A 72089-nucleotide genomic window follows, 5' to 3' on the forward strand; every position below is an offset into this window, starting at 1 on the left:
TAAGTAAATAGGTAACTAAAAGCAAGCCATGAACAAATGATGAGAGTTAATAAAGCAGCACTGTAGCTTTGCTTTGCTGGAAACAAGCAGAGAAAGTTGAAGGAAATGTGCAGTGTGAGGCACAGGTAGTGCCTCGCATAGGGAGCCATGTGTGCCTCACTCTTTTCTCATACACTGCAGGAGAAACTCTCTAACATGACACTCTTATCCCATTCCTTCTTTCTTGAAAGCTGTCAAAAACCTCCTTTTCGCCTATAGAAGAAAATAAATCTAAATTCCTTCAATATTAACACAGATGCTTTATGCATGAATTTCTACCTTTGTATAGAGACTCACAGCCTGTGATAATCAGTCTACTAGATTTTGTATCTCCTATCACAGAAATTCCTGCAATTCACCTCAAACCAGCATGGTCTTTATAACCCAGGCCTGCATTTGCATTTCTTTTGCCAAAAATTTCAATTATATCTTTTTCTGAGAAGCATTTGCTAATTTCCCCTGGAGACATGGGTGTATCTTATTTCCACAATTACATATTTATTAGGAATCTGCTATGTCCAAGCACTAGTCTGTATTCAGTGCAATTAATTTTATTATTTTATCTATGTATCTATCTACCATCTGTTTTATACACATGATAGATATGTAGATATTCTGTAATTATTACCTTTTGTGATTATTTACATGCATATCTTCTTAGATTCTAATCTTCTTCATGACAGTGGATTTCAAAACTCTTTTTAACTCTAATTTCTAGTATAAAGTATTTGGTCAGCTCATATTTATTAAATGAAAGCAGGAATGAGTGAAAAGGGATGCCCACACTACTCCACTGCTAAATCTTAACCTTAACAATTGGAAATTTCTCACAAAGCCTTTTATCTATTACAGCTTTAAAAATTCCGGTCATTTGAAATTATATAAATCCTTTACAGAACTTCAGTTCCACATTTTGTAAACTTTTGTGACATTATTGACTATATTTAACCCATGAAGGCCTTATTGCATTACCTGTAAAGCAGAGCAAAGTATTTATATCTCTGAAATGTAATAATTAAAACAGATTGGTGCAATGTAAGGTCAGTGTTAAATTATATAAACACTTTTGCTCTTCTGATAAAAATTAATAGTATTATTACTTCCCTAAGAAAATAGTAGATCCTAGTTTCAAGAACTTAGCAATGGGTTGGGGATGTCAGTTGCTATCATATATATTTCCCAGAAAAAGTGTTTTTAAACTTTTCTACCCAGTGATCTACCTAACCCCATCCACATTAACACCATAAACATAATGAAAGCTGTTTTTTATCTATCTTTTCTAGAAATGCTATTCTCTGTGTTTTCATTTGCCTGGTGAAGTCTAAGTAATTGCTGTCTTCTCAAATCAAAACTTCTCCTCTAGTGACTGGGCTTCCAGTAGTCTTAAACGAATGCACTTCCTAAAAACTCTGTTGTAGTTCTTTTCATTCATGCTTTATTTAACGAAGTTCACTGATGGACTATTTTATGCCATGCACACATTTACGTCCAGTGATTATAATCTTAGATGTATGGAATCTCTACTGCCATGAAGATTCTATCAGTAAATGATCACAGATTGTGTTACCGCAATTATTAGTTATAAATTATTTATTAGTTAAGGCTGAAGAAAAACTACAATTCAACTGTGGACCCACATAATTCAAAACCTGTAGATACTTACCACAATATGATATAGTCAGATGGGCATACACAGAGCCTTGGCTGGCTAGCTAGGAACATTTAACTGTGTACATTAATATTGTAAATCACAACCATTAATAATCAAAGGCCAATGCCTTATATTCAAAGACAATAACTCATCATCTGTGTAACTGTGGTTATCTCTAAGATTGAGTGGAGAAACTGTTCACTTGACATTTAATGCCATGCATCACGTTCTACTTTAACTTGCAAACAGTCATCCCTTGCTATATCTCAGTTCACTTATTGCGACTTCACTGTATCATCAGTTTTTTTAAAAAATATATCTAATTCTCTATTGCAAAGTTTTCAGTATATCATGGGATTTTGTGGTATATATAGGTATTTATATAATATTTATGATTTTAATTATTTTTGCCTCAAAAATTAAAACAGTATAAAAATATAAAAATGATAATTCAAACATATTAAAATAATATTAAATTGAAATGAAGTACAATTTGTATTTCATCGGCAGATGAATACTCTACTGTACACAATGGAGACGCAGTATGCCACTATGGCTTGCAGCAAGTTTGCCAACGTGAGATTGCACATGGAACATTATTAGCTGATGGAATGGAAGGTGACAAACCACAGCACTATGTGCTGTATCCTGGGTGCTGATTGGCTCAGTGACCATAGCATCAGTCCGTTTGTTCTCCCACACTGTGCCCATGTGTTTGTCATCTCTCCTTGTCCACTTCACAGCGAATACCCATATAGAATTTTACATGTTAAAATGTAGGTTTAAGAATGTAGAAAGTGTTTAAGAGTGTATGAATCATTTATAAGTGTGGGAAAGTTTAATAATAGAGTGGAAAAGATTTATAGGAGTGTGGGAAGGGTTCATAAAGCCTTAAAATTCTTATAAATAGCAAAATAAATATAATGCTGCTACTTCATGGATTTTTACCTATTGCAGGAATCTCTGGAATGTAACTCTCACAATAGGTGAGGGATCATTGTAATAGCATTGTTTCCTGAGATTATAAGACAAAAAGAAAAATGTTTATGTTATTTATAAATAATTTACATTGTAGAATAATTTAGGATTGTTGAAAGACCTTGGGTTTTAGAGATAATCACATAATGAAATTTTGCTCTGTCATTTGTAAAATATGTTACGAATAGTGCCTATTCCACATGCTTAAGTAAGGGAATTGCAAATATACAACGGATATTATCTGACCAGAGTGTAATGAAATTGGAAAATAATGACAAAAGAAACCCCAGGAATTCCTCTAACAAATGGAAATTAAATAACAACCTCCTGAACAACCAATGGATCACAGATGAAATTAAAGAAGAAACTAAACAATATCTATAATCAAATGAAAATGCAAATACATATAGAAGTTTTGGGAGTATGGCCATATTTGCTATGTTGGTTCTTAATTTTCTATCACTTTATTTTGAAATTCTGTATCATTTTTATTGTTTTGTGTTGTTTTGCTTTTGCCTTTGCATTTCTCTCTTTTTAAAATTAAAAAATGCAAATACAACCTACTGGAAGCTGTGAGACACAGTGAAAGAAATCCTCAGAAAGAAATTTATAGCAGTAAACACACACATCAGGAAAACAGGAGGAGAACAAATAAATACCATAATTCTGCACTTCAAACTTCTAGAAAAAGAAGAGCAAGTCAAGCCCAAAGCCCAAAGAAGGCAGGAAATTATAATCATCAGAGCATAAATTATACAACTGAAACAAATAAAACAATACAAAGAATAAACCAAAGAGTTGGTTTAAGAAATAAGTAAAATTGATAAACCCCTAGCCAAACTTATCAAAAAAAGGAAAGAAAAACTCAAATTAATGCAATAAGGAATTGAAATGGTGAAATCACTACAGATCCTGTAGAAACGCAGAAGATCATCAATCCCTACTTCAAAAATGTTTACTCTCATAGGATGGAAAGTACACAAAAAAGACAGAGTCCTAGATACGTATGGAATACAAAAACTGATTCAAGAAGATATAAAAATTTGGAATATCGCAAAATCAGTTAATTAAATTAAAAATGTAATTAAAAACTTACAAAGAAAAGCCCAGGTCATGATGGACTCACAGTTGAATTCTACAAGACATTCAAAGATGATTTAATGCCAATACTCCTCAAACTCTGCAATGAATTTGAAAGGGAAGCAATTCTTCCTAACTAATTTCTTGAGGCAAGTATTACACTGATGTCAAAACCAGAGAAAGACCCAAACAGAAAAAAGAACTATAGGCCAATCTCCCTCATGAACATAGCTGCAAAAATTGTCAGTAAAATACTAGCAAACAGAATGCAGCAAATCATCAAGAAGATTGTATACCATGTCCAAGTTTGATTCATCCCAAGGGTGCAGGGATGGTTCAATATATGCAGATCAATAAATGTAATATACCATATCAACAGAGCCAAGACAAAAATTACCTGATCATTGCAATATATGTAGGAAAAGCTTTTGATAAAGTCCTACACTCATTCATGATAAAAACCCTACAGAAAATTGTACTTGATGATTTTACCTCAATCTGATAAAAGCCATCTATGACAAACTTAACAGCCAACATCACATTAAATGAACAAAAACTGAGAGCTTTCACTTTTTTTTTTTTTTTTTTGGTTTTTCTCCGGTACCAGGAACTGAACTCAAGACCTTGCGCTTGCCAGGCAGGCGCTTTGCCGCTGAGCTAAATCCCCAGCCCCAGCTTTCACTCTAAAATCAAGAACAAGACAAGGCAGTCCACTATCACTACTTTCAATATAATTGTAGAAACATTAGCCAGAGCAGCTAGACAAGAGAGAGAAATAAAAGGAATAAGGATAGGAAAAGAAGTAGTGAAATTATCATTATTTGTAGATGACATGATATTCTACATAGAAGAGCCCAAAATCTCCACCAAAAGACTTCTAGATTTAATAAGCGAATTCAGTAGCACAGTTGGATACAAAGTCAACATTCAAAAATCAATAGCATTCCTGTATACAAACAACAAACTCCCTGAGAAAGGAATTTAGAAAAAGCACACCTTCACAATGGCATCCATAAAAATGAAATATTTAGGAATCAATCTAACAAAGGAAATAAAAGGTCTGTACATTGAAAATTACAGCACTCTAAAAAAATGTTCCAAGTGGATTTTAGAAAATGAGAAGTTATCCCATGCTCGTGGATAGGGAGAACAAATTTTGTGAAAATAGCCATATTCCCAAAAATTGTTATACAGATTTAAAGCAATCAAGATGAAAATACCATTAGCATAATTCAGAGATCTAGAGAAAATTTTCCTAAAAATCATTTGTAAGCAGAAGACACCTAGAATAGCAAAGGCAATCCTGGCCAACAAAGGCAAGACAGAAGGTATCACAGTCCCTGACCTGAAATTACACTATAAAGCTACTGCAATAAAATTATCATGGTACTGGCAAAAAACAGACTAGAGGACCAATGGAACTGATTAAATGATGAAGAACACAACTACAAGCACACTCAGCCACCTTCTCTTTGACAAAGGGATCAAACATGTTCACTGAAGGAAAGATACCCTCTTTAATAAATGGTGCTGGTAAAACTGACTTTCCATATGCTCAAATCTAAAACTAGAAGCACGTCTAGCACCATGAACTAAACTTAAGTCAAAATGGATTAAAGATCTAAATATTAAACAGAAACACTAAATCTACTGGAACAGAAAATAGGTAGAAATCTTGAAGACATAGCAGTAAGCAGAGATTTCATGAACAAAAACCAAAGTGCATGGGAAACACTTCAAAGAGTCAACGAGGGATCTCATCTTAGTAAAAATGTTTTACACTTCAAAAGAAATCACCCACAGAATGATAATAAGAGACATAAATTGTGAAAAAATTTATCCAACTGTCCCTCAAACAAAAGACTTCTACTTAGAACATATGAGGAATTAACATAAATCAAGCCCCCAAAATGTCAAGACTCAATCAAAAACTGGGCATCTGAGAAGAACACACACTTGTCAGATGAAAAAATACTAATGGAAAATAAATATATGAGAAAATGTTCAACATCATTGGTTATTGGGGAAATGCAAATTAAAATACATTGAGATTCCATCTCACCCCAAAAGGTATGGTTATTATCAAGAAATCAACCAATAACAAATGCTGGCAGAGCTGTGGGGAAAAAGAAACATTTCTCCATTATTGGTAGGAGTATAGACTGTGGAAATCAGAGTGGAAATTCCTAAAATAAATGAGGATTAGAGGTCCCATTCGATCCAGCTATTCCCTTCTGGGTATTTTCCCAGAAGAAATGTAAACATCATACCAAATGTGATATATATGCACTCATATTCATAACAGCAACATTTGTCATATCTAAATCTTGGAAACAACCCAAATGTTGATCAACCAAGGAATGGATAAAAAAGATGTAGTATTTTTATACCATGGAGTACTACTCAGCTACAAAGAAAGATAAACTAGAGGGTTTTATAGGTAAATGTATTCAACTAGGGACCACACTCATAAGTGAAATAAATCAGACTCACATGTGTAAACATCATACTGTTACCCTAGTGTATGAAAATGAAAGAATAAATAAGACCTAAAAGGTACAATAGATCTTGTTAAACAGAAAGGATCTTCTCAAAAGGAAAGAACAGTGGCTCAGAAAGAAAGAAAAAGAAGGAAGGGGGAAAAGATATGTATTTATACACAAGATAGCTAAGGTAATTGTACCATTAAGTTCTATTAGCTCATTGAAAGGAACAGTTTGTGCTTACATTGTTTGATCAATTTTGCATGCCTGTATCCAGTAATCTGAACAACTACTTTGATGATAACAGTGTGCAATGTAATAACCATTGTTAATTTCCAATCATCTTGTTTTGAAATTCTGTATTGTTTTTATTGTTTTTTTATTTACGATAAAAAATAGTGCCTGTTCCAAATGCCCTTTGCGGGGATTATTATAGGTAGAAAAGAATAGGGAGGGGAAAGTTCTTTAATTCTCAAAAGGTCAAGCCAAATAAGAGATTTTGTTGAAATATCAGCTCTACAGAGGCAAGAAATTTTGTTTCTTTACTACTAAATACCCAGCATCAAAAACAGTATTACACATAGAGTTGGCACTCAGTAAATACTTGTGGAACATTTTAACTAAATAGTACTGACATTAATACACTTATGACATGAATAATAAAAGTAATACAAAAATAATCTTTTTTCCTGCAAATTTCTAAACCCTAAAACTTCAGCATTTTGAGGATTGATATAATTTTTAAAGGATTTACTGTGTCAGAGTAGTTCATATATAAATATATCATTACGGGGGCTGGGGATTTAGCTCAGCGGCAAAGCGCCTGCCTGGCAAGCGCAAGGTCGTGAGTTCGGTTCCCGGTACCGGAGAAAAACCAAAAAAAAAAAGCAAAAAAATATATCATTACGCTTATCAAAAGGAAAGTTTCCTCTATTGGAAAAATGGGTTGCAGATTAATTAAAAATAATGCAGTGCTTTGTTGATATTTAATTATCTCTGGGAGGGAGAGCAAAAGAGAGAGAGAAAGAGAGACAGAGAGAATGGAGAAAGTGAGAATATCCCTGCGTGTGTTTAATTCAGTAACTCAAAAGCAAGATCTCGCAAGTTTCATCTTTTTTTTTTTTTTTTTTTTTTTGGTTTTTCTCCGGTACCGGGAACCGAACTCACGACCTTGTACTTGCCAGGCAATCGCTTTGCCGCTGCGTTAAATCCCCAGCCCTCTCAAATTTCATCTTATCAAGACCTATTATGTTTAGTGCCATTGTGGAGTATTCAAAGCAGCACAGTGCAATCTTTGTCGTTAAACTCTCTTGACCCTTGTTCTTTTCCTATAAGTTTTCATTTAGTCAACTCCTCTCAAAACAGATTGAGTCAGTCTTAAGCCTGTGCCTTCATTCTACTAATAGAGTAATCTCCCTTTCCACTCTTGTAAAACCACTTCACGGTAAGAAAGTCCTCAGTTAGCTGCTGTATAATGTTAGTTCTCAGTATGGGCTTCTGGGTTAGCGTGCCTCTTTAACAAATTGTCCATGATATGATATATTCACCAAGAAATCCATGAATAAAATACTTCTTCAAAGACTTACCTGTTGCTTTCTACAGATATCTAAATTTCAGGAGAAAAAAAGCCTTTCCAGAGAGTTTCTGCCTCATTATGATGATAGAGATATATTAAGAACAACAGTTATTAGAATTTCAGCAAATGGAGTGGTGTCAATCTCTCACAGAAAAACTCTGAATAATATGAGGCATCCTATGAATTATTTATCACTCACAGGATGATACACATTAAGATGCACTATCAGGAATAAAATTGTATATACAGGATGTTAGTCTAGATATGGCACACATTTCTCCAACAAAACTGGCCTGGCAAGAGTCCTTATTGCAAGTCAATGATGGAAACAAGGGACTAGCCAGCGTCTTGGGCCCCAGTTTAAAATTTTGTACTCTAATTTATTCAACTGCTGAGAGAAATTGGTGCTGGTCTGGCTGGAACAGTTCTGACTTCTGTAATATACGGCTAGGAAAGATGGATCTGAGTGAACAAAATTATAGTTTTTAGCTAAAATTATGACAACCACTCCCCCCTACTGCCACTTCCTCCTTGCTAGTAACTTCAGCCAAACACTATGTATTACTTTTTCTGGTAATCTGGCTTTACTGAAACTCACACGGATTGTAGGGCCCTGTAAAGGATGCTCTCTAATGCCGATGATCTATATTGATTAATTTTCCCTTTGTTGGAATAACATAACATTTTAGAAATAAATCTCCTTAATATTATTTTGTTTCTTGTGTTAATTTGGTTCCATATAGGGTGGATTTAATTTCACAAAGAAATGCACTATTATGAACTTCATCTCATATTCTAATATTCCTAAAGCTAGGAGCTCTTCCAGAGCAAACCTAGGAATGCAGTCTGTATTTCCCAGCACCTAGAAAGCTATTAGCATGTAGAAGTCAGGTAAAATGTGCAGGCATGAATAAGTTACTCACGATTCCCATGTCTTTAATTAATAATTTAATAGAAATCCAAACTTAATTTTCTTTTGGAACTGTGGGAGGGCAGGACTTGAAGAATGAAATCTGTTAGTAATTTAACTCATAAGATGTACGCTTATATAAGAGAGAAAAATTCTATATGGCTTTTGTAGACCTCATGGCAAGTGGTCAGTAGGTAAATTAAATATCTTAAAATTAATGTGCCAAAGGGTCCAGAAAACAAAATTTTCTATAAAGTGCTCTCTGAGAAAAAGTAAGCATCTACTAGATGATATTATAAAAAATGACCAAGTAATAATTAAGTACAAATAATAATTTGTATTTTTCTTTCATAGGTCTCAGTAGAATTTCTCTTCATTTGTGACATACTTGTTTTTCTTTGTTGCCATATTTCACTGGATGGCCAGTGAGTGGCCAGTGAAAGCAGAACTCTTTTTCATTGCTTATCTCTGAATGTCTGTGATGCAAAGTGTGGTATTTTCTTACATTTGTCTGTAACCAAAACAAAGACACAATGATAATATATTGGTAATAGAAACATGAAAGCTTTATTTCTAAGGTAAAAATAATTGTCTCAAAGTCCGTAAAATATTCAGACTTGATAGTAAAATCACAACAGGGAAGATATAATCAGATTTCTTTCCTAACTTTGCTTCTACCTCTCTTTATGACTTTAATAAATCCACAATTTCTCCACGTTATTTCTTCATTTGTTAAATGTGTAAATGCCTAGGATCATCTGTAAAGAAAAGGAAATAATCAGGAAATATACTGGCCCTATCTAATATAAAGTGCTCTCTGTGAGATTAAGTGCATCCTTTTGACTACCACCACTTAAAACTGCTGTGTCAATATTCTCTCTCTCTCTCTCTCTCTCTCTCTCTCTCTCTCTCTCTCTCTCTCTCTCTCGCTCACTCTCACTCTTGCTTTCTCTCTCTGTACCAGGTATCAAACTCACAACATGGCACATGCCAGACAGGAGCTGTTTCTCTGAGCTATATCCCTGGTCCCAATATTTTCATTTCTATAGGAACTAAATCTGTATCAATCTTGTTTACTGTATCTCCATATGCCTATAGTAATGCTTGGAACAAAGTAAACTCTTCAAAGTATTTGTTAGTGAACTGATGATAAACTGCTGAATTCATTGTTTTATTATTTACCTGGCTCATTCTTTTAGAGCTTCAGTCACATTGTTACCTCTGCTGTCTCAGCCTTCTTGAAATGTTCCTTCATAATAGTACCTGTCGTACTAGGTTGGTTTTACTCCCATCCTTTTATTCTTCTTTTCCTTTGTGTCCTCTCTTCCAACATCCCCAGATTCTTCTCTGTATCTCCCTAGGATATTTCAAGCAACTCACTCCTGTAGTTTCTATTACACATTATCCAAATAACACCCACACGTACATTTCTAGTGCTAATATCCCCCCCCCTTCCAAAACCCAGTGTCATGTTTCTAAGTAATTTCGAGATATATCCAATTGTTCATCAGGTATTTTCAAGTCAAACAGCCGTTAAAAAAACCTCATTATTTCCCCTTATGACCGAACCACTCTTCCTTTGTCCTCTGTATCTTTAACAATACCATTTTGCTCATTTCCCTTCCCTAACCATCACAGAAGATTAATCATAGTATCCTGTCAAATCAGTTCCGTGGTATCTTTGTTATCTATTTATTTTTCCCATGTCACAACCTGGTTCACCTTAATTTCTGCTTGGACTGCAATGATAGCATTTTCATTGGTATCACATCTTGATGCTCTCCCTGTGGGTCAATCATCATAGTAAGGGGGCAGAAAAAGGGAAATTAGCATATTATGTACTAAAATGATAATTGCTTGTGGGAATACAGATATGATTAAGTCTCTGTCTTCAAGAATTTTAGTCTTTAGTGGGAAGCAGACATGTATATAAATGACTACCATAAAATATAGCAAGTCAGAGACAAAATTATCCAGTGCATTATGAGGGAATCACCTAAATTAGAGTCACATTCTCTATACAGATTCAAAGTTTTTTCTACCACTCAAACTTTCTCCTACCTAGGGTTCAGAAGAGCATTTGTGATCAAGTTAAAAGATACAATTCATCTAGTGAGTTGTTTTGGTTTGGTTTGGTTTATTTATTTTGGGGGCAGTTTGTTGTTTGTGCTATTATTTTGTTCTGTTTTGTTTTGCTACAGTGGTCATAATGAAGATGTCACTGACCTTTCCTAGAGCTGCCTTAGTGGAATAGGAATCAGGAAAACTGAGCACTGAGATGATTTCTAAATTAGAATTAAAGAAATGGAGACAATGATTGTGGTGATGCCATGCAAATTTAGCGGAAATGCCATCAGAAGCATCATTTCCTCAAGTTCTGCCACTCCCTGGGAATGCTGATAGAAGATGTGCCTCAGCTCTCAGTTTTTTAAGCACTGGCTTAGCTGAACACAGTTATCTTACTCAGGGTCATATTTCCTTTATGAGGCTATGTATATGCAATAACTGGTCAACAGAGAGTCATGGTCCAAACCAGTCATGTACCAAAACCTGCAAAATTGAAACAAACTAAACTTTGCAATGTGGGCTAGCTGTCCTTAAACTCACTGTGTAGCCAAGCCTGGCCTAGAAGTCTCAACAACCTCTGCTCTTGGTCACCAAAGTGCTAGAACTACAGGCATGTACCACTACACTGAGCTACAAAAAGATTCTGTCTATCAGTCATCTCGGGTATGTGGTTAGAGTATCAAAAGCTGACTAACATAGCGGATATATAACATAAGACCAGAAAATCTGCAGGAGGACAACATTTAACGGGAAGTACCACGATATACTCTTTACAATGAGTGATGTTCTAGGGAATCTCAGCATGATCAAGTTCAATGGTGTCTCTTCTCTGTGGGTCAGATCTCAGGAAAGAAGAAATGCTACCCAACAAGACACTACCAACTATAGATATTAAAGGTCTCCCAAAATGAGATAGGACAGATAGAATTACTTCCCAAAAGAAAAATGAGTTCAGTTATGAAAATGGGTAGCAAGATGATAAAGGCCATTAAGAGTGCCCGACTCACTAAGGACTGTAATGATAGTTAATATAACAAGGTTTGCATTAAAGCAAATAGGTAGGAAGACATCAATGGTGCTACTCAACCTGTACAACCAGAAGCAATCAAGCAGGCAAGATGAGAAGGCCAAGAGTACTTGCTCCCCAGAGAATGTTATAATAGTTTTTCCTTGTTCCAAACCTGAGCCAGATTTTGAGCTGAATCCCAAAATACCAAATTTGCTAGACTGCAGGGAGGAAGGAGCTGCAATCCCATAACAAAAGTGAATGTAACAATTTCTCACTTCTTAAAAGGGGCTTTTGACCATTTATATTGTTAGCTTCATGCTTGCAAATGCAAAATATCTTCACATTTCAAGGACAGTCACACATAAGATATGAAATGGCATCAAAGCATCTGTAGGGATACTACTCTGAATCACAATCATACCTGTAGACCAGTGATGGTGAACTTTTTAGAAAACAACTGCGTAAATTGCAACCCAAAACTCACTTATTTAGAAAAAATGCCAACACTACAATTAAACCTGAATACTGAGGTTCTAGTTTAGAAAAAAACAACTCAGACATTAGCATCTTTTGTCTTAAAAGACAAACACAATAACAGAGTCTCAGTGATACAAACAGCAAGGTGGTGCGTGTGCCATAGGTTCACCACCACTGCTCTAGAGCATCCATGAAATTTGTTAGGATTTTCGTTGTGACAACATAAACTTTAGCTCTTTCTGTCTAATCCTCTGTCCTTCTCACTTCTACATATGTTTTTCCCAAGGGCCCTTCGCTGCATACATGTCCTCAAAGAGTCTATTTCCCAGAAATTCTCATTGCCACTATAGTCATCATTTAATCTGGGATCCTACAAAAAATTCAAAAATTGTGGGCCTTAAATAAATATGCCCAAGTAGATTTGCTCTACTCAGCCCATACTAAATCAGTTGGCACATGATGCATCTATGTATTCTAAGCATAAGTTAAAGTGCTTATAAGTTACTAAGTTTTGGGAGATTATATAAGCTTATTGAGGAATAAGAGACTAACACAAAATATTTTACTATAGGTTTTACAAATGAAGAAAGAGAAGCTCAGAAACAGATTTGCTAATGTTAAAGATCAGTATAAAACCACTTCTGATCATGTGATGTCATGTCTCAACAATTTCTTGTGGCTTCCCAAAGCTACTGATTAAGACCAAAAATTCAGGGCCAGGGATATAGCTCAGCAGTATGGTGCCTGCCTAGCAAGTGCAATGTTGTGAGTTTGATTCCCAGTATCAAAAAAAAAAAAAACTGCCCTTATGGAATATGATTTTAATTTAATCACTCAGAATTGTATTGTAATATACTTTTTCACATGAGAGACACTTTGAGCATACTGTACCCCTCAAAGCCTCCTTTGCGTGCCTTCTGTTTTTCAATCTGTTAATTTGTCCAACGTCACAATTGGAAGGAGCAAAGAAAATAATGCCATGTCTTCCATGAAAACTTCCTAAGATTTAAGAGAAAGCATGATTACTGTAGCTCCACCTTTGAATTACTGTGTCACTTCTACCCCTCTTATGACACAATTCGCTGGACCTGCACAGTGCCAGATGTTTGTTCTGGGAACAGAAGGTCTTTATCTACTCTCCTCATGTAGTATAGAGGCTACCTGTTGTAAATTCTCAGTAACTATCTTTGAAGTAAATGACTAGTGGATAACAAAGTATTGTTAGAAAATATAAATGTTGCATAGGAAAGTAAAGTATTGCAATCTTTGCTTTAAATTTTAGTTATTTAATTAAATAAATAAATGCATAGAAATATGGCTGTCTGTTGAAACACCTGAATTTAAACCCTTGCTTTGTGCACTTGGCAAGATGTTTAATTCCCTCAGAATCTCAGTATCATCACTTCCCAATTAAGAATCTCAACCATACAGGATTTCCCCATATGAAACGAAATGCATGCAAAGGAGCTCAGAAATTGCTCAAATAAATGTTAGAAGCATTTTTCTGCATGTTACACTCTTCCTTTCTGTAAGTCCTTTAATGTTTTATTATTATTAATTATTAAGATTATATATATATTCCAATTATTAAGACATAACTGGAAACCCTTGGAAGTATTTGTTTTTTTAAGCAAACTCAAGGTATCATGCATCATAATCTAATGTAGTACCTGACATACATTTCTATATAGAAATTATTGCGGTTAATCCATGACTTTGTGCAAATCATTTAATCATTCTTTTAAATTTATGAAGTAAAATGTAATCTTTTCTAAAATCTATGAAGGAAAATATCTGCGCAAATTATCTGTAAGTCCATTTAATAATTTCAGTAAATAAAATGGAAGGAAGAGGTACTTTGTGTGCTTGGTTGTATTTGAAAGTGTAGATCATTTTTGTCCCCCTTATCTGCCTCCCTCCTTCTATCTCTTCCTCTTTCCTCCCTTCCTCTCTTCCTTCCTTCTTTCTTTCCATTTTTCCTTTTTCTTTGTGCCTTCTTTCTCTTTTCTAATTAAGAACTTACCATGATTTCATTTCAATACCATCATTTTCATTGCTTTGGATTAAACGGGTGAAAAAAAAAGGGCATCCTCCCCCCAGTTATGTGTATAACTGCTGAATCTAAAGAATGACTTGTTTTTGGTTTTGGTTTTTTTTTTGGATTTTTTTCCAGTACAATAATCAAACTCACGATCTTGCACTTGCCAGGCAGGCACTGTTCTGCTGAGCTAAATCCCCAGCCCCAGAATGATTTGTATAGATGATGCTGAAAAGCTAGTTACCAGTTTTTAGTGAGACTGATATTAAAATGTAATGATAGGGGGCTGGGGATTTAGCTCAGCGGCAAAAGCGCCTGCCTGGCAAGCGCAAGGTCGTGAGTTCGGTTCCCGGTACCGGAGAAAAACCAAAAAAAAAAAAAAAATGTAATGATAAAGAACAATTACTGTTATATTTTAATAATTTCTTTAGGTCAAAATCACTAAACCATTAAAACTAAGCATAACAAACCTATCACCTAAAATATGAGGGAGGAAGACTTTCTGTAGCTCTGTCTATATTCCTTGGAAGTAATTCCCTACCTGAGAAAATGTCACCTTCAAAGATGCAAAAAAGAATTGCACTCTGAAATTTTGCACTCATTTGTGAAATTATGGAACAACAAAACTGACTCCATGAGAAGCAATTAATGCAGTCAAATATGAATTTCACTGCAGTTTTCAGTTCATAAAACTAAACAGCAGGAAAGAAACCCAGCTGAATGAGCACAACTTAAAATTAACATTTCTTATTGGCAGTAATAACCAAAAGGAGGAGGAAAAAAATGGAAATATAAAATTATGTGTGAAAAAACTATAGAATATTAATAGTTTATGAAAAACACAATTCTAAAGAAAACAAATTCTTTATTTATATTAGTTCTCCTTGGTGTGACTTCTAAAATTGAGATTTTTAAGTAGGTTTCTCAAATTTAAAAATTTTTAAATTATAAGGAATATTTGGATTATAAATTAGTAGATTATGAGGAATGTCTAGAATAATACCCTACACTTCTATTTCTTGCCCAATCGCCCCTCTCCCACAGAACTTCTGAAAATAGAAAATATCCAGAATGCGGAGGTCAGCTGGTCATTTGCTTAGAAGACATTAATGTCTCCCAATGCAGAAGTGAATAAAAGCACTGAGAATCTCAAATATTCTGAGTGCACAAAATGCTGAAATGCAAATAAATCAAGAAAACATTGCATGCTGCTTCATTTTAGAGCTTAGACTGAAGATGAAAAATGTGCTTCAGTTTGATAGCTTAAAATTAACTTTTGGCAAATTGGATTTAATTGTTGCCCTATTTCCAACTCAACTGTCAGCATAAACTCTTATGTGAGTTCCTAATCAAATGAGCAGAACATGCTACAGTATAATATCTACACAACCACAAAAAGATTTCAATCTTTCAAAATTCAACAGATGCTATACTTAGTGTTGTAGGTTGAAGAATAAAAATAAAAATATTAATTATACTCAAAGCTCCTCTGACGTCGATTCCATTTATAAAACTAGGCAACCATGAGGATGTTTGCACTTTTTAGTGCTAAAGAACCTCAAAAGAAAAAAGTCAGAGGGAGAAAATGAATTTTTAAATAAGTAAAGATAAAAGGTAATTTCCTTTAAAATACAGAATATTAAAATAAGTCTGCTGGAGGAGGACATCAAATAATTTTAGAAATGAAAGAGACTTTAGAAATTGTTAACAGTGGAACTCACCAATTTTACTATTGGAGAAAGATGTCTAGAGATCTCAAAATGAATTGGCTAAAACACAAGGAAGCTTGGTTTACCGCTTGTGACCTGGGAAAATGTGGGAGGGTCACTTTACCTCTCTGCCTCTTGGGCACCTAACGTACAGTGCAGCAATGATAACATTGCCTTCTTTAGTATCAAATTACAAAATATGCAGAAAGAGCTTACAACAGTGCTCACACATAGGAAGCACTCAATGAAAGTTGTCTCCTGATTGTGATGCTCTTCACAAGAAAGCCAAAAGTCAGCTTTGGCAAATTCTTTGTCAGGAACTTTGTGTGTCACGTCATGTTGTCTTCAATGCACAGGAGGTGACTTTAAGGGTTGCATAGCCATTCAAAATATGAGTATGAAGTGATATTTTATTAAGATGCTTAAAAGGATATTTAAGTAAGGAAACTTTTAGATATGCAACAACAGAACAAAGAAACAGAAGGATAGAAGGAGGAATTGATGTCAGGAAAACAGGGACTCTTAAAGGTCTTCATTTTATGTCATCTAAGCCGACACAAGTATGGGAAAGATTCATTTTCTTATGTTCAATTCTTGCAACCACAGGAATCCCCTGGAGATGTAAGTGGGAGAGAAAAAGCAAATCTCTTACTTCTTATTTTACTTCTTCGTCCTCCTTCAAAACAGTACAACAATATTCTTAGGAAGGATTGGAAATCCAGCCTAGGTATGCACTTGAGAGAGTTCATGACCTCCCTTGATGAAAATCCAATATCCTGGGGATTTTGAAAAGCTTTTACTTTATACCACCAGAAGATTATTAGGACAATATTGTATACATGGTATGTTACTAGTTGAGAACAGAGACTTTAGGGTCAGATAGAAACCATTTTCTAAAAAGCACTCTGTGCAGTTATGAGATATATATATATATATATATATATATATGGAGAGAGAAAAACAGAGACAGAGAAAGATTACTAATAGTACCACCCTCACAACCAAAGGATAAAGAATTCAGTGAACTGATGTATGGAATATACATCATACAATAAGAGGTATATGAAAGGCACATACAGAAGTGTTACTAGTTTCTAAATCTATGGGCCAATGCTAGCAAAACACTAATACTAATAATGTTAATAATAATGAAACTTCGTTAATGGTAATACTAATGCTAATACTAATAATGCTAATACTATGTAAATGTTAATAATAATATAATAATACTAATGTAAATACTAATAAAACTAATAATGTTTAAATTATCTGATAGTTTAAAAACAGTAATAAAAAATGATCAGTTTTTATTTCTCAAAGGTACAATAGCCATATGTGAAGGCACGATGGCCTTAGAGGAATGTTAAAAGACAGGATAAAGAGAAAGATTAGCAGACCAATAGCATTAGTGACTGAGGAACAATCAGTACAGAACCTGTAAACAATGGAAGCAATGAACACTGTTCCCGTAAAATTGCACCCACGACAAGCTGAGCCTCAGTAGATCAAGTTGTCACATAAGTGAAGGTCGGAAGAGACATTAGAGATACTTTTTCAGGAAATAGTAAGCATTCTAATACTACTTCATACATAACATTGGAATTTTAGTCTATACAATCTACAGTTAGATAGACATCTATAGTAAAAGGATGGTATTAGAGACATAGGACATATCAGACACTGCATGTAACCCAATAACTTTGTGAGGCAGTCTGGCGGGGAAGGGTACATCATCCTGATCCATAGAGGAAATGACAGTGAGGCAGGGAAGGAGCACTTCGGGCTCTCAGCAGGCAGCGTAGCGAAGAACAGCACCCATTAACAACACCCAGCCTTGGATCGCTCACCCTGTGAAGAAGCAGCGATTCAATGCATGCTTCTTCTTAGAAGGAGAAAAAATACTTTAGCGGAAACTACATAAGACTAAAACCTACATAGGCAAAGTCTTCAGAAACAATATAACACTTTATTTAGCAACAATTGTGGGAACAGGATATGAGTCATGATTTGCTTATTATCTGAGAATTTAGTTGTCATACTCATCAATGCCTATCAGAAAGCATATATTATTACCATAAAGCTTCAAATCTATTTCTCTCTGAGGATCCCAAAAGGTTAATCAATATTTGTGAAAATATAGTTGTTTAAAGTGCTTGAAAATAAAAATGGAATTTCTTATAGTTTAATAATATCTTAAATTAAAGATTTATTTGGAGTAGATGAGTTGCCAAGATATCACAATCATAAGCTTTTGTTAAAAACTAGGGTCCTCACATATATTCAGTCCATTTTGAGTAATTCTTATGATACGGTTGGCAAGAGTGATTTACTTATGAAGACTGGAAACCAGTAAGGAGAAGTGTGGGATCCTGTAATGCAGCCCTGGATAGGTTGGCATTTTTACAGTTATAAAGTGTAGAGGTCACTGAGGAATCCCAAACGCTGGTGCTAGCCTCAAGGAAGAACAGAGCCTCCTGAAGCCCATGGAAAGTAAAAACACTGCTTGCCTTTTGCTCCAAAGAAATGGAGCTGTGGGGCTAAGTATCATAACATTCAAACTCCCCAAGAAATTTGTGGACAAATTTGACAGAGACAGCTGCAGAACTTTATAGCTGACAATTAAGAAGTGCTGAGGCACACTGGTGTGAAATTGCAGCATTAAGGACCTGAAGCTGCAAAAGCAGCTGTGCTAATCTCCCAGCTCAGCACTTCTCCTTCCAACCTCCTCCAAGCCAAAAGCAAAGGCCCAGAGGAGTAGCTGACAAATGTGGTGCAGAAACCCACCAGACAAGGGCCTCCATTACTTTGGAGAAAGTCTAGATACATAAGGAAAATGCTAATGAGAATTTTATACTTCATTGTAAACAGAAACCCACCAGACAAGGACCTCCATTACTTTGGAGAAAGTCTATATGGATACATAAGGAAAATACTAATGAGAATTTTATCCATAAATTATGTATTATCATGTAGGAGAACAAAAGAAAAAAAGTCATTTCAAGTAAGTTAATAAAATGAAAAAATTATGAGTCATTCAATCTGAGTTTAAAATAACAGTTCAGCCACTCACTAACTATATCAAATGTGCAGCACCTGTTACCTGTTTTAGAATGCCAAGCCTATAAAATATAGTTTCAGGAAAATCAACCAAGTGGCAAATGGCTTCCAAACCTATGGAAACCTTGAAATAATAAATGTGCATTATTTTAATCCACTAGGTTTGGGGAGATTTGTTGCATAATAATGGAAAATTAATACAGAGTATTTTCTTAGAATTTCTTAATGAATTTCCTTGAGTTTTGCATGTCAGGCTGACTCAGATATTCCCTAGGTTGATAAGGTAATAAGGATGCCTGTCACCTAGAAGACTGGGATAATTTTAACTTGAAATCCTTCTATTTCCTATTGGTAAGTGTTGTCCAGGCCAAATGCCAATGAAGTCCTCATTTCCACCTTAAACCTCATGAGCCTGGCCTTTACTGTCCTCATTCCTATCAGCCTCTGTTCTTCTGAGCTCTGACCATATTGTTCTTCTACTTTAATTTCTTGCCTTCCAAGACATTTCTAGCTCATATCTCTAAAACTTTTCAAACTTCTCCCACAAAGTAGTTCCAAACTGCATAGTCAGGTACATTCACAGGAACGACCTCATTTCTCCAGTTACAATTTTCTGTATTAGACAGCTCTCCTACTGGAATATTATACCCAACACATACAATTTAAAGAAGAGGTTTAATGTAAATTACAGTTTCAGTGGACTTAATATGTGGTTGGCAGCTTCCAAAAAAGAAACATTATGGTGGAATAGCATAGAGGAACAAAACAGAGTAGCAAAGCAGTACCAGAGAAGGGATGACAGACTATGTATAATACTCGAGGTTACATTTCCATGACCTACCAAGACACATGTAGAAGCATGTTCCATCAATCTCATGGGCAGCTCCCAAGTAAGTCAGGTACAAAATCAAGCTTAACTGTCACACCCATCCATCCTAAACCTCCATTCATGGTCCACCCATACAACAAACAGTGCTCTATAGTCGAGTTTAACATCAACACTAATCTTACAATTCAGTTTAGCAATGAATGTTACCTATATGGCAGATTCTCTGAAATTAATTTGAACTGACTCCAAAGGTACTTGGTATAATAAGCATGGAGAATATTAAGAATGCCACTTTTTTTAACCTGAAAATAGGCTTCTGGTAAAAATCTCAGTGCTTACATAGTTCCACAAGGATTTTATTTGTTAGATATTAAAAACAATTGAATGAATTTTGCATAGAAATATTACAAATAGTTTCTTCACTGAAGAAACAACTAATACATACCCAGAGTTCTTTCTCATCAAATTAAGGACTAGATTTATAATTCTAAAAATAAATTTTTCTCTTTTAATGTCCTATATTTTCTACATCTAGATGTATAATCCACTAGGAAAATTGGGGGTTTTTTTGCAATACTTGCTTTGATGACTAAAGATATTAAAGTAATTGATAAGAAAATAAGTTTTGAATATGTCAGCTATCCAGTAGTATTATATAATATTTTATCATATCCCAGAAGCAGGAATAGTATTGATTTTTTCAGACAATTTTGTTTTTACTGAACACATTGTATTCCTTACATAAATCTTTATTAGCAAAAGAAACATGTCGAAGAGGGTACTAATATTTTGATATTTCTACTCCTTGTTGTGTCTTATACCAGTGTAAAATGCATATTTCATATAGCTAAAAGGTCTTTCTAGCTTATAAATACATACATACATACACACATAAATACATACATAAATAATCTTTCTTTGCTATGCACAGAGGATAAGACCCAGGACACACTTCCTCTCAAATCTCTTATAATAAGGGTCATAGTATTTCTATATAAACTTTCACATTTTTATATATGTACCTTAAATCATGTCTGGATTACCTATAATAAATAATACAATCTGAATACTTTGTAAATAGTAGTTATACTGTATTGTTTAAGGAGTGAAACATCATACTTTCAATAAGTTAAATCTGTAGATGAGGAATCATAGGTAAAAATACTTGACTACATATACATATAAATGTTCACACATATATATGTGTATCTTCATACATGTATATATGTATGTGTGTGCCTGCTTGTGGTATTAACATCTCACTGTTCTCTAGATATTAATATGTATTTCAAATGCCAGTTTGTTTATCAAATGTAAGATTATTGAACCATAAAATTTTACCTTGTTTTGATTCTCCATTTGGCCTGATTTAAGATAAACCAAAGCAATGTAAGTTTCACAGGGGAAAGGGTTTTGTCTATTTTATCTGATATAGCTCATATGATGGATTAGGTCTGTGGACATGATAGATACATGTTGAATGAATAGATTTCATTAGTAAATGATCTAAAATTTAATCTTTTTCCATGTATGCAAACTGAGAACACAGAAAATATTTTAAGGAGCTAGTAACTGCTGCTGTATGGATTGGCTTGATTGTGTTTCCCAAAGGTTCATGTGTTGGTGATTAATTTCCATTGTGAAGTATTAAAGGAGAGTGAGAACTTAATTTAACTATGGGGTTTAGAAGTGGGACATTTTGGAGATCATTAGGATTAGATAAGGTCATCATTGTGGAGCTTGATTGAATGCTGGTGCCTTAATAAGGACAGAGAGATACAAGGATACATATGCATTCTCCCTGTCTCTTGACAGGTATTACCCTGTGCCACCTTTATAAAGTTAAACAGCTTCAACAATTTCATTATAGTAATGCAAAAATAAATGAGTATAATAACAGAGCCTTCCTTAAAATGAAAAAATGTTGTTTGTGAGATTTTCTTCTTTTCAGTAAAGGCTTAGCCCACTTATTTTTATTTCAACTGGAAAGATTATGAGATAGAATGATGGTGGAGTAGAGTATATCTTTCTTCACATGGGAAAATGAATCATTTTTAGTATAATTAGGAAAATTTTAAATAATAGCAGCTGAAGGATGGGTGAATAATTAGAAACATTTTCTAAAATGCTTCTCCATACATTTTCTTTAAATTGTTTTAAAATTAAAGCCAGAATTCAGTATGAGTGCTTTGACAGGCATTGTCTACTTAAAACATATACAGTATTAAATCTTTAAAATGAGAAGATTTGTCTAATTACCTTGTAAATATATATAGCACTAGTAGATTTATTTAATATGAAAGATACATTGGTATAATTAAGCAATTACAAACCTAATAACTGAACAAGGATTGTAAAAGAATGAGAAAATATCTTGAGATAAATTCTCCTTCATCTCAAGAAATATATTCACAATTCCATCTTGATATTTTATTAATTCACCGAATAATGTTCTAAGACCTACTTACTCTTACATGTTACTACGGAAGCAGTAGCACTTAATTTTACCTTTAAACTAAAAGTAAAAGTTGATTCAAAAATTTCCATAATGCATTTATTATTAACTGCAGAAAGCATTTTGTAAATTTTTTTTCAAATATAGCTGTGTTGAATTCATTAAGCAAAGTGGTTCACTGGTTAGAGCAGTTTCATTTCAAAAGCAGGAAATTTCCTTTAGCACTAATTAGAAAATGAATACCATACAAGTGTTTTAATGGTCAATATCCACCCACTCTGGCTAATTTATCTACAGGGAAGAGTAGGGGTTGATGAATCAGAGGAATGAGTCACCATTGGTAGGGTATATGTGGTGGTGGAATCCTGCAAACAATTATTTCATTTCTAGACATCACTTAGATAAATAATGTATAATGTTATAACCCAGCATGAGGCTCAATATTTTGACTTAAAAACAGCTTTGTTATTTCTTACAGGATAATTAATATCTGCTGAGTTGCCACTGTAAGTGATGAAATGTTTCTTAAAATGTTGTGTGATTTCTTTTTGCCCCTTCACTTTGGCACTGCATCTAATAATTTGGCATTGCATTTTTTGGCATCGTAAGTTTTTATGAACTCCTGAGTGCCTGGATAGTACTGCAGGTGCAGTCAAGCATTATGGAAATAGCCTTGGGCCACAGGTCTACAGCCAGACTTTTACTGTAATTAAATAAGATATCTTACAAAGAAAGAGGAAAACAGCAAACTCGGCTTTCAAGCTTAGCAATATCACTTATGGTATTTTATTGAGACTACTTCTTGACTGCAAAGAAATTTCCTCTGCCTACTTTTCACTCACTTCCTTGCAGTTTGTGTACCTCCTTATATATACCCTTGTTGTTGGTTAGGCTTCAAATTCTTGTGGATGAAGATCCGTATAAAAATGTATTATCTGTCAACCCAGGCACTGGGGGAAAATGCTCACACAAACCTTTATGCTAGGAAAAGAATTATAGTGGCTTCAGCTCCAGAGGGAGTTCCCAGTCTTTATAGTAAATCATAAGACTCTTAGCTCAGACCTCCACAAAATTCTTTCTACTGATAATTTATACTGTACAGTTAGTCTCTATTGTCACTCCCAAGGTGTTGATATGAAGACCTTATGAACTCTAAGAAGTGGAACTGTCTGGACTCGTTCTAAACAAACTGGAAAATATCAATAGGACTGCCAAATCCAGAGGCAGAAGTAACTATCTACATTACTGATTAATTAAAGGGAGTGGAACACAGGTTATATGAATAAAATTTTAACAATGGGTAATCAAATATAAATTATTCAGAGTTTGTGTTTCTGAATAACTTGTAAACCTGAATTATGTGTCTTTCAAATGAACACAGCTCCCTGGCTTCTGTTCTTGGACTTTTTTCAAAAGTATTAATCTCACTTTAATGGTAAAGCAAGATAATTTAATCTCTGGAGGTGATTTCTCCAACTCAGTATTGTCCCCAGTGTTGAAATACTGAAACCAAAAGGTAAATTGAGAAAAACTACAGCTGACTTAAATCTACAAATGACCAAGGATTACATGTCAATGATCAAACACTCTCTAAAAACAAGCACTGAATGTGGACTTGGGCTTAGGAATGAATGGAATCACATTTTTTTTGGTATTTTCTTTTTTCTTCAATAGCAGAAAATGACTAGAAACAAAAGAAACATTAACCTTTACACAACATACATTTACTTGTGGGTTACTCAGTCACTAACTGATTCTTATGATTTACTATATAAGAGTAAATATACTCTTATACTCTAAGACACCTAGGAGTCTTATGATTTACTATAAAGAGATTGAACCCAAGGCCTTTGCACTGAGGTACGTTCCTAGCCATTTTAAAATTTGATTCAATTTTTTGTAAATTTTGAGACAGGTTCTTGCTAAATCACTAAGCTCCCCAAGCTGGGTTCAGATTTAAGATCCTTTTCCCTCAGCCTCTTACAGATAGGATTGTACGTTGTGGCAGAAACTTATATTTTATCAGGTACTATCTTAATTACTTTTCTCATTGCAGAGACAAAATACCTGGCACACACAAATTAAGGGAGGAGAGGTTTATTTCAGCTCACATCAACACCAGGAAAGCCATTTAGCACAGGCCTCTTGAAGCTTTACAAGTCCACCAATGATTCTGCACTTGTCTCTCCACCTTTAAGAAGGAGAGAGGAATAGGGTATGACTTACCTTCCTCTCCAGCAGCATGCAAAGTTTTAAATATGGATTCTTTCTGGGATGAATATGCCAGTACTTTAGTAAATGGATAACTGTATATCACAGTGTCTATCTGTCCTTGAGCAGGAAACTGCAAGACTTTGTCTTCAGGAAGATGAACAATATATATATATGTTTCTAGAGGTTTTAGCCCATAGTCAGCTGACTCTAAGGCAGAGTGGCATTAGCAGAGGGGCAGCAGAGAGAAGAGCCAGGTTACAGCAGTGCAGGCGGAAGGCAGCGAGCAGCAGCAACAAGATGTCCCCCTGCCTTTCCCTTTCACTCCACCCAGGCTACCAGCCTTTTGGGTGGTGCCCTCCAGAACTATGCTAATACTAATCAGTGCACTAATTTAGTACCACACACCTTAATCCAAGTATCGCATGCTCTAGACCCAGCTGGCTCTGAAAAGCCCCACCTATGAGCAGAGGAGGCTTTGAGGGGACATCCAGACACAAGCCATAAGAGGTAAAAACTACTGTTCATTTGCGTGTATGCTGCCTTGTTCTTTCTCAAGCTCTTTACATTGAGGCTGAAGGTGTTTAAAAATATTGAAAGTAGGTCTTCAAACTAAATTTGGTATAAGGGTATGTTTTCCTAGAGAATAAACAGATAGAGAGCATGCACCCAGGCACATATATGTTGTTCATCTTCCTGAAGACAAAGTCTTGTAGTTTCCTGCTCAAGGACAGATAGACACCATGATATACAGTTATCCATTTACTAAAGTATTGGCATATTCATTCCAGAAATAATCCGTACTTAAAACTTTGCATACCGCTGGAAAGGAAGGGAAGTCATACCCTATTCCTCTCTCCTTCTTAAAGGCAGAGAGACAAGTGCAGAATCATTGCTGGGGTTGTAGAGCTTCAGGCTATCCTTAGGGTAGAAAATGACTGCTTGGGAAATAATTTATTCTGAAAGTTACTGAATCTTTCCTGTTGGTATAACTTATTACTGTGCTAAATGGCTTTCCTGGTGTTGCTGTTTTATCCTATATATGAAACTAGAATGCAAAGTTTAATCGCAGTTCACCAGGGTTTATGATAGTTGGAAGCTATTAATGATTTAAATGGAGTCCAGGTACTTCAAACCCTCCAGCATATTAACAGAAGCCAGTTATTAAGTGGGGCCATGCCCTACATACTCAGGAGTGCATGGTAATTTCTATTCTCAAAAAATTTCTGACTTAAAAGAGAACTGGGGAAAGTCAAAGGGTCTCTTTCTGGTATCTGTTTGCTGCTAGTAGCATAAGTCAAAATGAACATCATATAAACTATTTTTAATAGCTTGATAATTTCCATTTAAATATGGAGAGTGTCAGCTCTGGAGTACAAATGCTTAAATAAGAAATAGCTTTACAAGTTACTTTTTTGAACTTGAACTAATTCTTTTATCTCAGTATGCCACATATCCGTTTCTTTATCCATAAAATGAGGATCATTGAAGAAATTAATCTTTCATATTGTTGTGAGCAAAAAATTAAGATAATCCATGGAAAAGGCTTAGCATAGTACCTAACACATGTTAACAATAAACATATTTAGATAATTATGATTTTTGTTCATATTATCTTCATTACTGACTTACACACTAAAATGAAAATAAAACATATATTTAAAAGAATGTAAAGTTCAATAAAAATATAAAACTTTTAAAAATGATGATACAGGGGCTGGGGATTTAGCTTAGCGGCAAAGTGCCTGCCTGACAAGCACAAGGTCGTGAGTTCGGTTCCCGGTACCGGAGAAAAACCAAAAAAAAAACAAAACAAACAAAAAAAAAAAAACTAAAAATGATGATACATATACAATATTCCATTTATGAATTTATTCAGTACTAAAATATATCAATATATTCATTGATCTCTAAGGCTCCTAAGAAAGCTTTCTCTCTCTTATCTATAAATTTTATACTTCTGCTTGAACTGTCCTTCAGTTTGAATAAAGTTTTCTTTCCGTCGTGGTTATGATTAATCATTGAGTTGTGTACACCTTTGCCATGGTTGCAAACATCTTACATTCTTTCTACAAGGTCTCAGAGGTTGCCTAGTAAATGTAATAATAAAATGCACCATAAAACAATATCCTTAACTATGGCTAACTTATATTACATGACTTTGCAGGTTTTCCTCAAGAAGAAGCTACCCCACAAGCTAAAATTTTACTATCATTATACAGCATTAAATATTAAATGACTTTCACAGCAAAGGCAGTTACCATTTTGAGGTGAATTTTGGTATTGTTATCTGTATTTACAGCCTTACTGAACACCTAGAAAATATATGCTTGCATCAGTTTATTAAGTTCTAGAGAGCGCCTTCCCTTTAACAATGCCTCTGCCTGTAGAGCTCAAGTCAGGAGTGTAAAGTATCTATCAAGAAAGGGAACTGCCACCAGAGAAAATCAACAGCATCAGTGAACCGCACCTAAGCCAAGGATACTTCATATCCTGAACATATTTGCTTTCCCCAGTGCTAGTCACTATACGAAAACTTCAAATTTATTTGATTTCCTTTGTGGTCAGAGCGACTCTGTTTACTTGCCATATCATTTCCAGAGACTTACTAGGGTACAGAAAGGGGACTTTGGGAACCGCAAGGGAAAACTGAATACAGGGCATAAATTTCAATGCCAATATTTTGCAAGGGGACTTGTTTATTTAATAATTGTGGATAGCAGATTCCAGGGCCAGAACAACATGATCTGCATCCTTCCTTTCCCCTTCCGTTTTCAGACTCAGTGGTTGCCATCTCACCACATATAACATGGTTCTTTAAAAGTAAGACCAGATGGCACTGAATGATAAGCCATTCTTCCTGAGGCCGGAAAAGAAGGTGAGGTGAAAGGCAGAGTTATGAGGATGATGGGAGGAGGTTGTTAAGGGTAAAGAAATTGCTAAAGTATAGTAAATACAAAGCAAAACTAGACTGTGGAACAGACCAGAAGAATATGTCACATAGGGTCACCTGGGGTCATCCCTCACTGCCAAGGATGAGCTGAATTTAGAAAGAACAAATCACAGAAGTCCTTTAGAACAATGGACATTACATTCGTTGTGTTTTGTTCAGAAATAGGATAAAATCCAGAGTTAAAGATTGCTTAATGTATATGGCTTACAGTCTCAGTGAGGAGACACATGGAAACTATAAATTCAAATGAAACTTGGTTAAGGAATTATAAACAGTGTGTGGGAGTACCAAGAGAAGGTTGTCTAGCCTTTAGAGATGGAGAAGACAGACATGAGAAATAAACTGTCTTATTAATGTGCTCTTATGTGTCAAAAACATTTTTTTCTGAAGATGCAGAAAATAAAATTTTAAAAGACTAGGAAATTTTTAATTTTTTAACTTTAAAGAGAATAGAAAAATAACAAAATAAGAACAATATAGACAAAAATGAAACAACACAAAAGCAATAAAAATGATACAAGGTTTCAAAAAAATTAGGAATTAACAATGGTTATCATATTACATTTTTTCATCTTCAACAAAGTTGCTCAGATTACCAGAGGTAAGACTAAAAGATTGATCAAACCATTAAAGAGAATAAAAAATATTTTTAAGAAAATCTTAGAAACAATATAGAGGTTCACTGAACAAGATGGGAGGAATTCACCAAAGGTTGTTATTTTGCATATTGTTGTCTTCAAATTAGTTGTTCAGATTACTAGATATAAGCATGCAAAATTGGTCAAAATATTTTAAGCATTACCTGTTCTTTTCAATAAACCCATAGGCAACAGCAGTACAATTATCCCAGATAGATAGACAGATATATGATAGGTGGATGAACAGATAGAAAGGTAATTTCCCTTCTTTCTTTGTTTTTCTCCTTTCCTTCATGCCTGTTGTTCCTTCCCTTTGAGCAATTTCTTTCCCTTTCACAATATCTATTGTACCTTTTGAGTTTTATTTACTCTTTCAGGTACTTACACTAGGGAGAAAAAATGATGTTCACATATGTGGGTTCTATTTATTTCACTTATGATATGGTCTCTAGTTGCATCCATTTGCCTATAAAAGCCTCAAGTTTATCTTTCTTACAGCTGAGTAATATTCCATTATATAAAGATACCACACATCTTTTTATCCATTCCTCAGTTGATGGGCATTTGATTTGTTTCCAAGACTTACTATGACATATTGTGCTGCTGTTTGAGTATCCTCTATGTTCATTACTAATTCTTACATATTTGGAAGGACTCTTGTCAGCAAATGGAAGACATTCAACTCATCCTTGTTTCAGAATATGAGGACGCAGTGAAACACGCAGCTCACAATCCCAGGCACATGCTTCCTCCAGGCATGATTGCATTAGGAAGCTCAACTGCTATCCATAGGAGACTCATGCCCCTCCCTCGAGCTCGCAGTGATTATCCTTCCTTCTCCCATCTCCCATCTCCCTTCTCTTTCCCCATCTCCTCTCCTCACCCCCTTTTCCTTTCCCTCCCTCCCTTCTTCCCTATCTCTTGGCACTATTGTCTTATGCTTTATATCGTTCATAAACAATGTGAATCTCTACTGTGACTCCTGGAACTCTGAGATTTTCATGATAGTTGAAATTAAAGACTTCTACATACAGAGATCTTCTCCAATCAAATAGCTTATCAACAATTACAGTATTTTCTCTCAATAAATACTCATTACTTGATCTGCTCATGCTTGGCCAGATGCTCTGGGTAATGGGTTAGAACACACTCATTGGTCAGTTCTGGAGCAGTTCCTGCCTCAGGTACTGTAGCCATAGCGGGAACTAAAGGCTAAACCCCACTTGAACCACATAGACTGAGCTAAGTACAGTCCTCCAAAGAAAAATTGTGGTGGTATCTAGATAAAGTGTAATGGCATGGTACGTACCACTTCATCAGCGCGATAATGAATTGAGGTCACAATTTTTAAGAACCATTCTGAAAGTTTTATCCATAAGAGCGTAATACCTTTGGAATAATTCACTTTGATGTTCTTTTGACTTAGTTTTTCCTTAATTTCCTGACTTAAAGTAGTTTTTCATTGGTGTACATTCCATTCCTGCTCCTAAGTGAGAAGAGATTTTCTTTTATTCAGTGTTCCATTTATTTACTTCATCTCATTTATCTCAAGATATTCTTTTAAGCTTTAACAGTCTAGGGAGTTGTAACTTAGGATGTTAATCTATGAGGCTTATTTTATCAAGCATTAAAAATCCTGTCAAAATAGTAAAGATATGATTTTACACACTGTTGAAAACATATTTACAAATGGAAAATTTTCACAATACTTAGGCTTCAGTCTATAAAGTAAATGGTACATGTGACATTGTGTACCTTTTGCTTTCTATTTAAAGTTAGTCACATTTTCTTTACAAGGTCAATAGAACAATTTCCATTTTGAGTCTAGACGGAGCCTAATAAATTTTAATCTGATAAATAAGCATTGATGAGCACTGTATTTGTAGGCAACATGTATGAACATACATGCACACCTCTCACTTTCCATGCTATATCACATTTTAAACCTTTACTTTATGGGGTTAGAGGAGTCAGAATCTCAGATGAGGAGTAATTCCAGTTCTCATGGGTTAAGACAAGAGTTTGTCCTGAAAGTATCACTTTCATCTAGCTTGGACTAGATAAAAGCATTTCAGAGTTTCTCTTTCCTGCTGGGAGGTTCCCACACATGGCAAGACCAAGCTCTAAGCTCCCTAGAGCTCTTCAGAAATTAAATGATAGACACATCAGTCATCCCTATCCACACTATTGTGAGAAAGATTGCTCAGTACTTGAAATACACAGAGAACTTTCAGCTTTGTCTTTTCTCATTTTTCTTCCTTTTATTTTTTTAACAAAAATACTAATTTATGAGAAATAGTATGTACCTAACAAAAAGGTGAGTGATAATGTAGATGCATTTTAAAACTGACCACGAGTTTGATTTTTTCAGGGAAAGTGGTAAATTTGGCTAAGGTTTTATGTCATTACCAAACTCAGTGAATCTTACTAACTTGCAATAATCTCAAGGGAAAAAAAAATAAATGTGGAAAAGATAAAGCAGTCAGAAATATAATTTATAGTTAGCATATATCTCTGAAGAAGAAAGAAAAAAGTTACAATATCAGAGTACTAAAGTAAAAATAGACTAGTAATGTTACAATGTTTTATATTTTCAATTGTTATGGAATTAAGTTTACTGTACATATTTATACATATATACATATATTTTTATGTTTATTTGTATTTCAAAAATAATAAGTAGGACTACCTAAACTTTATTTTTTTATTTTATTTTATTTTATTTTTTTTTTTTTTGGTTTTTCTCCGGTACCAGGAACCGAACTCATGACCTTGCGATTGCCAGGCAGGTGCTTTGCCGCTGAGCTAAATCCCCAGTCCGGACTACCTAAACTTTAAATCCAGAGACAAATAATAGATTAACCTTGTAGTACAGTAAATATGGTTGCACAATTTCTATGTTGGTTTTTTACCTTTTAAAAACCATCCAAACAAATTTTTGTTTCTTTGGATAAATATTCTGTCATGAATATTCTCTTTATTTTTCTGTCTATTCTGACCTCACTCGAGCCTTACTTCATTTCTCTTATTTCTTCATTTCTAAGTGCAATATGAGAAGTTTCTTCAGGTGTTTATTGTTTCCTTAGTTGACGTCAATGTACAGAGATAAATAAGTAGAATCCAGTTATCAGCTTCCTGGTCACTGGTCTCTCATTTTCCTTCATCTTCCCATGAGTAAGTCAATTTAAAATAAAGAGGCCTGCCAAAGAAAAATGACAGACATAGAGCTTCTCACTGCAGGTAGTTTTTATCTTCTGGAATAATTAGTTGACTTTGTGCAAAGATGTTTGGCTTTCAGAGTTTGGAATATGTAGGTATGATTATTACCTATAAAATGCCAGCTTCTCTGAACAATTGTTGTTTGGAAAATTATGATAGCTTATCAGTGAGTGTTAAACAATTCATAATAAGCTCTAATTTTAAAGGTAGAAAAATGAGCACATATTGTCCATTTTAAGTTTTGGATTGATTGTGTTTGGAAAGTTAAACTTTAGATTTTCTCATATTTGAGAAGAAAGACTTCTAATGCAGAATTACTGAGCAGTTAACTTTAGGTAGCCAGAGAAAACTGGGTACTGAAAAATCCTTAACAAGACCTTAAATAAAGAACTAAAATAGATTACTGCAATGAATAAAACTGAAATTCATATAAGAAAGTCACGTAGCCCGAATTATATTTTAATTAAATTGTCAAAGTTGCATTGGCTGTGAGGAAAACAAGCATATACAATGTTTGAAAGGCAAATAAGGAAAAAACATGTAGTGTGGCCAGTATAAATCTAAAACCACTGATTAGCATATATGGGTTTTCAGCTCAGTTGCCCTGAAACCTGAAAGTATAATTTGTCTTCCCTGGGAATCCCAGTCAGCTGGAGGCCAGGAGACTGGTCAGGCCACCCCGGACCCATGAAACCTAATGAGAAGCAGAAGAGTCGAGAGAAAGGCCCTGCAGAATGTCAACACAGAAAGGAAAGAGCCACTGGTTAGGAATGGCGGGAGTCTGCTGCCTGTTTAGGGTAATGTCAAAGCATGAACAAAAGATTAAAAAGTAAATAAAAGGTCCAGGGAAAAGCTAATAAAGTTTTAAAAGAACATAGATAAATTTCTTAAGGCAAAGAATATTTTTGAAAGTTTATCCATTCATAATTGTGCTAGGTGCTCTTATTTATTATATCCTTTAGTTTCAGGAATAATTTATGTTAACCTAGTTGCTGGCAAATGATAGTGCTCTATGGAGGTAAAAGCAGCCATTACAATTATCAAGAGTAATCATGCCTATTGCTATTCACTTTCCAGTGGGAAGTAGATGCATTAAATGAAGAAGAAAGGACAGTGGAACGAGAAGTGCGGGACTTACATTACTGAGTCCCTACAATATGCCAGATTTGTACATATCTCAGTATACGTCAACTGAAAATAACTGTGAGAAATAACTCCAGTGTCTCCACTGGCAGATGGGGATGGTAACATTTTCTCTTTCATCTCAAATTCTTTTGTTTACTTTCTATACTCTCTTTCTTACTTCTGCATTTTCTTCCTTCTGTCTTTCCTCCCCTCATTCATTTATTTGCTAACTGCTTCCTACTAGGGATCCGGAAAATAGTTGGATCAGTTACACAAACAAATATATTTCAAACTGCATTGCACGTTGTTATGTATAGACACTTATGTTTGTATAGCATGTATTTGTATATGTATGTCTTGTGTATATCATTTTAAAGAAGGGAAGAAAATAGTGAGATATATTGAAGCCAAGAATTAAATTGAGACCAAGCACACCACACATTCAGTAAGAAGAGAACTGCAAATTGGGCTCTGAACTTTCTTATATCCATCACAAAGAAATAAAGGCAAATATGTATGGATTACAGTATTTGTATGGTAAAAACAAAAGATAATAAATATACTTTTATTTGTTCCTGAAACTGTAACCAAAGGGAGGGCATAGTAAAATATTCTTTTCCTTCCCACAAAAATCACCTCACCAAATAAGCATAGTTCATCTGCAGTAAAACCAGTAGATATTTTTTGCCCTGAAACATCATATAAAAAAGACAGAAGAAAAGTAAATTAATAGAGGGAAAAAAATTACACGGCAAAGATGAAATTCAAAATGAAGCAAACCAAAAAAGCCGTTGAATTTTCCTGTCAAAAACAAAGGAAAGTTTAGGAACTGGAAGTGCAAGTTAACATATAAGCGATAAATGAGGCAAGGGGCTGAAGTGGGAAAATAATTTTAAAACCCATTTAGAGCATTAGATCCTTACATGATTTTCACTCCTCCCACCACTTATGGATCCAGGGGACTATTCCTCGCCCTTGAAAAACCAAGGAAATCATTCTGTGGAAAAACTGAGACAGAGAAGCCTCAGGCCCAGGGACAACGTGCAGTCGGGAAAAGAGTCTTACTGAGCAGGGGAGCTCCGGGTGAGAGCCGCCTTCCCCAGAGGGCTCGGAGCGCCGGAACCGGGTATTTGTTTATTAAGCAGCAGACTAGATGCTTCTTTTATGAAAAATTAAGTAACTTCAGAAAAGAATTCTATATATTCTAACAGATGAAAAAAATTAATAATAACATCATAGTGACATTGCTCATCTACAAATTGCCTATAAAAAAATAAAGGTTTTTGAGTCTCACTCTTCAGGGGACCAAACATTTGAACATGAAATATAAAAAAAAACACATAAAAATAACATTTTAAAACATTTGGAATAGAGATAATGTAGGTTAAAACAGGAATATCTATAAAAATATGTTATACTTAAATATTATCCTCAGAAACTTTATAAAAATAATATTATATAATGTTGCATATTATTTATTATAATTACAAATTTATAATAATATATAATTATGTCATATAATAACAGTATTATAATTATCATATTGTATATTATACATTATATTATGAATTGTATATGTTATATACTAATAAGTATATTATATATTACAAAATATTACATGTCATATTATTAGAGATATAAAATAAACAGCCACATTAAGAAATAATAATTAAAAAACAAAAATATCTCTAGGAATTTTTTTAACAAGTCTAATATCAATTTCAACAATGGATAACACAGCTTGGAAAAGCTAAAGGTTTAGTCTTCAATATATTTATTTACTAACAAAAGAGAAAATAGAATATAATTTGAAGAGCAATCCAAGAGGCTCAACAATTCAGTTTAGGGAAGAGCACAGAAAGCATTTATGGGGAAGATATGAAGCCAGTTTCTCCAATCTAGATAGAGATGACTCTCCAGAATGCAGCCAATCAATGCAAAGTTTCTTTTTTTATTTTTTTATTTTTGTTTTTCTCCGGTACCAGGAACCGAACTCATGACCTTGCGCTTGCCAGACAGGCGCTTTTGCCACTGAGCTAAGTCCCCAGCCCCAATGCAAAGTTTCATACTGAGATATTTCATGACTAAGGATAAAGAAAGTAGTCTAAAATATTTGTGGAGAATATAATCATGTCATGTACAAGAATAGGACACCAGAATTACATAAGGCTTCTCAAAGAAGTAGAGGAAAACTTTCTACCATAGTGATGGAAAGTAATTTTGCATCTAAGGTTTTATATAAATTTATGTTATTAATCAAATATATGAATATAATTATATTTTTAAAACTTCAAAGTCTCTCAAAAGTTGCTGCCTCTACATGGATTCTTAGGAAGTTGCTAAACTAGGATATCCTCTAGCAACAATGAGGTACATAAACTAATAGGACTCTTCAAAGTAGAGAGTTAAAGAGAGACTCCAGTGGAATCTCTGTATAATAAAACAATTCTGAGTGAACACAAAATTGGAGGATTCCAAGTGATATTTTTCATACATAAGCAAAATATTCTGTGACAGGTTATAAGATGTGGGAATTTTTTTTTTTTTTTTTTTTTTTTTTGGTGCTGGGAATCAAACTCACGTCCAAATGCTTGCCAGGCAAGCACTGTGCCACTGAGCTATATCCCTGGCCATGTGGGAAATTAAAAGGGCAGATATTTCACAGACTTGGAGAGTGTAATAAAACCTACATGTTCAACAAAATTGTAAAATAAGGGAAAAAATTAATTCCTAGGGAATAAGAAGTCAAGAAAAGATTATCTTTTACTATGAGGCTAGTTGCAGCCATTAGATTATTTAATCCTAATAAACACACTGCATTTGATATTCTGATAGAAAATAGATATTCTTATATTATAGGTTGAGTATTCTCTCTTGAAAATGTTTGAGACTTCATTTCTGATTTGAGAATATTTAACTTACATAATGAAATATCTTGGGAATAGGGCCCAATTCTAAATAGAAAATTTATTTGTGTTTAATATATACCTTAGGGCTGGGGATATAGCTCAAGGGCACAAGCGCCTGCCTGGCAAGTGCAAAGTCCTGAGTTCGATTCCCAGTACCAAAAATAATTGATATATACCTTATATTTATAGGTTGAAGGTAACTTCATAAAATATTTTTACTACTTTGGTGCATAAAAAAATGGTTGCAGTATAGAATTTTCTATCTGTGGCTTTATTTTAGCTTTCAAAATGTCCCAAAGTTTGGAACACTTCAGACTTTAGATACATGGAATAGGGATGACCAGACTGGGTATACATAACCAATCATTCCTGTAAATTTAGTTTATATATAAGTAACTTTCAGTTGTTTATGGAAATCAAGCTTTTTGTCTTTTTAAATCCCATCAACATAGAACGTGATTGGGAAACATGTCTTTGCATTCATTATTATCATTATTAATACTGACAGTTTCTTTAGGCAAGAGTCACATAGTTGAGCGATGGGATGAGTAAAACTATTCTCTTAGCTACTTCGAATTTTTCAAAAACATGTTTTTTCTAATTTAGGAACATGTTTTTTGTTTTGTTTTGTTTTTCTCCGGTACCAGGAACCGAACTCACGACCTTGCGCTTGCCAGGCAGGCACTTTGCCGCTGAGCTAAATCCCCAGCCCTAATTTAGGAACACGTATTCAGTCACTTCTCCACTTAAGACTGCTTTGTCACTTTGCATAAATGTTGGCAGATACCAGTTTATGCTTAGGGTCGTTTTGGTAACAGCTTGTAACTTTTCCTCAAATATTTTTTTTAACCATTTCCATTGTGTCCGGTGTGGGGTGATAGATTTTGTTTTGAGAAGCCTGTAGCTATCTGGGTCACCGCTCTACTCTTGACCATATGCTTTGAGAGCACTTCACACAAGCCCTGCACAGTAGGAAACACTCAAACTGGATGATGCTGCTGCATTGACTGTACGGACCAAAAAAAGCATACAGGGCCCCAAGCAACTTTCTTTTATTCAAGTTACCGCACCTTCTCAGTCGTGCTGAGTCCTATTCCCATAAAGACATCGGAGTACGTTCTTAAGTACAATCCAAAAAAACCCTTCAGATTAGAATTAACTTTTCTTTACATTCTAGAAATTATTTTTTTACTTTAAAGAGAATTTTAAAAAATAACAAAATAACAGCATAGACAAAAACAAAACACAAAACAATGAAGATGATACAGAGTTTCAAAACAAAATGATAGGGATTAACAGGGGTTGTTATTTTACATACTGTTATCTTCAACAAAGTTGCTCCGACTACCAGATATAAAAATGCAAGACTGATAAAACCATTAAAGAGAATAAAAAGTAATTTTAAAAAACCGTAGAAATGAAACAGAGCTTCACTAAACAAGATGGTATGAATTCACCAATGTTTTATATTGCATATTGCTGTCTTCAAATTAGTTTTTCAGATGACCAGATATAAGTATGCAAAATTGCTCAAAAAATTTAAGCATTAACTGTCCATTTCAATAAGCCAATAGATGTCAGCAGTACAACTATACCAGTTATCCTTCTCTCTCTCACTCCCTCTCTCTATATATACATATGTATTTTTTTCACTTCCTTCTTTCTTATTTTTCTCCTTTTCCTCATCTCAGTTGTTCCTTACCTTTGAGCAATTTCTTTTCCTTTCACAATATCTATCGTACCTTTGGGTTTTATTTATTCTTTCAGGTTCTCACTCTAGGGAGCTAATATGATGTTTGCACATGTGAGTCTGATTTCTTCTGTATTATAATTCATATCTTCATAACACTTTCAATAACTTATATATCATTGGATTTTTAAAATAAAATTCATTTGAAACATGTAGAAACCAAAGATGTTATAAGGAAGCTGAAAACAGTGTTGCTGTCTTAAATACTTTATGAAGTCATTTCCAAGCAGTTTATTCCAGTGCACCCGTGAAGGACTGACGTCATCTGAATTTATACCAAATGGTCCACATTCCTGGGTGACTGGTACTTAATCTATATCTAAATCATTTTATTCACATTGGGCTGAAAATTTGATTTCAAAAATCCAAAATTCTTAGAGTTCTCATTAAGGTCTCACAAAAATAATATAAGAAAAGAAGGTGACAGTTTTCTTTCACTTTGAGAAATATTTCAAGGAATCTCTGTAACAGAAGCAGAAAGAAAACTGCAACTTTCTTTGTCTAGCCAATCTTTCAAGTATTTCCTTTTAATGAACATTTTTTTCTCCTGTGCATATTCTTAGTTTAGGGAGACACGAACTGTGGAAGTCAGAAGAGACAGCGGCCACCGCAAGCACAGAAGCACCTTAGATGACCAAGCCATTTGCCATCAGTGAGGGGCATGAGCTTGGAATAAGTATACTCTGATATACACTTTAGGGAACTGAAAAAACTCTGATACACATTTTAGGGAATTGGAAAAACTCAGCAATCCTACAATTTAGTTTGTTGAAGCAGATCATTAAAATCAAAGGTAACTTAGACACTGTCAGTTAAATATGTAGATTTATCTTTCACATGAGTGACAATCTATACTATTTCCCCGGAAACAAGATAAAGTCCTTAAGGGTTGTTAGAGACATTCAAACATCTTTCGAGTATGGTTTCAAAATCTCAACTCCCTAGTAATAGATTTTCTCTTCCCTTTATAAATAAAGAATTTCTCTTCCTTATAATTTCACACCGTAGGCACAAACTGACATTTGGTAAGACCTTTTGAAGAAAAGTAAGACGTCTTATTATCTTAAGTATCATTCTACATATCAAAACACACACTTGGGCCAGGGATTTAGCTCAGTGGCATAAGTGCTTGCCTAGCAAGCGCAAGGTCCTGAGTTCAATTCCTGGTACAAACACACACACACACACACACACACACACACTTTGGGGAAAATAAAGCAATCCCATTATGTAGGAAGATTTAGCATTCTAATTTACTTCTTGAAAACTTGAAGTTTCCAATCATATTTCATATGGAAGTTTTGTTAGACAATATCAGCATCACCCAAAATTCATTTTTATCTATTTTTTTGCTCAAATCCACTAAGACTTAAAATGACTTTTGAACCCTGGGATTATCTTTGAAATATTTGTCCGTGACAAAGGCTGTACTGCAGACAATTCTGCATTACTCACAAAAGGTCTAGTTTTGACATATGGCTCTCTGCATGAGTTCAGCTGTTGGCTGACTCCCAATCTGCAGGCTTCCCCGCCAGCTAGAATCAATATCATTTTGTAACAGAGACAGAGCCATCATTATTTTGTAGAAACAGACATTAGTCTCTTGTTTCCTAAGCCATCCACAGTCTGCCCCACACATTGGATACTTAATCAAACAATATCCTACGTTCTGTTTCATGTTTGTTTATTGGATTTCCCATAGAAATTTACTAAATTCAGGAACTATGTTTTACATAGATTTGAAACTATCAGAGTTTTCCAATAGTGTCATATATGGTAGGTCTTCTTTAATGATCACATTGAAAACTTTATATGAATATTCATTTCTCAATGCATTTCATATTATTGCTATAATTTAACAGAAAGCCTTATTATAGAATAAAAATGTATGTAAGATTCAGAATGTTACCTTTCTTTAAGGTATTAAATCTGTATAAAGCTGAAGGGGATAGCAGTAACTGCTTAGCTATGGCTTGGGTTCAAGGCAGGTTATCTCAAAGATAAATGTATTGTTGTCAATTTTGAACCCACCTAGATGACGTAGGAGATGGATGATAAAAGTAGAAAAGTCTCAGAACATCTAAATTTTTGTATCTAGTAGATTTATTGTAATCTAGAGTCCCCTATATGGCAAACACACTTAAAACATGTGAGTAAATGTAAATATCTCATTGCCCTCACAAAGCAGAAAATACCATGACACAGATGATTACCTAAGGTATGGTCCAAACACTTCTCTGAAAAACAAGAAAACTAAAAAGCAGCACAAGAGAAAAATGTTATTTTTACTCAAATAAATTATTCTTGTACACAATTATATTTAACTATATAGTCAACAATAGAGTTTTCATTTAACTGAATAAAATTTGTGATGTGATAATCTGTACAAAATTCCAACCAAAAGTATCCTCCAGATATAATCATAGCTCTCTCACAAGACTATTGCAGTAACAATTCTGCTGTTAGCCTGGGAAAGAGATGGGCAGTGTGCTCAAGGTGATTGCTGAGAATTCTTTTCACTTCTCTATTTTGATTTTCTCTATGTTGATGCATAGTACACTCCTACACTGTCCTGAAAATGAAATCATTTTTATATAAAATTCATTGTCTTTGAAAAAGCATTTAATATTTTGTCTTTATCCAATATGTTCTGAAATTTCACAATGACATTTTTATTTTGTCTTTTTGAGACAGGTTCTTCCTATGCAGTTCACATTGGCTTTGAGCTCACTTTGTACCCCAGGCTGACCTCGAACTCGTTATGACCCTCCTGCCTCAAGGTCCCGAGTGCTGGGATTACAGGCATGCACCGCCACACCTGCAGTTCACAAAGCTATGACTATGGTTTCAGTTCTCACTGGGGTCAGCAATGTGTTGATATCTTCTACCTAAATTTTCATATTTTTTTGTCCTACAAAATGTTTTAGAATTATTTCTGTGACAGTTCTCTCTTTTATTTTGTTACTCTCTTTCTGGATAATTTTTATTTGATTTTTTAAATACCTTTCTCTTTCCTCTTCCTTTTCTGATTCTTCTTTATTTACTTTTTGGCAAATTTCTCCATTTTATTTCCTAAATCCTCTATGAAATTCTCATTTTGGTAATCATACTGACTTTTAAACTTCTGAGATCATTTTCTTGTTCCTCAACTCTCTATTATAATTTCCAGTTCTGGTCTCATTTTGTAACATCTTCTTTTATCTTTCTACAAGTATTCTGTTACTTTTTCTCTTTCCAATGCCTCTGTTTTGGCCATTAATGCCTCTCCAGTTAATTTAATTTGATCACTGTCTTGCACAATAGAGGCTTTCTTGGCATATCCATGGATTTCTGTTCCTCTTTAAGAATAAAGTATGAAAAACTCCCTGAAATTTTTGTGTTCGTAGTGAAGGGAAATTAGAGTGAAGTGCTAGGCCTCATTAAAAGCCCCACCACAGAACTATTATGTCTGGTGCCCTCGTACTTGGTCTTTCCATTTTCATTTCCCTAGATGGATGCCAGAGTCCTATGAACCAAGTGGTAAAAGGGTCAAGGGTCAATTTTCTCTCAGTGTTCAGACCTTCACCCAATCCTGTTACTTTTGCTATGTCAACACACACCTTCAACTCTCCTTGGGATCTGGAACCCAAAGATTACCTGGTTCTCTTCACAGGGTAAAACTCTCACTTCCATGGGATGTGAGGAATTTTTCTTCTCCTTGCAGCCATCTTCCTGGACATCTACTTGATCTCCTCGAATGGATATCACACAAACAGAATCCCTGTCAGAATCAAGGTATGTGTGTTCATCTTCTGTTTATTTTCTTACTGATTTATTTACTTACTTACTTCTCACACAACCTTTTAAAATTTTATTTATTGATATTTTCCCTGCCAGACATGACAACTTCTAGTTACACTAGGGTTGCCTTCAGATTCAGTTCCCTTTAACTCACACACCTAGCCTCAGTGTCCATAGGGCCTGGTTCCAGAGCTCCTGCAGAAAACAAAATCCACAGATGCTCAGTGCCTCATATAACAAGGTGTAGTATTTGCGTGTGATTTATTCACACCCCCATACCTTTTAAAGCATCTCTAGATTATTTATCATAGTTAATATAATACAAATTTTATGCAAATAGTTATTAAATTCTATTACTGAAATAATGACAGCCAAAAAACACCATAGATTTTCAGTGCTGGCAATTTTTTAAATATTTTCAATCCATGGTTGATTGAATCCACACATGTAGAACCCATGAATATGGGGTGCTGACTGTAATTTCAGGTTCAATCATCAACAGTCTTCAAGCCCTATGTTTAATTTAATAGTAAATTCTATCCCCTATCTCCACTCTGGGAATTTTAGCAAATAAAACCTTGTAGTCAAAGAGTGAATATATGATCTCTTAAAAAAATAAAAACTCCATCCTATGTTTTCATTTTCTCTCTAGTCTGCTTGCACAAGTTTCTCTCAATTCTCCTATTAGAGACTAGTGTGAAGGACACGTTTTGCGACCTGTGTGCCGCTGTCCGATCTGGGGTGCTTTAGATGCCAAATGGTTAAGTATCATTCCCTCTGGGAGATTTTCATGTATTGTGAACTTTCACTGGAGCTCCTTGATATGGGAATGCATCTCCTCCTTAGATAGCAATAAGTGTTTACACTAAAACTAGGGTTTCAAAGGCTCTGCTGAACAAGGACATCATTCTTGGGATCCACTTGTTCATAGCAAAAGACTTCTTGGTCAAGGGTAAACAGCCCCCAAGTAGTCCAGTCACTTTGCCCTAACAAATCCACGAGGTGCACAGTATTTCGTATTCTGCTATCTTCCTCAAGTACAAAACAGAACAGGCATCAGTCATTTCCATTTCCCTAATATGGAGAACATTTTGGTGTTTCTTAGTATTCTCAGGAAAGTCTTCACTAGGGTTGAAAGAAACGGGAGTAACTGCATATAAAAACTCTCTATGAAGAAACCAATTGATAAAACTTTTATTGCTTCCCCATTCTCTGAACAGTTTTTGGATGCTACAAACAGCAATGGCATCAAGAGATATGGGGCAAATTCCTGGTTATTTTATAAATACAGTCCTTGGTGACCTGGGACTTCACTCTGAAATTTTCCATATCTACTTCCATCATTGTGTTTCACTAGAGATGTAGCTGTAAAACACTGTTCCCTCAGCTCCTTATGATCCACTAGCAAAGAGATTTTGTGTCTCTGCTTCTGGCTGTACCTGTGTTCTGACGTATTTACCATCTTCTGTTGGTTCCTCTTCCAGCTTGGCAAACAATTACACAAAATATGAAAACAACAAACAAAGGGATGAATGGACTTTAATGGAAATTATACAGTAAAAGTCACTATTGAAAGTTTGCCAATACCTTAGAGAGAACTAAATTCCTCATTACGTCACTTGCACTGAGCTGAATATGTCATTTCTGTGCTCTAATAAACCTTAAGTGGTGACTTCTCCTTCAACCCCTCAGAGTTTACCTTTTTCAACCATCAATTGGTCAAATCACAGAACAAAAGCACCAGTGTTTCACTTCTTGATAAACATATTTAGGGTCATTAAGGAAAAAAATTAATACTGAATATTTCAGGCACCAGGCCATACAGTGAAAGAGAGCGAATTTGTCTGGAAATTAAGTGTGCTCCAAGGCCAGCATCCTTTCTCTTGTTCTGTGATTCCACTGGAGTCAAGATTAATGATGAACTTTATTTTATTTCCTTTACTTTTACTAGTTAAATGTACTTCCTGAGGCTCTAAGCCTTAATATTTTTTATTAGTATATGTTTGCCATACATAATGATCACAAACATCATAGAGAATTTGACCTGTACATAATATCTTCTTTTTTTTTTCCCATGAGGTTGTCTAATTTTTCCAAGTACCATTCTCAGCCCTGGGGAGATGTAAATTTTATAAATTCCTTCTTTAATAATTACTGCAGTTATTAAATAGCAAGTGAGAGATACTACCCTAAACTCTTGATATACAAAGGTAAGAGGCACAAAATACTACAGAAAATGCTATAATAACTGGCATGAAAAGAGTAAGATCAGAGCACCAAAAACTAACTAACCTGGAAAATCTTGTACAGGCCTTTCAGAGAAAGGGAAAATTTAATCTAAAATTCAGAAAAATATAAATATAAGCAAAGTTGGGGGAAATCAGAAAAGAAGGAAAAATATCCTAGCAAAGAAAGTGGCCTGAGCCAAAGGATGGATGTGTAATAAAATCTGGGAACATCTGACGAATTTATGCCTAAACATGAGCAAATACTGAGGATAGTAGTCTTGACTGAAGCTATAAGAAAGTTTGAAATAAGGTTGTGAAAGTCTTTTATGTTATGTAAAGAGGTTTATATTTCTTCTGCAAGTGGCCCAGAAATAACAGAAGTTTTAAGGGAGAGAACAATGAGATCAGAAACTTTATTCTGAAAACTAACTCTGAAGTAGTAAGAAGAATATGCTGAAGACCAGGAGTAAGCAATGCCATGAGCAATCCATCAAATCAATCATTTAACCATAAAATACAAATATCACTATATAAGCTCTTTCACTTCTGATAAGTAATGTCCAAATACACCCACTGTTAAAAGGAAGGTAAGTCAAATTGAATTGATCATACTTAACCTCCTGATCATCAGCTCAGCTATGAAGTCCACTGTAGAACATCAGTTGTTTGCTTTTATGATTGTGGCGCTGACTAGGAGCTGTAGCTCACTGCCACTCCCCAGAAGCACAACTCAAAGTATGGTTTCTACTAAATACCATCACTTCTGGGCCATCATAAAATAAAAATTTATAAATGGAACCGTGGTGACTTGGAGACAATATGCATGTGCCAGGCATGGACTAAGAGCCTGAGATATATATGGGTAATGAAAGCAGATAAGGCCTTGCCCTTGGGAACTATTTTAATGGGAGAAAGAAGATCTTCTGAGTGCTTTGTGAGAGTTAATCAGAGTGATGTAATGAAAATATACTAGGGGGTTTATTCAAAAATGCTGAGTCTCTGAATCTGCTTTTGAAATTCTGATTCACTGACTTGAGGCTGGGGTCTAGGATTTTGTATTGTCACAAGTTCACAGGTAACTGATGAAAGTAGTTCATGGATCATATCCTGGAAAACACTTGCCTTGATGCCCTAATCTAACATAGAACTTCCTCTCATTAATCCTTGTTAAATGATTCCATTTTACCAAGCTTAAAATCATTGGACTCTAAGCTATGTGCCCAATCCCAGGGACACTGTACAGACTTGAGAGCACATGAACAGTGTGGATAGCAAGATTCAGGGAGTTTAAAAGACCTTTAGGGAGTAGAATCACCAAAAAGAAATATGATCCAGCTTACTGACCCTATTATATAGAGAGTTTATTGTCCAATAACTAAATGTATACGATGAACAAATTCATACAAAGATTTTAACAATTTATGGTACCTTCACATATTATTCTCTTTCACTTGCTGAAGATTTTATATTCTAACTGAAGATTCCAAAGAAATAAATCTGCAAATGTAGAGATTTAGGCTCCCTGAAAAAGTGGAGAAAAAAATATTCCAGGCTGGCATAAACAATTATGATGAAAGTGAAGGGTAATGCAGAAGCACCCAGTGACAGACCAGGCTGACAATTTAATTCTAAGGGGAAAAATTTACAACTGCCATACTTCACTTTGAATGCTACTCTAACTTCATGGATAATTTTTATACTACATATTTGAGTACTTCTGGGAATTGAAGAAATTACAAATGTTGAAGGAAAATGTATGATCAGCTCAGGCCTCTAGCAGAGCCCTCATTAATCCTAACATTCAATTCCCAAATTCTAAACCACAGAGTGTTAAAAAATATGGCCTGATATTGATCATACAAATGTTTTTTGCTATGGTTAAGAAAGACTCCTTTGGAACCTTGGAAAGAAACAATGGACATGTCTGTTATTTATGTACCAAAAAGGAAAAAAAAACTGAGAGAATGTAACAGAAATCAGTTTCTCTCTGCTTGAGCAGTTTGTGCACCCATTTCTGAAGAGATATATGCAGAGATTTTATATATATATGTATAATATATATATTATATATATACACATATATAGTTTCATGTACACTATATTAATGAATTTTTACAGCATATTTCACAGGAAATCCGCGTTTGTCATGCCTCATAAAATCCATTTCAGGTCTAAGAAAATTGAAGCTCAGAGAGTTTAGCTCCAGAATGCATAGCCCCCTGGCAACAGGGCCCAGGTCCAGAGTACCAGCCCAAGCATTTTGACAAGACACCCAGTGATCTCTCTTCATAAATCGCATATTTTGGGCAACACTAAGGAGAGGAACGTTGCTTTGGGATATCTTTCACGTTTGTTTCTCCCTGTTCTTTCCTTTTTCTCATTTCCATCCTTCTCTCCCTCCTTCTTCCTGGTACATCTTCCTAGGTAACAAGCAGACCAATAATGCAGGTTATTCCAGCTCCTTCCAACAAGAATCTCTTCCAGTTCCTTGTCCCTCCCTTTTCCTCCTTTTTTCTTTTTAGTAATTCTGTGGAATCTGAACCTTTTTCCTGACTCTCAAATGTAACAGTACTGCTGACCCATTCCTGGAAGTCTGAGTTTTTAGCTGGCACTGGAACTGGCTGTGACCTAAAAGATCTGTGCCCATCAAGATGCCGCTGCTTGAAGAGAGCTCGGGGTCTTCGCATGGTCTGTAGCCTGTGTCAGCCTTGGCATGGAGGATGAATGTCAGAGTTACCCGTCCAGTGTTGTCCTGGCCCCACCTTTTCCCTCTCGGCTCCATTCTCTGTCTTGATCAAGGCTCTCAAATGAGGCATCACGGATCTGCACTCTACATCAGCCTGTTTGTTCTGTTTTGCTTTGCTCTCTCCTCCCCATCCATCTTTTGTTCCTCCTCTTTTTTCTTCCTTTTCCTACCGCTCCTTCTTCCCCTCCATTTTCTCCTTCTTCTCTAGGGGAGACGCATCGTCTGTACTTCGCCACCTCCCCGTCTTTCCCCATCATCTTACATTAGACAAGCTTTACTTATCTACTTGACATTTGAGCTTCTGAGAACATCTGAGCTTGCAACTCCCAGTAAAGCTTAGGAGTATTCACTCGATCTTCTGTGATCATTCCCCTTCTGTTCCTCATGATCTCCCCGGGGACACGCTCCACTTTCAACTTCTAATGCTCAACCTTAACTCTGGAATTGGCATGATCCATTTCCTTAGATACCAGTCTCATGTTCACCATCAACTTTGTGATAAATGACATTAGATTAATTTTAAAAGAATGACATGGATGACAGCCCTTTGGTGATGGTTAATTCTGGATAGTAATATATAGTATTTCTTTTAATAGTTTATTTTTTTCCATTTTAAAACATTTCCCAAAGGAATATAAGCACCAATTTTAGGACCCCTTTCTTTACTAAATTCCAGAGTTTAACCCTGACACAGCCATTTACTGATGCTACTTGCACTAAATTTTTTTCAACCTACGCATTTTCAGTTTTTTTACAATTTTTTCCTTTGCAGTGTTGTGAATGACAGCCCAATGTATTTTTGTCTGAAGAAAATGTATTCTAATACAGTTCCAGGGAACAATACTCTGATCAAAAGGAATAAATTTTATTGCGTTGGAATATCAGACACCTACTCTCTAGTTCAGAGATTCAAAGTAGGTCATGTGCAGAGAATCAATATCTGAACAGTCATGTCTTTTCAAGATCAAGAGTAATAAACAATTCTGGGGCTTTTTGGTTTTAGTTTTGTTTTTACTACTTTATGGCTTATGGTTTGCTATCCCTCCCTTGGAGTGGACCACTGAAGACTTTCTGAGCCTTTCTGAGCCTCTTATATAAGCAGAACACCTCACTTCTTGTTTTAGTCAGGGGTTGTAAGAGAACAGATTTAATAGAGAACATAGAATTTATAGGATTATTTTATTATATTCACCCAAAAAGTCAAATGCAGAGAGGTGTAAGAGATCTTTCCAGGTACTAGAGACCCAAAGAATCCAGCTTAAACATTGAATCGCACAGCCATGTCCTGCACAAGTGGAGCTAAAGACATAGGGCCCTTGGGATCTGCAGTGGAGCCAGGAAGCAAAACTCAAGGTAAGGACCAGCGCTCCTCCTAAAAGAACTGCAGCAGCTACAAGGATGTAAAGTCCTCTGAGGATGAGAACAGCCAAATTCATATCAGGAAAGCCAACATGATAAGCTTCTCCAGGAGGATCAACAGCACCATCTTCCCATCCAGTTCTCCATTTATGCTGTTAGCAACAGTCCTCGGGTGGGCCTACCACACCCAGCACCACGCTTACTCAGTTCAGCTGGGAGCTACACGTTAACCGTTAGTTAAGCTACCACACTTCTTACATTCTATGCATATATTTCCTTCTCCATCATTATGTACCTGCTTAAAAAAATCACTTTCTCAGGCAAATATATCTGGAATCCTCATTCTAATTTGGGCTTCCTCTGTGATGTATGTTTTTGTAATTTTAATTACTGGATCAGTGTCTGTCTTCCCACCAGGAAGAATGCTCATGGAGATAGGGCAAATCCATCTTATTCAGTGCTAGTGTGCAGTGCCTAGTCTGCTGTCTTGTATAAAGTACATATCAAACATTTGTTAAATGAAGAAAGCAATACTGATGAGAGACAGCTGGGAGGTTCAGTAAAACAATTACGGTTTTTCAGGAGTGCTTATGAACCAGCCAACATCTCTGAGCTTTTAAACTTCTTACTGCTTATCAATCTGCATATTTAATTTCCTCACCTTTGCCTGTGCTGAGATTCTAAATGAAGGTATCAGGGGAAATAGTGACAAAAGGATGATTGTGACTTACAATTATTAATAACTGAAGGTTTTGTGACAGAAGACTCAGTGCCTCTCCTGCAGCTGAAGAAAACATTTAATTCTAAATGATGTCTGTCTAATAAATCAGGGCTTCAACAAAGTTAATTAACTGGAAAGCATGTGACTTGAAAAACTCCATTAAACCTTCCCTAGATTAAATGTTGATGAAAAACTGGACCAATACCTATGTTTAATCTCTGACTTGTGTTCAATACTCTGCAACCGGAGAAGCTGACCACTGCTGGAACCATCTGGGTACACAGTGATAAGAAATATGTTAAAACAACTTCTCTGACAGGTAGTTTATAAGCACATGTCTACATTTTATTTCAAATGAGCTCTAGGGAAAATGTCCTTAAGCAGAAAGCCAGTTCAGTTATCTCTCTCCAGTAGAAATATTTGGAGAATAGATATAAAAAGGGGAGGTATCAGATAAACATATTTACAAAATATAGTAAAGATCATCACAACTTTCGTTAGAGTTTATTGCGCTCAGCATACTTAAAGTTGATGACTAACATGAGGTTGTCAATAAAGGTCTTAACCGCCTTAAAATTTGACAGAACTTTCTTCAAACATTTTATCATGTAATTTACTTTTCAGAAGAACTTATAATATATATATCATTGAAAATATCCATATGAAAGATTATATATAAAATATAGAGAGATATATAAATCTATAAATGTAAATGTATGAGTCCATCGGTCTATTCTAGTTAGTTATAGACAGAGAGAATGTCATCTGGCTTTAGGGAAGTTGTATCCCTAACCACCATTCCTCCCATCAGCAGGAATGAAATGAAGTTGGGTTAGTATTAAACACTGCTGACTACTGCAAAATACTGTATTCAGTGAAGAAATATAAAGTTAATGCTCTAATGGAAGCACATGTTGGATTAATTCTTTCCGTTTGGATAATGTGCCTTTCCTAAGCAGCAGAGGCCGGGAGAACAGGCCTTTCCTGTCTTCTCCTACAACTTCCAACGAACACCAGCAGGAATTACCAGAAAAGGTCAGAGGGGAACAAAGTCCTCAATACTCTGTCCTAGCTTCCCAGCCCTAGGAATCTATTTCTTTCCTTTCAAGTATGCAAGCACAATTGATTTTGTGAGAAATGCAGGGAGGAAACTGGCATGGGCAAATGTGAAACATTGCCCAATTTTAAAAGGCCATTTAGGGGCAGGTTTGGTTTTGGAAACCATGTGTTCATTTTTTCCCTCATACTATAATTTTATTATGCAGTAAAACTATGACATGATCCAGGGCACAGGAATACAAATGAAATAAAGGGAAGAAGTGAAACAGTGGATATCATTCAGTTTCCTAAAAGGCACAGATATGTTGGACAATTTCACTGTAACAGTCAATTTATAAAATCAAAGCAGAGTTGTATAAGGTGCTTAACATATGCCAGACACTGTGCTAAGTGCTTTACCTGTGTAGTTATTCATGTCAGTCCTCTAACTTTAAATCTTCCATTTTATAAAGCATGAACAGAAGTCTATTCTTGGCTTTGTGGTGGAATTACTATCACTGATATAAAAATATCAGCGTCTGAGTATCAGCCTCACATTTTCTTATTTAAAAGGATATAGGAATTTTTAAGCTTTTACAGATGATTGTAATATGTAGCACAGTTTGAGTCACTTGGTTGAATGATTCTTCTTAGGTTAATGATGGTGAACCACACGGATCAAATTTTTCAACTCAGCTACCCTGACTAGGGTATCTACGTGTTAATATCATCCATTCTGCCTCTAGACTTTAAAGCATTAACATTCACGAAGACTCACAAGGTAGATAGGATTATTCCTATTGTAAACATGAAAATATCAGGTAGAAAGAAGTTGAGTAATTCATCAAAAATTTATAATCAGCAGCAGAGGGTAAATACACAGTCAACACTTTGGACATCCAAGTCCATAAGCAATTGTTCTTTTTTATGTATCTGTGACTACTTGGAGTGTAATACACATAAATTAATACAGTATTTAATGTGATCAAGTGGAGAGGTAGAAACAACAGGGGATTAGGAACTTGCTTACACTTTCAGGCTAATCTCTCTGTCTCTGTCTCTGTCTCTCTGTCTCATTTTACAGGGAAAAAAAATTCATGCTGTAGCAGCATATTTTACGACACAAACAGAAGATGATGAATGGTATTGATATAGAGTTGAACAGATATTCTCCTTATAAATCTGAGGTCTAAGGTGTATAAAATCATTTCTACAAACCAGATGAAAATTAGATGATAATCTGTGTATTACTGATATCATAGTTTCTTGTCACTGAGACACAGTACCCAACATCCACAGCTCTAAGGAAAGCTGTATTGTAGCTTACAGTTTGTAGAGGTTTCAGCCCCTAGTCCGCTGGCTCTATGGCAGGAAAGCAGGCGGAGGGGAAGCACAGAGGAGAAACAGTCCATGGCAGGCACCAGGAAGCAGAAAGTGATAGAGGATGCAGGGAGGAAGATAGACCTTTTCAGGCCACACCACCCAGTACCTCACCTCTTCCTACCTGGCTTCTCCTACCTCCTACCTTCCAACTAATACACTGAGAAGTATCACACACTGTTGATCGAATCACCCCCTAAAAGCCCCACCTATGAGCACATGAAGCTGTGTGGAGACAGCTTTATATCTATATATCTGTAGATAGATATATAGATACGGATATAGATATACAGATATAGATACTGTAACAAGTGACAATATTCTTTCTATGGGAAAATAAACTCACAAATGAACTTCTGTGTGACAGCTGCAAAGTGGGAGATTATCTGCACTGCTACAAACACCAGATGTTAATATTATAAATGCTAATTTGTTTGTATATAAGGGATATGTGTTTTTAAAAGTAAATATAGACTGAATTCATCTATTTAAAATTACCAAATGACTATATCTATTTTTTATCCTCGGAGGCCAATAGAATGGCTTTTAAATCCGCACTATAGCATTAAAATTTGTTTCATTGAAATACATTTCCCTATTCCACTCAGCTAGCATCTGTCATGTGAGCCACATATGATGGTATGGTTATCAAAGTGATAAAGAATTATAGTAGACAGAAGCGACCTGATTCAATTAATCATCAGTCATTTAAAACATATCAAGCTTTGTTTTGACTGCCAGGGCCTTTGCAATAATGAGAGAAACAAACACTGTTTCTGTTACAGCTCACAAACTGAAGATAGTCCTTGAGCTTATCTCTGAACTGGAAACTCTCCCCTTCTAGCAAAACTGCTGAGGCACCCCATTCACTCCAAGTTTCCAAAAGCCATTAGTTATTACTGTACCTGTGACATGCTTTGCCCCATCACAGACCTTGTGTGTCTTCTCTTCCTATCTTTCTGTGGAGGATGAGCTTAAACAGCAGATCTTCCCACAAGACATCCCAAAAGGTTGCCAAGTAGAACTTGACCTGAGAGACGCCTCGGTTTCTTTAGCAGAGTGGATTGTGGCCAAGTCCATCTTCCATTTCCTCCAGAAATATGTGAATGCTGCTGTGTGCTAAGCACTACCAGGCAGGCATAGGGGATAAAGAAGGAATAAATTTTGATGTTCCACACTGTCCAGGATGAGTAAATATAATTAAAAATCCAAATTATAATACATCTGGATTCAGTTACTGCTCTTTTGTATCTTACTGTAAAGTAGATAACAGTTTTATAATATACACACTTTATAGAAAGTTAAAATAGCTCTCCTCTCCAGAGGAAACCAAGGTTACCAATTCCCGTGAATCCTGCCAGAAATATCCAAAAAGTGTACAGTGAAGTGTGTGTGTGAGTGTGTGTATGTTCAATATTTTTACATGGGTAATGTAAAAAATTTAAAACAAGATTTTGAAGCTTGCCTTTCCACTTATTTCTCTCTCTTTTTTTTTTTTTTTTTTTGAGGTAGGGTCTCACTATGTAGCTCAGGCTGACTTTGAACTCATGGTAATCCTCCTGCCTCAGCCTCCCCAGAGCTGGGATTACAGCCGTGAGGCACCACGCCCGGCACCACTTATTTCTCAAAGTTTGTCACTTGATCAGTGCATAAAGAACCTTCTCATTTGTTTTAAATTTTGCTAGATGAATATGATAAAACACTATGAATATCTAAATTTTAGAAATTATTACATTAAAAATACCATGCCATTAATCCCTCTCAACATAATCCACCTTTTTCTGAACACACTCATCCCATCACTCTTGGCCCTTTCTGAAGCAGTTCTTGAAGTCCTCCTTTCTGTGTCTGTGGGTGTGCTCTCAGCTGCCTAGAAGTCCTGAATTGGTTCAAACTGTTTATCTCTTATGGACATATTGATTTTGGGAAAGAACCAGAAGTTTTACAGAGCTAGATCCAGGGAATCATGTAGATAAGGACAAACTCTAATATTTTTATGATTATGTTTTTCAGTTAAATGACACTCAGCAGTAGAATTCACTACATATTTTATCACAGCTTCTAAAGGCTCTCATGAATGAGACCTTCTGGAAAAGCTTCAGAAAGGGCAAGAATGATGATATAAGTGTGTTCAATCAAGGAGGCAGAATTTAAAGGAGGACTAATAGCAATGTGTCTTTTATTATAATAAATTTTTAAAACTTAAATCTCTACCATATATTTTGAAAATCCCTTGCATATCATTTCATCTCAGGTATGTACCATAACTTACATAACCAAACATCAGCTGAAACTATTTTGGTTGTTTTCAGTCTCTTCCATTACAGTGTTACAGTCAATGACCTTATACCTCGTCATATGTATGTGCATGTGATGTAAAATTTTGTAATCTCAGTTGCCTTGCAAAATAGAGGAATGCCTGCTACTGATGGTATACACTGTAATCACAGTGTTCTTGGAGACTGACACAGCAGGACCGCAAGTTTGAGCCCAGCCTGGGAAATTTAGCAAATCAGCAAAAGCCTTCTCTCAAAATTTAAAAATAGAAATAGTAATATCATGCTGAAGGCCCTAGGTTCAATCCCCCATATTGTCTATTTTCTCATACCTTTAGCAACATAGTTTAGTTACCAGACTCTTGATCATTACCAATGTGTTTTGGTTAAAAAATAATATCTTGATTCAATTTGCAATTTTTATTATGAATGAGATAGATCTATTTTATATTCTTTTTAAGTTTTGTATGTGACATACAATATGTACACATATTTATAGGGTACAGTTTTGTATTGACAAGTCATTTTTATTTCTTTTTCTTTGATTTTTCTGGTCATATCTATGCTTGTATAGTATGTTATTATTGTTTTACTGATTTAAGTAGCTCTATAAATCAAGAAAATTAGGCTTCTGTAAAACGAGTTGCATATTTTTCCCCACAGTTAATAATTTGTGTTTTGAATTTGCCTTGCAGAAATTTGAGAGTTTTATGAAACTAAATTTATCAACTTCAGAATGAGTAAGTTCTTTCAAATCAAGATACAAAACACAGAAGCCATAACTGAAAGAGAAAAGAAAGTATATCTGTCTTTTCACATAGAGCACAAAAAAGAAATTATGGTTGATTTGTCAGTTTGTCTTTATTTCTGCATTCCACATTACATAAATACTGGGACATCTGCTGAGACAAAGAAGGCTACTTTAAAATGCAGCCGGCTGAGCCCGGAGTGGTTGCACTCACCTGTAATCCCAGCAGTCAGAGGTTTAAGAAGGAAGATCATGAGTTTCAGGCCAGCCTAGGCCATTTAGTGAGTTCAAGGCCACATGGTGAGACCCTGCCTTAAGAAATAAGGTTGCAAGAAAATTATCCCATGATTCAATGCATAAATAAGCAATTTATTTTCCATATGGATTTAGCATGTCAAAATGCTGAAGAGAGCACAGCAGCAGTGGATTGTCCCTGCTCTGTGAAGTTTGAGGCCTGCTGGAGACCATAATTTTAGTATTACAAAAGTTGACTCGAACAGGCACTGTTGACAGGAGGCAGAGACATCAGCTGGTATTTCTGTCCTGAACATCTCTATGGAGATGGAAATGTGCTTCCTGACCTGACTGCCGGATCCCAAGGATGAGTGCCACAGAGAGTAGAATGAGGAGCAGTGTGGTAAGATGCATACAGTCACTTCAAGTGGACTCTGCCAGACTGGAGAAGAGCCTGCCCAGGTTCAAAGGGAGAGCAAAGAGCCTCATATCTTGATGGGTAGTGACAGGTTCTGGCAGAGGCTCTGTACCTACCAATGTGGCTTTGGTCTTTTGAGAAACACAGTCTGACCCACTTGTTCATGACTTGGCCGTATGGATTTCAGTCCAATGAAAGTATCAGTTTATAGCAGGACTCATGCAGAAAACCCATTGAATTAGAAATAGTATAACCCCATTTCAAACTATAGGATATGTTCCTGAGCCACATCTAGTGAGTTTCCTTTGTCAATCCCCTTGAGTGACACTAGCAGAAACAATACCTATCTATAGGCTTTTTTTCCTCTACATTTGATGGTGATTTTATAAAATTAACTTTCTTTTATCAAATAATAATGAAAAGCAGATAAAAAAAATCCTGACAGCTCACTTAATTATACCATTGACCACTTTGGTACAGTGGTTGGTATAAAAATAATAAATATAAAGAACACTATTGACCAGGGTTGAAACATGTGAATTATCCCTGTGTTTCAATATATATACTTGTTTCTTTTGCTCTGCTTAGCATCTGTGATGGTTAAATGTGGTGATAATCTGAGTAAGAAATGCCTAGGAGATAGGTTTAGCACAGCTTTGGGTGTATCTGGATGATGGATATACTGAAGATTGAAAATCTACCCTGAGTATGGATAGCACCAACCAGTAGGCCAGTGGCCTGGATGGAAAAAAAAGGGAAAGAAGGAAGTCTGGATTCTGCTTCTTCAGAGGAGCTCAAGGCTTCCCTGTTGCCTTTTGGACATCTGTCTCCATGGTTGCAGCACAGACTCTTCAGCTTTACAGCTCAGTCTCTCTGGCTTCCTGATGGGGACTCACTCCCACGGGTCTCTGCAGTGAGTTCCAAACCTCTGAGTTTTGACTGGATCCTCTGGCTCTCCAGTGAGCAGACAGCCTTTTTGCATTCTTTTACACCTGACTCTGCAAGAAGCCAATGTAAAGCTACCTTCAGTACTGTTGCATATATTTTATATTATGCAGATGTATGTATTTTGTATTAAATCTGTTCCTCTAATGAATCCTAGCTGATACAGCATCATTTTTGACTAATCCCACTTTTAAATAATTTTCTATAAAGATTCAATTATTTCAGAAGGAATTTATTCTACCAAAACTAATCAACAAATTCAGGGTTCCCTCAAACTGAAATCTACTGTGATGTTTTAATTAGAAAACACACACACACACACACACACACACACACACACACACATACACATAAAGCTGTTGATTTATGGCTATGACATTTAGTTCATCAGAATTAAGGAGCACATTAAATATGAAAAGAAAATCATTTATATCCTAAATTTGTAGCAGAAAATGCCCCCAGCCAGTATACTTCACTTTGTTAGTTGTCCAGGTTGTAGATCCAGTTGCTCATGTCTCTTAGAAACAACTGGTCACTGTGATGCTTAGCTAGTCACTCTGATGTACATTGTATAAACCAATCCCCAATTAGCAAGACATTCTTCCTCTCTACTTCCTGCTTGCTTCTCCAATGTAAGTCCTAGACTACCAGAGATCGGCCCCTGATATTCTGAGAATGATCCCAACCAGTGCCCATCGACATAAATAAATCTGCCTCCAAATTCTGGGTGTTCTTGCTGTGCTTCCGCTTGTCGTTGCAAATTGAGTAACTAAGGAATAAAGTCTACTTGGGCGTTTACCATTCTAGCTGAGGGTAGGGAGTAAAGAAAAATGTAGAGGGTAAAACAAAAAGGTACCAAGGGAAATTATTTTAATTACAAAAAGGGGCATCTAGATGGCACAAATACTGTTCCTATGGAAGGCCGGTAGTTTTAGAATTTGACTGAGAGTAGTCATCTAATGGGGCTGGCCAACTAGAAATTTGGAAAAGAAAACCATGACATTCTAGACAATGCCTACAATACAACAGGCAACAAAGGATTAAAAGGGTTAAACCTCTTATCTCAAAGGATAACTGATAATTGTTAGCCAGCTGTGCGGGAGGGGTCTCAGCAACATAAACTTCTGGTCTGTTTTGCACCTAGGAAAAGGTACCTCATCTTTGAAGAATCTGGCATTGTACTCAGAGAGCGAATTTATTAACTTATCTGATATAAATTCGTGAAGTCTTGGTCAGACATAGAGAGGGAGTCAAGGTGCAAGCTCACTAATCTAAGAACATGTGTTGAGCCACAGACTTTAAGACCTAAGTGCATGATTTAATTTCAAGTCCTCCTACATTATTTAGAAAAGGTTATTTTCCTCCATTAATTTCCACTGCTCTCCTTTTCAAATTTGCAAGAAAACTTGGCATAATCTAAATCTATCTAAGGAAGAGAGAGGATTCAAGAGAAACTATAAAAGACAGAACAAGAAGATGAGGCAGGGACAGACAGCATGTTTCAAAAGACATTTTAATAGAAAGCATGGCTTGACAGGGAATGTACCCCTTGTTTCCAGTCCAATATCTATCACTGCCATCAAGTCCTCTGAAAACATTAAGCTCTTCCTGAATTGTTTCAATATTTCATTGCTTTCTGGAAGGGCAGGTAGAATATGACCCTGTGACAGAACTGTCACTTTGGACACTGCAAGTAGCCACCCCTTCATTTTCACTACAGCCTCCTGGTAATGGAGGAGGATAATTGGGTACTGTCCTCTTAGCTTGAAGAGAGTGCCTGACATCTGATTTTACATTGTGTGTCCTTTCCATAACAAAAGAGGCCATTACCAATCCCGCAGGCTGCCCTGAGCATGTTTTAAATCTGCTGCAAAACTTAACTAAATTACAGCTTTTTACACTGATTCTGTGCCCTATGTAATCCAAATCAATCCAAATGTTTCAGTTTCATTTTCAGATTAATGTTCAGCTCTGATCTTCAGTATTATTTTATCCCCTTGCCTCAAAGTATTTTTTTCCTACTGAAGAAAGGTGCTGATGACTTCAAGTTGTTTTCTTCTATAGATGGGAAGAAGAGAAGGAAAACTTTCATGTGATTTCTGCACATGACACGTTGTTGAACCCAATAACTTTCTGGTCTTCCTACTACCTTTTATAGACCAAGAACACACAGCTATGGAGGATTTACCAGATACTCGTGGAGATTTTCATATGTGTTATATTTAATAGCTTAAAGAATTATTTCACACATATATTAAATATTACAGCGTTTATGTCTAATATCTTATTTAGGCCTCAGAACAAAGTCACAACACTTAAGTCTCCCAATAAGTGTGTTTTAAAACTCTTCATGCTACAAACAAAGACATGAAGGCTCAGAAAGGTTAAGTGACCTGTCCAGGCCACAGTGTGCACACCATGGAACCTTTAATCTTAGCTAGTGTGATGTACTGCCTTCAGTGCACTGAAGCATAGGGAAATAGGTGTCACTCCTGGGACAGAACTGGGTCTACTGAAAGACCTGGTGTCAGCGCTACTTTGCATGTCTGAGAGCTACACAGTAGTGCACTGGGGACACATGAAACACACTGTGCTGACCGGGACACTGTTTATACTTGCTTTTGAGTGGTAACAAAAACCATTCTGAGAAGAAGGCACTCAGATTCTTGTTCTTAAATATGAATATGCCAAAATAAAATCTATAAATCCATATAAGTAACATGCACCAATAGTTTTAAAAATTTAAAAATATATCAAAATAAATCCTTACAGACCATGAACTCCCTTACTGCCAACTCCAGTGTAGACAGCTTCCATATCCCCACCTGTGGCAGCAGCACTGCTGCTTTGCATTTTTGAGTACCCCATTTTATTGTACAACATGCCTTTTGTACCACTGTATTTTGGGGGAGTAGGGGGTGGATAACCTATCCATTAATTCCCTGGTCTTTGGATCTACAGGATCTGGCCCCGGAAGCTGCACCTGAGACCCCAAGACAATGCCTCAGTAGCCTCACCCATGACACGCAGTATAGAGACTCAGCTACCTGACTTAGAGCAGAGGGCAGGAAACAGTGAAGCAGCTGGGAATCTGCAGAGTGAATGAGTGAACAACAGCATTTAACTGTGTCCCGCTGACCTACCAGCTAAGTGAAGCACATATAAGACACACAGTCCCAGGCCAGGTTACACTCTGAGAAGCAAATACAATGATTATTGTTCTATCATCCTAAACTGAAAATTTGGGACAGTTTTTTAACATAGCGAGTAGATAACTGAAATATCATTAAATATGATGATTACTAAATACTTCTTGGTGCAAACAAAAAAATGATATAGCAGAATACTGCCCCTTTGGTATTTAACCTCAGGGTAAGGGACAGACTAATAATGAACAGACAATTAGATTACTGTGGCATGAGCTCCATGGTAAGGTGTTATATGGCACAATTGCAGTACTAATGGCTGCTTCATCCCAGACTAGTGAGATTGGGGAAGTTTCCAAAAGAAAGGATAGCTGAACAGAATTCTAGGAAAGTAGGGATCTGTCAGGAAGAAAAAAAAGGCTAAAAGCTTTCTTGTCACTCTCCTCTTCTGACTCTCTGAACAAATCCTTTATTCACTAATGAAGAATGTGCAAAGGAATTAATAGATATACAAAAGAATATATATACATATATATATATAAATATAATCTAAGAACCTAAAACAAATGAAGCTGTGAAAAGAAAAGAGTTAAAAATGCATCTCCTTTAACATATTTGCTCCAAGTCTGAACTATGTAAAATTTTTAGCCAAATCCGGGCTTTTTTTTTTCCTAAGCAGGAATCCCCTTATTAATGGGACACTAACACACACACTGTTCTGTTACACTGACAGAATACAGCTTGTAGTAATCCTCTATATATTTCACTCTTAAATGCTGCTGTGTCCTCATTAGTGAGCATAGATTCCCTCTGGGGAGAATCCTGGAGATGTCACTATTAACTTTCAGGAGCTCGTTATCTGCAAAGATTTTCAAATCGAATCAAAACCATGACTCCCATTTATACCCTGAACCTTTGTATTTCAGGTTCACTACCAGATCATTTTTGAACCTGTAAGGATGTCACTCTTCTCACTTGGTATTGTTATTACTCTATTTTTATCTTCTAGTTTTATAGTTCCTCCGACTTAACATTAAAAAAAAAAAAGACAAAGATTAAAAATGTGGTCATTGGAATGCCTAGATGTAAGTGATAATATGCTAACAACAGTGAACAAAAATGGTGCAGGTTTGGAATGGTGTCTTATATGAATCTCTTATAGGTGAGAGGATCAAGAATACATCTCTTTGCAAACAGCTTGCTTCCAAGAAGAAAAGAAGTCACATCTAATAGCTCCTTCAAACACTTACAATTGAGGTTAAGGATCTCTTCCCATGGTGAGGCTGAGTGACAGTCTGCACCTGACCAAAAGTTATTCCACTAGAGACATCTTCACAGGGAGAGAAACACCAGGAGTGCAAATAAGTGCTTCCCCACTACCATTTTGGGATGTGTGTGTGTGCTTGTTGTGTTGTGTGTGCGTGTGTTTGTGTTTTGTTGTGTGTGTGTTTCTCTATTCCTGTAATGCTATTGGGTCTTGAACCAAGCACAAGAATGTAACCCTTTTGAGGAAGGGAAGTAGTAAACAGCAGCTCTGTCCTTAACTGTACCAGGCAGCTGCCTTGTGCATTCTACTATTCCTTAGAGAACTCTTGTAACAGAAGGGACAAAGTCCCCAAAGACTCAAAACTGAGTTGCACCAGTCTGAGAAAAAATGCCAAAGACCTGACGTCCTCAAGATTTCCAGTTGACTCCTAATTCTAATTATCTTCAGGCAGGCTGAGTCCTCCCAAAGCAGTATTTAAACGGAGGATTCAAGTGGAAGGGCGCCTTTCAGAGATTTCCCTGGAGAAATCAGTCATGGAAAAGGGTAAAAAGAATGGAAAAGAAGAAGAAACCAAGCAAACATGCAATTTGAGGTGAAGTTCAAGCCCCAGCCTGATCCCACAGGATCAGTCAGAGACTGCTTAAATATAAAAATATGCATAAAGTTCAACACTGCAACTTAAACTTTGATTGAATATTAAAGCCTTGCAAAAAGCATATAAATAAATTCTGTACATGCCACAGCTAGTTTCAAAAACATTTTTACAGTCTTCCTAATTAAGTAAAACATTGTTTCATGAGGCTGTACCACATCAATATATGTGTTTGCATTCTTGTTACACAAACAAATCCTTTTAAAATTTTAAACAGTCTCAAACCTATGGAAAATAATACATAAGTACAAAATTTTTTCTGAACCATTTGACATTAATTAATTGATCTCAACAATGCCCAATATTTCAGGGTATACTTTCTGAATGAAATATCCTTCTATGCAATCCACAGCACAGAAAAATTAACACTAATGTCAATAGAATCTAGTCCTCAGAGCCTTTGAGCTCCCTCAGCCAGCCACTAACAACCACGTGTAGGGAAAGGAACTTGCTTAGGATCATGCTTTTTCTCATGTGTCTTTCGACTCCTTCAGTCTGTGATGGGTCTCATTTTTGCTTGATTCTTTGAAACTTTGAATACTTTAGCAGCAAACAATCCTGCTACTAATAGGATATTCTTCCTTTCTTAATCTCTTTCCAAGTCCATGACTAACTCTGTTCTTCTCCTGATTGAAATCCTTCAATATTTTATCTTCCTCCTGAAGTCAAAGCTCTAATTAGCACTGGAGCTAGTGTGTAACCCTGCCACTGTTCACGCTACCTGCACTGCCTCACTTCTTTCTGCACACATCGCACACTGGATATGTTTGCCGCTGCTCTCCTCTGCCCTGTGAGTGGGACCATGTCAGTGAGCATCTAGGCCATCTGGCTTCTGAGCCCAACAAATGGAAGCTCCTGGAGATCAGAGTGAAGGACTGGAGTAACTCCCCGGCATTCAGTCTGAGCTCCTCTCTGCAAAGCCTCCCGGGCTCACATGTTCCTCCACATCAGCTTTTTTCTTCTCTCAAAGCAACCTGCTCTGCTAGGCTTCCTCCTCCTAATAACTGACAATTGCTCCTTCTTATTCCTTTGGGGAATAAACAGCTTCCCAAATATTATTTGGTACAGATCACTATCTTAGTGAATGATTTTTAAACACATTTATAAGTTCTACCTATATGGGAAAAAACTCTTCTCAAATTATCCTAATTTTTGTGGCATCTGTATTCTCTTGGCACTCTAGCTAGCTAGCACACAAATTTCACTAACCAGCAATTTGCCTCGTTTTATGTCCCTGAGGCTTTATATTGCTGTTCTACCTGTCATTTTCCCCTTCAAATTTCAGCCAAAACAATGTTTTCTTCTATGAATTTTTCCCTGGTTGTTTTAAAAGTTCAGATCTCTGTACATCCACCACGAATGCTAATACATTGTGTATTTTGTAAGCATGGGAACCATGTCTTGTGTGTGTGTGTGTGTGTGTGTGTGTGCGCGTGTGTGTGTGTAACTTCAAACTTGGCATCTGTAGAAAAATAATTCATTTTTTCACATAAATAAGCTGATGCCTAGTGTACTAAAGGAAGAAGTGTGGCTTGTCAGATTAGATTGAGAGAAGCACTTTCCAGGCTTCAGCACAATGAGCTATATAAATGTACAAATGCAAAACAAGGGATTGAAAAGGAAAAGAAGCAATGCAACAGCGTCAAACTACAAGCTACTCTTCTCATAACATAAATGAAAACTAAATATTAGCATAAGAAATTATTCCCCAGTAACTGGAGAGATTATCAACTGATTTTGAAAAATGCTAAATGACCAGAAATTGATCCAAGTGTCTTTACATAGCAGTGACTGAATATCATAAGTGAGAATCACTTAAATATAAATAGCTACCATGAGTTGTTTATATTTTTTTAAATCACTGCAACCTAGAATACAAATATCTTACACTTCACCAAAAAAGACAATATAATGTCTAGGTATAGAACATCATTATTTTTGTCCATTCTATTATTTTGTTTTCAAATGCTGGATTACCAATATGAGAAACACAAAAGATCCTAATGTCAGTAATTTTTGACAACTATCTACTATATAATGTCATAAAGAATGAAATCAATTTCTCCTTTCCTATGGGAACTGAATCAGCAAAAGCATTCAAGGAGAGAGATATTATTAATATAGGAAAGTGTTCTTTTGTTATTCAGAATATACCTTTTCTAATAGCACTGGTTAATAAATGCAGGCTCTGTACTGGGCTATGTGACCAGTTCTTTTTTCGTTTCAATTTTTTGAGAAATCTCCACAATGATTCCCACAATGGTCGCACCAGGCTACACCCCCACTAACAATGAAGAAGAGTTCCTTTTTGCCCCACAGCCCCACCAGAATTTGTCATTGGTTGATTTCTTGATGATAACCACTCTTTTAAGAGTGAGATGGAATCTCAGCATTGTTTTAATTTGAATCTTGGCAATGATCAGTGATGTTGATCATTTTCTTTATATATATATTTGCTACCTAAATTTATTTATCTGAGAAATGTGTATTCATCACATATGCCCATTTTTGGTTGGGTCTTTAAACTTGGAGGTTAATTTTTTTATTTCTTTATATATTGCAGATATTAGTTCTTTGTTTGAGGAACTGGAAGATATTTTTGCACTCTGTGAGTTGTATCTTTACTCTGGTTGTTTTGCTACGCAAAAGCAGTTTTAATAAGATGACATCCCAGATGTTGATTCTCTGTGATATTTCCTGTGTGATAAGGGTTTTGTTCATAAACTCCCTACACCAATTTGTTCAAGAGTTCTACCTACTCTCTTTTGAGCAGATTTAGTGTTTCTCCTTTAATATTTAGATCTTTGATCCACTTCTATTTTAATTCAGTACATGGCAAAAGATATGATTTTGTTTTAATCTTTGGCATGTGGAAAATCCATTTTTTCTTGCATCATCTATTAAACAGGGTATCTTCCACTGGAGGTGTTTAGTCCTTTTGTCAAAGATAAGGTGACTAAGTGAGTTGGGAGTTGTTTCTCAATCTGCTCATCTGTTTTATTGATCCTCAGGTTTGGGATTTTTGCCAGTACTATGCTGTTTTTATCATAGTAGCTTTGTAGTATAATTTCAAGTCAGGAAATGTGATGCTTCTTGTCTTGGCTTTGTTGCCCAGAATTTTTCTTGTTGTCATGCGTGGGTATTTGGATTTCTCAAATGCTTTTTCTTCTTCTATTGAGATGATCATATGGTTTTTATCATTGGCTCTGTTAATATGCTGTATTACATTTATTGATTTGCTTAGGTTGGACAATCCCTGCATCACTGGGATTAACCCTACTTGGTCATGGTGAATAATCTTGATGATTTGTTGCCTTCTGCTCTGTATCTTACTGAGGATTTATGCATTTATCTTCATTAGGGAAATGGGACTGAGTTCTCTGATTTTTTTGGGTCCTTCTCTGGTTTTTGTATCAAGGTAATGCTTAATTAAAGGAGTTCTTTTGGGAGTATTGCTTCTATTTTAGTTTCATTAAGGAGCTTGAGAAATATCAGCCATAGGTCTTTTCTAAATTTCTTGTATGATTCAGGAGTGATTCCATCATGGCCAGGGCATTTCTTTGTTGGAAGGTTTTTAATTACATTTTCAATTTCATTAAATGATATTGGTTTATTTAGAATTTTTGCATCTTCTTGATTCATATTTGATAATTCATATGTACTAGAAATCCTTTCATGTCTTCTGTTTCTCCTCTTATTAGAATAAAGGTTATTGAAGTAGGTATTAATGATCTTCTGAAGTTCTACAGGATCCATTGTGAATTCATCCTTTTCATTCCTAATTACATGGATTTGAGTCTTTTCTTTCCTTTTGTTGATAAGGTTGGCTATGGGTTTGTCAATTTTATTTAATCTTTCAAAGAACCAACTGCTTAATTCATTGATTCCTGATATTGGTTTCTTAGTCTCCATTGCTTTAACTTCTTCTCTGATCTTTATAATTTCCTCCCTTTTACAAGTTTTGGACTTGACTTGTTCTTCTTTTCCTAGAACCTGGTGGTTAAACATTAAGTTGTTTATTTTAGCCCACTCTGTTTTTCTGATATGGGAATTCACTGCTATAAATTTCGCTCATATGACTGCCTTCATTGCATCCCATAAATTCCAATGTGTTGCATAGGAATTAATGTTTAATTTTAGAAACTGTCTAATTTAACCTTCAGTTTAATTGTGACCTGCTGTTTGTTAAGGAGAGTGTTATTTAATATCCATGTGTTTACAAAGTTCTTATGATTTCTTTTGCTATGAAATTTCCAATTTCCAATTTCATTGTGCTATGATCTGATAATATTCATGGGATAACTTCAATTCCTTTGCATTTATTTAAGCATCTTCTATGAGTTAGTATATGGGCTATTTTGGAGAATGTCCCATGTCCAGAAGAGAAGAATGCACATTCTGTTTTTGTGTGGAACACTCTGTAGATATCTACTAAATCAATTTGTTCTAGAGTCACTAATGATATCTTTCAATATGGTCACCATTTTGTAGTTATTTGGGAAATTATTTCTAGTTTGATTTTTTTGTCCTAGAGCCTCATTCATCTGTTTTGTTACTTCACTGTTTCCATTTCAGAGAGTGCAAGTTGGTGGCTTTTTTACCTGTTCCACCTCATTGTCTCTTATGTTTGCTTTTGGTGGTGACCTGCAAGTCTGGGTGTGGAATCTTGCTTCCATGTCTTCTCATTTTCCTTTTCTTTTTTTAGTTTAATTCCTAGGTTGATGCTTATAAATTGCTTATGGCAAGTAGCTGTATTGTTAGTATTTAGAACCCTTAGGAGATGACTACTTCTAAGAGTTGTATTCTAGGTGTAGCTGGCTTTCAAGTTTTGAGTCTGTTGTAAGATCCTAGCTCTTCAGTTTATTGGGGATAAGAAATTACTGCCTATTTGGCCTACCACCTGGTTCTTTGGCCCTGGCTTATAATTTTTTTATAACCCTAGGCAATCTCAGTCCTGGCATACCAGTAAGAACAACTGATTAGAACAATTATGCTACCTTGGCTAAAGTAGTACAATTAGCAATAACAACAGCATCAAACACAGCCTAGAAAATGACAAACTGTGGTAACTATTAATTTGTCACCGTTAGCCATATCAACTAGATTTGTGGCTATATAACAACATCTGAAACAATCCAAAACATTGTATAGAGTAAATAAGCCCTCAGTATGGCAACTTTACCCTCACTGGAGAAAATTTAAAATGGGTTAGAGGGGAAAATAAAGAAACAGAAGAAGAAGAGATTACAAGCAAGGCTGGAGGACGGAGAAAAATTATGTAAACTTTGAGAAACTGGTGAAGAAAACAGGAGGAAACGAGAGAAGAAAGAAATAAAAACAGGAATAGAACAGCAACAAGAAAAAACTAGGTACAATATTCACACTCATATAAAAACCAGAACAAACAATCAAGGGGAAATAAAACAAAATGAAACAGAACAAAACAAGAACAAGAAAGAAAATAAGAAAAGAAAATGTTCACTTCATAGCATGTCTCTGTTGTCCTTGGTAGACAGAGTGGGAAGACAGAGCCCAGATCTATATTGATTAATCCCAGCAAGCCAGCTGTACATTTATGGTGGGGTAGCAAATAATCTCAGCAAGTCTGCACCTTTATTTGCACTAAAGTTCAGGCTGATTTCTGACTGTAAGGCTGGAACCTGATTTGTTCAGTCTGCAATACTCTGTGTGCCTCCTGCCAGCTTGAAATTGGCAGCCTCATCCTAACACCAGCAGCTGTTAAATGAAGTCAACCCACAGCTGCTGTGAGTTCTGAGTTCAGTTGGTGCCTCTCCAAGATGGCGATTGGTGAACTGCCCTCCTCAGGAGAATATGTGAACCTGAATAATTCATCTGAATAACTGCCCATGAGGCCTCTGAGTTTGCCAGTCATCACCATGTGTCTGCATTTTGAGCCTTCCCTCCTGCTCAGTGGTTCAAGCACAGCAAGAAAGTGCTGCTTGTCAAATCTCTTCCTTGCTGAAGTCCCTCTTGTTACTCTCTTCTTGGATTTCAATTCTCACTTCAGATCATTGCTGGGTCTCAGGGACCCACTCCCTTTCTTCTCTCTTTCTCATGTGGCTATATTCCAGTATCTGGATACCACATTTCAGATAGGTTCTTTCTCTGCTGTGCATCACTTTGCCTTCTTCACAGAGTCCTCATTTTTCAGTTTATGGCATAATGAAATGTACATGAGTGGACATCTTTAATTTATTTATTTATTCAAGTGTATATTGATGAATTTCTGTGTGTTCCATTAACTAGTAAATTCACGTCTTTTATGTATGTGTTTCTAAAGGTGAAATATAGCATTAACATGGACACTACAGAAGTAATAGGGAAATGGTAGTAGAGAAAAATCTTAGAGTGTATGCATCAGTCATTCATTATTTAGGTGGATTAATAAGTTAATTCAAACAATCCAAAATCTAGCCTGTTGGTTTCATTCTAATTTCTGTTTCAATACTGGTCACAAATCACCAATGGCAGACAAAAAGAAACACTGATCCTGTCAAAGAAGGATTCAGTGCCCAATTGCACCTAATCAGGGAATATAGCCAGTAGACAATTACTAGCTCTCTGCAACTTCAAGTTCTGCCTCAGCTGTAGAGCCCCATTTCACCCAAATCATGTCATCTTGGGGCAGCCCACTACTAGCAGCTTCATAAAAGTGGAGTAGAAGAGTTGAACCATTTGTGATGAATATAGAATTCTCCAGATGCCTCTGATATGTGTGCAGAAGTTTCAAACCTCCATCACATTGCAAATTCTTTCTGTGTCCCATTATGCTTCTTCACTTCTTACAAAGAAATTGATTCCTATAAATATTTTGCATCCTGAACACTCTCAGCATCTGTTTCCAGAGAACCCAAGCTATGACATGATCATTAATGCATAAGGAAGAAAGGCACAACTTGATCAAATCTAACAAATCAGAGATGGAGTAGTAAAAATGTGGCAACACTGCACTGAAATGGACTTCAAGAAACCTGGGCATAATGTGGGCTTCTCTTATTCCCTTAATTTCTGGTCTCTTAAAATTAACTCTGCCCTAGAATACTGACTACTTCTAGCCAAGTCAAAGAATTGAACAAATGATCTCTATCCCCCTCCCAGAGAGAAGGATTTCCAAATGTCTTTCTTTGTGTTTGAGACAGTCTATATTAGTTTTTCCTAACCTATGGAAAAGTGAGAGACGTGTTAAAGTTATGTTCAATTTTTTACATCAATTCTCTCTCTTTCTCTCTTTATCTATCTATCTATCTATCTATCTATCTATCTATCCATCTCTCTATCTACCTAAAGCTTTCTTAAAATATTCTCTCTTTATAAGTGGTAAGGTCAGTTAATAATAGACCATTTTTTATTTTGTTTTGTTCTCTATACTTTATGGATAAAATAATGGTTGGCAATAATTACCCAGGTTGAGCCCCAGCCATTTTACTGTCATTTCAAAATTCTACTGAATGACAAAATTCACTGTGAACCACTGATCTCAATCTTTCATACAATAATATACACTCAATACTCATACAAATGGACACATTGAGGTGATATTAATATAAAATTGACTTATGGAAAAATGCAGGATTGGATTCATAGATTTAAAACAGCAGAGGACTAGAAATCAGATTTCTGAGAGATCAAATGATACTATGAGTAATACTGATATAATGCTTCACTAAACAAGCACAAAATGTAATGTTCTTCACTCCTCTGATGATTGACATTCTTCCAACTTAGTGACCGCACAGGAAAGTCACTGTAAACCTGCGCTGCCCAATATGGAAGCTCCTGGCCACTTGTGGCTAGTATTTACATTTTTTCAGCTTTATTGAATTATAAAATCAAAAATTATCCATCCTAGATACATCTAAGTGAATGTGAAAAAATATAAATATATACTTTCCTCTCACTATCGTCACCACCAATATAAAGAATGTTTCATTTATACCCCCAAATCTCCCTGACCCTTCATTAGTTTGGCTACTTAAATTTAAATGGACTTAGTGAGTAGTAAGTAGTATTAACAACTCAGTTCCACAGCCCCACTACCTACATTGCAAGGGTCCAAGAGTCAAGTTAAACAGTATTGCTGGGGACACAGTCGTTGCTTGAGAAAGTTCTATCAGGCTGCACTGCTGCATATCTTCTTTATTTACTCAGAAAGGAGTTTCAAATTTAAAATGTATTTTAAACACATGAAACAGTGAAAAGTGTATTCTGTTTTCTCAGATCTTGGCAAGGGATTAGGATTGGATTCCCCTCAATTCACCATTCCATTTTTTACAGGGTAGGTAATGCCATGACTTCCTTTCTTAGCCAACTCTCTTCCTTTTCCTCAAAAGTGAGGCTTCCTTCTTCACCCTTGGTGTGGCTTTCTGCAGTGTCCTCAGATAGTGCCTCATCTCTTGTAGAATTATCTTCTTTTGTTGATTCTATGGTCAGTGGCTTGCACTTGGTCAACAATAGGATCCATCTGTCAACTTCCCATGTTCCACCTGCTTGTGACTGTCTGCCTTTCAGCTACCATTTTCTCCGCACTGATACCCTACGGTCACGTAAGTGTCCTTTTAAAGGAATCATCACCTCTTTTCCTTTCTGTAACTCCTTTCTTTGAAAAGTTTTGATTGCGTCCTTCTTTAATGAACAATTAAAATTTATTGCTTCAGATGCTACATTCAAGCTGATGCCAGTCATTTGCTACTATATTATTACTAAAGATTTCACAGCAAAAGTGGTAGGCTGCAAATGGGTGATGGTAAGTGACGGCAGTGTGTTCCACTGTTCCAGTGAAAAATGTCAATAGCTGGAGCTTATTTACTGAATGTCACGCAGGTTTCTCCTTTCTTCAGGCCAATTTCTTTGGCATTGTTTTTCACCTAAAGCAGATAATGAATAAAGCAAATTTATTCACTTATTGAAGTAAATTATGTAAGTGATAATGATTGCATATTTCAGATTCAATATTCTATATTATCTCTACTTCCAATCCATTTTAATATTATACTTTCTCTTCACCACCAATATTCTACCATAATGAGACCAATAATCTTACTCCCCTCACCTTTAAATCAAGGTTGGGGGTCATTAATTTACCTAAGGAGTTACTTTAGCAATTCATACTGAAAATTAAAAACTTATGCTGAGATTTTGCAGGTTTGGCAATACCAATACTAAAGCACACAATTGCCCAGGCATTGAGTTTAGATTTCTTTCCCAACTATAATTTCATAGGTGAGATGATTATACCAGTTATACCCACACACTTCTATGAAGTGGTATTTATGTTGTAGGAGCTGAGGAGAAGGGCATAGGACATGATACAGTCTTCCTGACAGTGTAGAAGATTAATTTTTCAGTTTCTTAAGAATAAATCTAAGGCAACACAGTAACAAGGTTCTCCTTTCTTAGAAGCACAAAATTCGCACCCTGGGTAGCCACACAGTCGTTTTAAGGACCATATATGACATAAACACTTTTTATTAATTCTAAATACTAAAGACAATATAGGATAATGAAAAAGAAAAGTCAGTTCAAAGTCAGGAAAGAAAGGAACTTCAGTGCCATAAGTGTGCTGTGATGAAAATAGTGTCTATTAGTCCCTAGCTTCTTACTTCACAAATGCAAAGCAATAAGATTTCTGATGTTGCTATTATTTATTTACCATGTATTTTATGAGTGTATGTCTAACCTACCACCAAAAATATTTAAATAGCTATTACAATAGAACAGTGAAAACCAATTTTAAGACCATTATGAAACAAAAAATATTTCAGGGAGATATGCATGAACTACATTATGAGATTATTACTGTTGTATGTCAAATTTAGTTCTAGGCATCTGAGAAGGCAGATGCAGGTGGTAAGGAATATAAATATGAGAAAGATAATGTTCACATTGTCTAAAAGCTCACAAGCAATGACCAAAACTAAAGAAATAATAAAATTATGCCATGATAGCAAGGACAGAGACAAAATGTTGTTTTTGGAAAGGAGCAGAGACACATGTTATAAAGTCAAGGGAAACACAACTGACAAATCTGAAGACATGTTTAGTAAGGTGAGAGAGGGGCCGGGGACATATCTCAGAGTCACAAACACTTGCCTGGCAAGCATAAGATCCTGAGTTCAGTTCCTGATACCTAAAATAAAAAAAGAAGGAAAAGATAGATGAGACAGGATATTAGAGATAATGCATTTCAAAAATCTTTCATCTTTTTCCTAATTAGTGAATGAACATTACTGCTTCTACTAAAAGTGGACAAATTGCTTCAGGGTCAGTAGAAAATGTTTACAATGGCCAATGGAACATAATAGATATTTACTGTATCACTAAAGTTTGTCACTTAATAAGAAGTAAAGACAGCTGTTTTTTCTCAAAATATTAACAGTAAACATTTTCTAATGATCTTTTGGATCAGAGGTGATTTGATAGGCCAAGCAATTTCTATTAGTAATTCTATGTAGACAGTTTTGTTTATTAAATATACATTAGAGGAAATTATTTTTCTCCCTTTAGAGTCTAGACTTGAGCCACTGCAGACTGATTCTTTTAAATATATGAAAACTAGCTATGTTTATTTTATGAGTTAGGAAGTCTCATAACTCTCAAAACCCATATCCAATTTGTATCTCTAAAATGACTTTTTATAAACCAGAACAAACATATCATCTCTTTTCTGCAAACCTTAGGCTATTTATCTAGAACAAAGAAATGTATTTGGATATGTTAATTTTGTGTGGTTTTAGAAAACATGACTGGGTTATTTACATAGAGCTTGCATTTATCATTAAAATAAAGTAGAAAGTATATATTCCATTTTAACCCATCCAGATCAATTGCTTTTTTATGCCTGTTTTTGAAGAGTATTCTTATTCTAAATCAGATTCAAAATCTATGGAAATACTGTTTTTCCCTGTAGAACCAAATGCAAAGGATCTGCAGACAGTCTGGAGCATGGTGTCATGGTTTACATGGATATGTCTCCCCAAAGCCTTGTTCACTATAGGTTGGCTTTTGTGCAACTGACTGACTCACAGGGCATGATACTCATGATACTCAGCAGTCCACAGATAAATTTATAGCTAAAGGTCAAGTTGGAAGATGAAGTTAGGGGAGGATGTTGGTCACAGGAGCATGGTCCTAGGTTTCTCTCTGCTTCACAGTCTTGATGCCAGGAGGAGCGTCTCCTCTGAGGCACCTGTACAGCCCTCTCTTACCTTGGAGCCAGCTGAGTATGGACTGAAACCTCTACAAACTGTAAGCAAAATAAACATTTTCTCCTTTAAGTTGTGATTGTAGAGTACTGTGTCTCAGCTCCAAGAAAGTGGCTAAAACACTTAGAAAGAGATGATGCTGTTAAAGGACCAGGAATCTGGATTCCCTTGGGTGTGATCCACATACCACAAAGTGAAGGTGTAAGGTATAACTGAGGTAGATATTTCCATCAAAATCATTTATACACTGGGTTATATTTGTTATAGACAAAATTTTTTGGTGGGGGTTACAGAATATTGAATTAAAGACTAGAATAGGAATTAGCCTGAATGCCTACTGAATTTTTTAAAAAATAATTAAATAATATGGAATAGAATATCCATGAGACTACCAAAATATGGAAGATCCATTTGTAGTGTAATGAAAGATAATCACAAAGTGTTACATTAAAAACAAGTTAGATAACATAGTGTAATAAAACTTGTTTTCATAAACCAATAAAAATTGAACACATGCAGATATGTGTTTACATAGTGAACAGAAATTTTTGGAGGATACACTACAAACACTAAAGTAGTTACTTCCAGAGAATGGAATTGAAGAGTAGTAACCTTTCACTTTCTGTACATGAATATCTATATCTTTTAAATAAATAGATTTAATTATTTTAAAACACAAATTTTGGGAAAAATAAAATTCATTGAAGCCTAAAATAATATTTTTTACATATTGATGATTTCCATATAAGTAGTGAAATGTTATTTT

The 72089-nt window shown here is 35.6% G+C and overlaps 1 long non-coding RNA gene across 1 annotated transcript; it reads left to right on the forward strand.

Annotated features, from left to right (window-relative positions):
- Positions 1–24176: 24176 nt before the first annotated feature.
- Positions 24177–55286, forward strand: LOC106149335. Its single transcript, XR_001235452.1, has 3 exons — positions 24177–24218; positions 40867–40937; positions 53387–55286. It is a non-coding gene; the product is annotated as an uncharacterized LOC106149335 (long non-coding RNA).
- The last annotated feature ends 16803 nt before the right edge of the window (positions 55287–72089 follow it).

The sequence above is a fragment of the Chinchilla lanigera genome, unplaced genomic scaffold, assembly GCF_000276665.1.
Source record: "Chinchilla lanigera isolate Chin_1 unplaced genomic scaffold, ChiLan1.0 scaffold00042, whole genome shotgun sequence".
NCBI classification, from domain to species: domain Eukaryota; kingdom Metazoa; phylum Chordata; class Mammalia; order Rodentia; family Chinchillidae; genus Chinchilla; species Chinchilla lanigera.